We start from the raw sequence: 71,415 nt of genomic DNA, 5'->3' as shown, positions 1-71,415 counted from the left end.
ATTCAGGTGCACCAAACATTCTATCAATTGCATCTTCTTAAAGAAATATTACCGCCTCCAAATGTGCTCTGGGCTGGACTGGTGGCCATCTGTGTCTGAAGCACTGTCTCATCCTGAACTGTCCCTACTCCCTCATCCCAGCGATTCTCTTTGTTTCTCTCCTGTGCTGGATTCCCTGTTTCCCGTGTCCTGTCTCCCTCTTTCTCAGCGTCCTCCCTCATTTGTGACACGTGCATCCTTCACCAGCTTTCTGAGAATCCGTGTCCTGGATGGAGGCAAACCTTTCCATATCTTATATGTTTGAAATTGTCTTTACTCGCACACTTAGTTTCGCTAAGAATAGAATGATTGATTATAAGTTGTTTCCTTTTATAATTGTAACGGCATTACTTCATTGTCGTTTAGGTCCCAGCGTTGGTATTCCAATTCTTGATCTTTGAATGTGGTATGCTCTCTTCTTTCTGGAAATCTGAGGGTATTTTCTTTGTTCCTTAGTGTTGTGAGAAGCCATCATGTGCCTTGGTGTGGGTTATGCTCATCTATAATGTTGGGTGATCAATACATCTTTTATCTGCCCATTTGGAAAAAATCTCTTGAATGATATTGCTGCTTGGATGTTGGACTTTCTGAACCAGTCTTCTGGCATTATCTGTTCAATAATATTTTCTGTCATGTATTTTTACTCTATGGTGATTTTCAGCTCTTTCATTGCATTTTAAACTTCTGCTAGAATGTTGTTTATTTCCAGAGTGCTTTTTAGTTTGTTTGTGTACTCAATGTTGTTTCTTTTCTTTTTCCTTGTTTTTGGCTTTCTATTTTTGTTTCATGGACATAAGGTCTTCTCTTATCTCTCTGAGGATATTTGTAATTGTACCTTTTTAAAAAAAATATATTCTTCTTCCTGTATGGCCTCCATTTCCTCCAAGTGGCTTTCTTCTTCCTATTTGTTTGTTTGCTTTTTTTTTTTTTTTTTTGGTCTGTGTCTCTCGCGATAGAGTCTTTCTTTGTTCTTTGATGACCCTTGAGTCTCTACTCATCTTTACAAATGGAATACTAGCAAGCTGATTGGAAGCACTGAGAAAGGGGGTCTGGCTTGTCAGCTGTGGTCTCCACAGCGGGGGTGTTCTGGTGGGATGTATCTTTGGAGGACCCCTGGCATTAGTTGCTTTCCTACTGTGCTTGCCAGAGGCCCCAGAAGGTTTTTCCCTGTCTTCCCTAGGTTTTTTGTCGTAGGTACTTGTAACCTGGGAACTGGTGGGAGAAGTGGCCGGGAGAATCCCAGCTTTCAGTTCGTGCCCTTATTATCAGAATGATGCACCTGTCTGGAACAAGGGCTGGTACCTGGCAGTCTAGAGACTTTGTGCTTCATATCTGTCAGCCCCTAACTCTCATCATCTTGCTGCAGTTTGGGAGAAACCATCACCTATGGCATGGTGGGATAGGACAAATGGGGTCAGGGTGGACATTTGGGGACCAACTGCTCTTCAAACAAACTGACCTTCAACCAATCATTTCATGTTTACCTTCAAATTTACCCCCATAACCTATAGGTTCCTCATGCCATTTGTGAATTTGGGGGAACCTTGCAATCAAAATTCTGCCGTTTCGGGGCGCCTGGGTGGCGCAGTCGGTTAAGCGTCCAACTTCAGCCAGGTCACGATCTCGCGGTCCGGGAGTTTGAGCCCCGTGTCGGGCTCTGGGCTGATGGCTCAGAGCCTGGAGCCTGTTTCTGATTCTGTGTCTCCCTCTCTCTCTGCCCCTCCCCCGTTCATGCTCTGTCTCTCTCTGTCCCAAAAATAAATAAACGTTGAAAAAAAAATTTTTTTTTAAATAAAAAAAAATTCTGCCGTTTCTTAGCTTTCTGTACTGTAGGCTGAGGATTAAGTGCTCTAAGTATCTTCTGAGTCGGTGACCACTTTTCCATAGGTTTTCAAGCTTCCAGTATTTTTCCATTACTGATTCTCTCCTGCACGCTTTGTTCTTGCGGCTTGTTCATTAAAAAAAAAAAATCTCTTCCTCTGATTTTAGTGGGGCTTTGGAAACGGTAGCAGTAAATGATGTATTTCTTCTCCATTTATATTCAGAAGTAGAGTGCATTTTTCCCATCCTCCCTTCACCAAGCAAGTAGCTTTTATGTGTCCACCAATAGTGTTCTCCAGAGGTTTTGGTTCCAGGCTCAACATTGAGTGGGCTTTATTTCTTCTCCTCCTTGTGGTCCTTTAAACCCAAACCTCCACTTGCCCAGTTGCAAAAACCCCTCCAAGCAGCTTGGTCTGAGCACAGATTTATGATAGTTTTCCTATTCCTTTAAGGATTTCTCTTTGTATCTTATGAGCTCAACTTTGCATTTAAAAGGATGTCAATTAGGGGCACTTGGGTGGCTCAGTCTGTTAAGTGTCTGTCTTCGGCTCAGGTCATCATCTCACGGTTGGTTCCTGAGTTCGAGCCCCCCCATTGGGCTCTGGGCTGATAGCTCGGAGCCTGGAATCTGTTTTGGATTCTGTGTCTCCCTCTCTCTCTTCCCCTCCCCTTCTCATGATGTATCTCTCTCAAAAATAAATAAACATTAAAAAAATTAAAATAAAAGGATGTCAATTATATTTTATTTTGTTTTACAGCAGGAAATTTCAGGGTATCTGGTCTACCCTATGATTAAAGATGAAAGTTTCCTTTAGATTTTTAGTCTCTCAAGATGGGACAATGGTTACTCAAGTAGATAATGTCATATTCATTCGTTCATTTAACAAACATTAGTGATCCCACATCCTGTGCTCGGAGCTATGCTTGCAGCTACATGTGGCTATGTCCCTGTTATACATGTGCCCAAGAGGACTGGAGAACTAAACAGAACAAAGCAGTTTTGCACAGTGTTGCTAACTGAGCACAAGAGGGCCTGCCAAGCTGGGAGGTTTGAAAGAACCACACAGTCACATACAAAAGAGGGCAGGCTAACAGAGTCATGGCAACTGTTAAAGGAGACTGGGTGACGCGGCAGGACATCGATCACTGATCATTGGTCATTGGAAAGGGACATTTCAATCTGACACAAAAAGAAATGGGGGTGTTTCCTCAGCCGGAAGCTGTAATGATTAAATGGTGTTTCGCCAGAAAATTCTGAGAGCTTTGTTCTGACCACTGGGTCAGGGAGACAGAGAGAGAGAGGTCACTAGAGATAGAGAAACCAGCGAGGAGCAGCCATGACAGTCCATGGACTGATAACGGCTTCCACACTCAATTTTATTTTTCTTTTTTCGAGGAAAGGAGAGTTCATAAAGATCTCAAAAATTCCAAATGTATTTTTTAAAATTTTCATTTAGGATTCCAACTTTATTTCAACATCACAGGACTACTTTGAAGTTCTGTTATGGAACATTATCTAGAGTCATATGCTTGCCAAATATCTCTAAGCGACATAAAAATATTAAGTTCTTTGTAGTCAAAACGGCCTTTCTAGATATGAAAACTTTAAAACAGATTTATTCATAACACCATCTAATTGTGCTTTCACTCCATGACCTCGGGCATCCTGTGTTGTACAAATCCAATATACTCCTGAAAATACTTTGGATATTGAAATTCCAAATAGCTTGAGCCCATATTTTCTTATTTTAAGTGAGAAGAATAAAAAAGCATTTCTTAAAACCTCCATCAATTTCCCTATATATCACTGAACCATTCTTAGGAATCTATGTAATAATCCAGGGAGGATTTCTAAAAGTTCTGATGGATTTAAAACATCAGTTGCATTTGGGGCCCCTGGGTGGGTCAGTCGGTTGAGTGTCTGACTTCAGCTCAGGTCATGATCTCACGGTTCGTGGGTTTGAGGCCCGTGTCGGGCTCTGTGCTGACGGTTCAGAGCCTGGAGCCTGCTTCAGAATCTGTGTCTCCCTCTCTCTCTGCCCTACCCCACTCACACTCTGTCTGTCTCTCTCTCTCTCTCTCTCTCAAAAATAAATAAAACATTAAAAAAATTGTTTTGAAAGCCACCAGTTGCATTTAACGAACTCATTAGTGAGTGTGGACACAAGCTCTGTGCGCCCATGTTGTTCAGTAGCCCATACACATTATCCTGTCCTTTCCACCTGCGTGAGGGTTTTATATTCATTCCTTTCTCTCAGAATGCTCTTTTGTTCTCCTCTCTTTTTCGTGATGGGGTTTTCTAGAACTCTTTGGTTCATGTACTTCTCTCACAGGCTTTTCCACTTCCTTAGAAGGCATTTTCTTTCACTTACCAATGGGGGGAAATGATTGCTATAACATGCGAGTTTAAATAACGCAATCGACAAAGCAAGAAGAGGGAAGCCATCTTACAGGGGAAACAGAGAAGATAGACTGCAGGGCGCCCATGTCCTCTTGCCCAGACTTGTGTTCAAATGATGAGTTTTTACTGGCCCCAGCATGCAGATACTTTATAGCAGGATTTCAATTAGGATAATGCATGTGGGGGAAAAATGGTTCCAAGTCATTACAGAGAATATTTGGAGAGCGTGATTCAGGTAGTAAGTTCAATGTCGGTATTGTGTTCTGTGTACCCACTGTCTTTTCCTAAGAAAAGAAAAGAAAACTAGAAGCAGGTTTTCTATAATTAGCAAAATAAATACAAAACACAAAAATACAAACACTAAAACCAATTATATTTATTTAATGTCTTCTGGTTCGTAGCCTGTCTTCTGATTAGACAACAAATCTTTTTGTGGAAATGACCTCATGTTACAGTTCACTCCAACAAATGATGCTGGCCGCCTACGTGGTGGCAGGCACCGTGCCAAGCAAAGAGCTGCTTATGACACAGACCAAGTACCTCGGCTGAATTCGTAAGTTTGTTCCAGAAAGTGTTTCTTTCCCCCCAGTTTCCACGTCTGGATTCCTTGCATCTGCCTCTAGGTAAACGGGTTGTTTCTCCATAGCACTCCACCTTCCCAAACAAACAAAACCTTTTCCCAACCATGACCAAAGCAGCAAACAGCCGGGTCATTTATACTGATATCCATTCCAAATGTGATTATTAAAATAAAAGCATACATTGTTAGGTCACGGGTAATCACTAATCATTGTGTGTGATTCCTGTATATGGTGGAGAAAAAATAGAAACAAAATACGTAAGGACAAAATAAATATCCTTTCCCCATTAAACTTCGACTTTTAGCTTTCATCTCTTCTTCTCCTAACCGCACTTTCCTTATTTTGAAAAAAACAAGATTTCACTTTCTTAGATGAAGTTTCCAGGGTCAGAAAGTCCTAACTCTTCAAAGGGTCCCAGAAGCTCAGAGTGTCTCCTTTTCTCTGCTTCAGGGTTTCTGATGGTTCTAGGGTCAAAATCCTGTAAGCGATTTCCTTCACTTCCTAGAGAAAGGCATTCTCTTTCACTCCTTGGTGCTCTGAATAGACTCTGACGTATTTTAACTGGCTAGCCAGACTTCCAGAGGAAATCTGGCTTTAAGCTTCCAGAACTGACCTTCCTTCCTTTTTTCTTTTCTTTTCTTTTCTTTCCACTGTCAGAAGAAGAAAAATCAGGAAGACAAGGGCGAGCAGCGACAAACACTTATATATCCAACAGGACAAAAAGTTCTCCCAGTGGTCAGGGTGGTTATCACTGACCCAGGCTGACTTCCTCCCCTCCCCTCCTTATCCCCTGAAGGCACCTAAGTGCAGTATTGACTGGGAGGCAGTTTTCACAGACTCCCCCAGGTCAGCACTGTCTGATAGCAATATATTGTAAACCACATATGTGATTTAAAACTTTCCTGCAGCCATGTTTTTTTTTAATGTTTATTTATTTATTTTGAGAGGGAGGGGAGTGGGGAGGAAAAGAGAGAGAGAGAGAAGACAGAGAGAGCGAGAGAGAGAATCCCAAGCAGGCTCTGAGATGTCAATAGCCCAACGCGGGGCTCAATCTCCTGAAGCCTGAGATCACAACCTAGCTGAAATCAAGATTTGATTGATTGATTGATTGATGTTTAAATGTTTACCCATTTTTGAGAGAGAGAGAGAGAGAGAGATAGAACACTAGCGGGGGAGGGGCAGACAGAGAGGGAGACATATCATCTGAGGCCGATTCTGAGCTGTCCGCACAGAGCCTAACATGGGACCCAAACTCACAAACCATGAGATCATGCATGACCTGAGCCAAATTGGTCATATGCTTAACTGACTGAGCCACCCAGGTGCCCCTGAAGATTCTTTTTAGATTCTTTTCTTCTTAAGTGCATTTTGCACCTAAAGCTCAGCAAATTTGGATGGCTTGGTTTTTATGGGGAATAAATGCCGTGTATGATTTTATAAATTTTATAGTTGGAAAGCATACTCATATACCTAAGTTGTTCCAAACATCCTTAAAAGTTTCCTCATAACTGAAAAATCATTCTCCTTTAATATTCACATCCACATTGATAAAACTGGGTCATCTTTTTAAAAGTAACTGCCTCGATTTAAAGCAAAAGGCATGATTTTCAAATCCAGGTCTGCCTAAGGAAATTCATTCATTCTTGTGCTAACTCAGTATTAACCCTGAACTCAAAATGGTATTGACATTGAAAAGCAGCTTTTGGTCAGTATTCAGCTTTTCATCTTTTTCTTATAGTTTCGCAGCCTGTTTACAGAATGATATCAATTACAATGAAGATCTTCTGCATATTGATTCATGAAAGAAAACTATAAAAATCATTAATGTTGATTTGATTATGACGAGCTTCCATTTTAACTGAAGATTTTGCCTCTGTCTTGGTAGGTCACTGATAAGCTTTTCTTTTCTTCTGAGCTCCAAATTTAGCTCATTGATATGCAGTTATGATATCGGTGTGAAAATCTAAGTCATGATGCCATTTTTTAAATCTCTAATTATTGGGTATTTGGTAAATATCCCTTTATTTTCAAGAACGAAAGTTGGAATTGAAGTTAACAGTACAGCAAATGTTTGCAAAACTTTTTCACCACTCTAGAGTGTTGGCCATGAGCCCATTAGGTTGTCTTTTACTTCTTTCAACAGTTCTATTCACTTCTAATGATTGATTGCATTTGCATGTATACACTGACTGATTTTAACAACTGTATCCAGGACAAATTTCATGGAGTCTGCTTTGGAAAACTGGGCATAAATATTTGTAAGATGTATCATACAGTGAAACAAAGAAATAAAGGAACATCAGTTCCTTTTTAAAAATTTCAATAAATCTGTGATTTGAGCTAACATGGCTGGAAAATTGTTTATTGTGTTAGAAACTAACTTTTTAATATCCAGCCAAAATTCTTCTTTGACAGATGTAAAATAAAAAATATCCATGCCATGAGCTTGATATTTTAGGCTATGAATGGACAATATTTCTTTATAAATTAAGAAGTCTTTAGAGACAAAACATACCCTAAGGACCCATTGGGCAGTGTTATACCTTGTGACTCATTTAAAGCTAAAACAAAACAAAGCAAAACAGAACAAAAACTTGCAATTTTTCAGATTTTGAATCAATTGAACTTTGATATTGTTAAAGGGGTCTTGTCTTTTATAAGCAATTGTTTGGTGGCTTAATTGAAGTTCTTTTTGCGAAGTATCTTTTTTTTTTAGTATTTTCCTCATAATTTTCTAAAACATTTCTATAGCTGAAATCATAGTTTCTTTTACCATGCCTCCATCTAAAAATGTATGCATATGTATGTATGCATGTGCGAATCAAGGCAATTTTATATCTGGTGAAAGTGACAAGCTCAGATCCTATTTAAGACGTCTTAAAACTTCGTGACAACACGGGTAGACCTGGAAGACATTATGCCAAGTGAAATACATCAGTCACAGAAGGCAAATACTGTACGATTCCACTTACATGAGGTATCTAAACTAGTCAAACTTAAGAAAGCAGAAAACCAAGAAGCGAAAAATAGAATGTTGGTTGCTAGTGGGTGGGGGGAGGAGAAAATGGGGACTGGTTCAATGGATATAAATTTAGTTAGAACAGACGAGTAAGTTCTAGAGGTCCATTGCACAAACTGGTGCCTGTAGTTAACAATGGAATATTATGCACTTAAAAAATTGTTAGGAGGGTAGATCTCAGGTGTTTTTAATACACACACACACACACACACACAGCAAAGGGACACAGGGAAACTTCTGGAGGTGATGTAGGTTTATTACATTGATTGTAGTGATAATATCACAGGTGTCTACATATACCCAAATTCATCAAATAAAAAAAAATTTAAAAATTTGAAAGAAGGAAAGAAACAAAGAAAGAAAGAAAGAAAGAAAGGAGATTGTCTACAAAGGGGAAAATCTGTCTTAGATATTTGATTCTGATTTGAAGTAACTAATTTCAACAACCCTTTTTTGAATATTGAGAGGCAATTTAGCAAATTCACCGTGTATTTGGTGAAAATGTCTCTTACTGTTGCACACTTCATTACCTTTAAAAACATCTTTATACCAAAATCAGCTTTCTCATTTGGCATCCCGTCAGCAAATCGCAATCACCATTCACTGTGACGTTTACAACGTATCATTTCCAATGACAGTACCCGCTTCTGGACCTCTAAGCAATTCGGCGTCAGTGGTATGCCTTCATTTTTAAAAATTTATTTTGAGGGGCGCCTGGGTGGCTCAGTCGGTTAAGCGTCCGACTTCGGCTCAGGTCATGATCTCACGGTCCGTGAGTTCAAACCCCGCGTCGGGCTCTGGGCTGATGGCTCAGAGCCTGGAGCCTGCTTCAGATTCTGTGTCTCCCTCTCTCTCTGCCCCTCCCCCGTTCATGCTCTGTCTCTCTGTGTCTCAAAAATAAATAAAAACATTTAAAAAAATTTATTTTGAGAGAGAGAGAGAAAGACAGAGAGAGAGAGAATGCCCAGGGGAGGGGCAGAGAGAGAGAGAGAGAGAGAGGGAAAGAGAAAATCCCAAACAGGCTCCGCGCTGTCAGCATGGGGCCCCACTTGGGGCTCAAACCCGCAAACCTAACCATGCGATCATGACCTGAGCCAAAATCAAGAGTCTGCCGCCTTACTGACTGAGCCACCCAGACGCCCCAGCATGCCTTCACTCTGAATTTAAACATCAACTGTGTTACGATTAAAATGTCGATGTAATCACCGACGATGATTTACGGATATCACTGTAACTCGCGCTGTCTGCATAAAATATCCAAATGAACACATCATAAGGTCACACTGGTGTATAGAAAAAAAAAAGAACTCATTTGAATTGAATCAATAGGTGGCTATCAGCTGCGTCAGTGAAACGCTTACGGGTAATACTAGAAACAGGGCACGTGCCCCACATGAACACCCTCAGGTAAGAGGAGTGTTTCATGTGTGGTCCTACCAGGGGTCAGCTTGTGTGACGAGAAAAATACTTTACACGACTTCGGTTTTTACATGCAAATTATTACCGTGAAGCAAAATTTAAAAATGCAATGCCACAGCAGCAGCAGTCACATTTTGAGTGCTCGGCGGACCCCGGTGGCTAGTGGTCACCACCCTGGATGGTGCAGTCTCGGATTATGTACTAACCATCCCTGGTTAGACTCCTAGCTGAATCTAAAACGCCTCTCTCAAGGGGTTTTGATTCCGTTCCCTTAAGTGAATATTCAAAACCACACATGAAGAGATACTTGAAAAATATAATTATGCTATAATTCAGGTGGCTCCTCTAAACAAGGATGTAATGAAAGAACGATATAAATAAAGATTTTTAAAAAGTTCAACTTTCAGAAATCTAGCTTTCGCAAGTTCCACATTTTTATTACATATTGGATTAAATAGGCTATCCCATGTAAACCATTTAACATAATAAAACATAACAAGCAACGCACCTGTTTGGGTTTTTTTTCCCTGTGTCATCTCATTGCTGGTTATTTTGAGCCAAAAGAAATTGGTGCTGTTGTCCTTTTGCTGTTGGGGTGGGTCGGGGGGAGGGCCAAAGGTGACTGATGTTCGGGAGTTGAGGCTGGGCTTGGAAGGTAGCAGACGTCTTCGTCAGCATCCCCCTCCCCAGCCGGTGCCCCCATCCCTGACTGGCGGGGAGTGGGGCTTGTTCATCACAGGAGCTCATCATCTCGAGCTGGGGGCTTGCTAGACCCCCTCTTCTCTGACCACAAATACGGGAAAGGCTGGCCACTGAGTGGGGGACCTTACCCAAAGGGGAGCTTGGAGCTCACTTTCATGCACAGCAAGTTCATGCAGCTATTGTTTTGGAAATGAAAAAAAAAGAGAGAGAGAGAGAGAGAGATCGATCTTCTTCCCTCTCTACTCTGATCCCTGTGTATCCTGAGCAACCTGCAGAAGGAAGGGAGCTGCTATGGGTTAGCCTTGAACTCCTCGTCCACAACCATAGCTGCTTCTGTCTGGCCAGCTGTGCCCATGAAAGATCTTCATACGTTCCAGATGACTGGAGTCTGAGTAAGGCATTATTTACAGGAAGAACAATTAAGGACTCTTTGGTCTTTAGCATTTGGGGAAGATAGCCCATCCCATCTTAAAACATGGAAGCCTATTGTTCAAATTCTGGATACAGGACTTAGAAACACTGTCAGGATATGTTGTCAGGAACACGTAGCATAAATGAGTAAAAGAGAGTTGTTAAGAGTAAAAGCTAGTATTTATTGAAAGCTCTCCATATCCTAACTATCTCATTAATCCTCAAAGAAACATTTGTTGGGAATATTTTTACCTATAATTGTGAGATGATGAACCTGAGGCAATGAGATGATAAATAACTCGTCCGAGAACATACAGCTGGTAGAGGATGAAGCTAGGATTCAAACCTAGACAGTCTGAGTTATGCAAAGAATGCAAAGAATCTGATATCTTTGCATATGTATGTCTGTATAAAAATAAGTATGATAGGGGCACCTGGGTGGCTCAGTTGGTTAAGCATCTGACTTCAGCTCGGGTCATGATCTCTTGGTTTGTGGGTTTGAGCCCTACGTTGGGCTCTGTGCTGACAGCTCAGAACCTGGAACCTGCTTTAGATTCTGTGTCTCCCGCTCTCTCTGCCCCATCCCCACTCATGCTCTGTCTCTCTCTGTCTTAAAAATAAATAAAACATTAACATTAAAAAAAATTTAAAGGGGGCGCCTGGGTGGCACAGTCGGTTAAGCGTCCGACTTCAGCCAGGTCACGATCTCGTGGTCTGTGAGTTCGAGCCCCGCGTCAGGCTCTGGGCTGATGGCTCAGAGCCTGGAGCCTGTTTCCGATTCTGTGTCTCCCTCTCTCTCTGCCCCTCCCCCGTTCATGCTCTGTCTCTCTCTGTCCCAAAAATAAATAAACGTTGAAAAAAAAATTTAAAAAAAATTTAAAAATCTCTAGTATTTTTTACTTACTGCCTCTATTTAACCCTTTCTGAACAGAAATCTTAAATACTATCCAGTGATTTACTCACACGTGTTCATATTTACCTACTATTTTTGCTATTATTCCTATTGTTGAATCAAATGAACTATCTACTTTTTTTCATTTAAGGTTGAAAATTGTACTGCCCTTTGTTCAGAAGCTCAAGATAAGGTAACTAACAGAAAATACAGTCGAAGGATGCAAGGAGAGTAAACAATTAGACACTTAAAGGGAACGGATTGGCACATATGGGCAATGAGCTGGCTATCAGCTTTCTGACAGTGAGAACAAAAGCCGAACACATTAGATTTCATAGTTTTCATTTTCTGACAGTAAGAAGAATAAAATTCAGCTGCAGACAACTCGAGAAGGAATTAATGTATGAACCTTTAAATAAAGGGAGATAGGCAGCACTGTGGAAAATACCTAACTCTGTTTTTTTTTTAATTTATTTATTTTGAGAGAGAGAGTGTAGTGGAGGGACAGAAAGTGAGAGAAAGAGAGAGAGAGAGAGAGAGAGAGACAGACAGAGAATCCCAAGCAGACTCTGTGCTATCAGGGAGAAGCCTGATGTGGTGCTCGAACCCATGAACCGTGAGATCATGACTCGAGCCGAGATCGAGTGGGACGCTTAACCGACTGAGCCTCCCAGGTTTTTATGCAACACAGGAGAGTCAGATAGTTGACTGTCATCTTGAGAGCCTCTACCCTTACATACTAACCTCCTACTTGTTAAAGCATCTCCACAGGCTAAAAAATGTGATCCTGTATTTCCTTCAAGGCCTAAGAAGATCACAGGTGTAGAACCTGGGGAATCTCTGATGGGTGGTTTATATGCTTTGACCCTCTCCAATCCCAGATGCCTAAGCAATCGCCGGGCACATGCTAAACACCTATAAATAATGACCCAAACCTCTAAACGATATAGATTTTTCTGGACTGAATGAGAGCTATCCAATTTCAATACAAGATGGGAAAGAAAGAAACCTGTCCTTCTATGTTGTAATATTAAGATCTGGACTTGGCAATCCTCTTCAGGCAGGCTACCCACGGCAGAGTTGCAGGAACAACATGGGATGGGGCAGGGGAACAGCTTGGAATAATGCTTGAGTGATGTGCTGGGCACCATTCTAAATAGCTCTATGAAGGAGATACCATTATCATCTACATTCTTCCAAGAGGAAGTTGAAAGCCCAGAGAGATCAAAGGTCACATATAAAAGCATCCCTGAGTGAGGAGACCCTGTTCTCAACAGAAGGCGACAGTGATAGGACAGACTTAGGAATTCTAGTCCGTACTGCTTGGGAAAACAAGACTTTCATTTGACAACCTGCTTTAGGCGGTGACCACCTGTCTATACCTTCTCAAAGCGAACTCCTCTATTATTCTGTACTTTTTGCTGAGGAAGGCGTCTATTAGGCGCCACAAATAAGTAATAGTGTGGAAAAGCAGCTTCAATAGCAGAATGATTCAATTTAACCAGTGGGAGAAGATTGTATAAAATTGTTCTTTTAAAAATTTTGATGAATGCTTACTTATTTCTGTGATTTAATTATGCTGTAATTTATATTAATTAATGTTCCTTCTGGCAATAGCTAAAGTACAAATTCAATGGTGGCTTCAGACCTTTCCTAGGCAAAGACAATAAAACAATGCCACTGGTTCAAAGGAGAAAGGCTAGCCTTCCTGTTTCCTAAGGCAGAGGGACATGCCCCTAATTTTCCTAGTATTATGAAGATTAAAAAAAAGGAGCAGTTCTAGCTCATTGCCCCATTTGGTGCCATTTAAAATTGGTGCTGTTTCTGCCTTGAGAATCTAGCTAGTCTAACAGCGCTGTTTTCCCAAAGGTGCTGGAGAGTGAGACACTAGCCTGAAGTCTGTGTTCCGTATTAAATGATGTTGAGTGGCCCGGGTGTCCTTGATGATTTCCCAAAGTGGAGGAAAACACTCTCTAACAGAGCTTTGTTCTTTTTTTTTTTAATTTTTTTTTAATTAAAAAAAAATTTTTTTTTCAACGTTTATTTCTTTTTGGGACAGAGAGAGACAGAGCATGAACGGGGGAGGGTCAGAGAGAGAGGGAGACACAGAATCGGAAACAGGCTCCAGGCTCTGAGCCATCAGCCCAGAGCCCGACGCGGGGCTCGAACTCACGGACCGCGAGATCGTGACCTGGCTGAAGTCAGATGCTTAACCGACTGCGCCACCCAGGCGCCCCTAACAGAGCTTTGTTCTTATACAAAGCACTTTTTAAGAGCAATCGTGGGAATGGGAAAGCGGGTGTAAATAGGAGGTCAAATGAGTGCCTGAGGGACTGTGGAGATCTCAGGGGCTAAGGGAGAGTCAAAGATGAAAGGATTTTAAGTTTGGTTAGCTCAGGTGATGGTGTCACCACCGGTACAAGTAGGAAAGTTAAGAACCAGGTAGGTTTGGATGGTGGAGGGACTGAAACCACAGGTAGGAATCTATTTGCACACAGACAGTAAGGGCCAGTAAGTTTCTAAAAAACGAACAGTTGCCCACCTCCCTTGTTTAGGATCTGTGCTGTCACTTACCATTTTCCGTTAATATTGACATAACGTCAAGGGTCCATAATGGTCTGATAAAGGTCTGAAAGAGGCCAAAGACTTATAGAAGTTGATATTGCCGTCTCACAACCTGACACAATTTATAGAACCAATGCCAGGCCATTCTTCCCTCCGCTCAAATTTATTCATCCATTCAACCAGCATGTGTTTCTATGATCCAGGCACTGCAGGGACTATGCTAGGTGCTATGGATAAAAAGGTTGATAGCATAAGGAGCTTAATAAGAGACGATAAGAAAACAGGCAATAACGTCAGAGTGAGTACGCAATGGTAGGGGTAGTGGGCAGAGCTCATAGGAGAAGCATCTTACTCAGCCCTGGTGAGCCAGAGAAGCCTGCCTGGAAGAGGTGATGTCCACGTGTTAACCGAAATGATGGGGAGCAGAGAGCTGGGGCAAGTGGCAAGGTAAGAGCTTTCCAGGCAGGGCAGTAAGCAGGTCTACATGGTTAGGGCAGAAAGGGGTATTCAGGAGCTGGGACTGAATTCAAGAGCCGTGAGATGCTATCTACTGAAAGATTAGAATGATCTCTATGCCTACAGTAGGAAGGATGGAGTGGGCTTGGGTAGTGCTTCAAGGAGTACTTTGTTGTCTTCTGATCATCTGGGGACAAGTACCAAGGGTTCCCACCTCAGGGAGGAGCATCTTGGGAAATCAGAATCGGAACTTTGGCCCCAGCACTGTTAGACTCCCACTCTGACGCTCTCCACCTTCCGCTACCACTGTAGTGGCCCTTGTCAAGGAATCGTAAGAACCTATATTTCAGAAGCCCTTTCTTCATCCCAGCCCCGATGTAAGCATCTCACAGTTTCCTCCAAACAAGCCTACAGGGTAGGGATTATTTTTTCTCCATTTTACATAGAAGGAAGCTGAAGCTCCAACAATTTGAGCGGCTTGCCCCAGATGGCACAGGTAGTAAGTAACAGAGGGAGGATTCGAACCCAGGCGAACTGTCTCGAGAGCCCACACTTGTGACTGTAGGGAACAGGAAAAGGCAGGTGGCATTCATCGTTCTAACTGGGATGTTGGCGTATCACAGGAGAAGAGTCTGAAAGATAGAACCACGCTTTTTTTGTGGGAAAATTATATATAATTTATTATATATAAAAAATGCCATTTTAACCGTTTCTAAGTATACGATTCAGTAGCATCATTCATGTTCATACTGGTGTGCAACCATCCCCACAATCTGTTTCCAAAAACATTTCCATCATTCCAAATAGATACTCAGTACCCATTAAGTAATAATTCACCTTTGTTTCTTCCCCCAGCCCATGGTAATCTCTACTTTCTGTTTCTATGAAATTTCCTATGTGTTTCTATGTATTTCATATAAATGGAATCATACAATATTTGTTCTTTTTCCTTTGGCTTATTTCATCTACCATAAAGTCTTCAAGGTTCATCCATGTTGTAACAGGTAACAAAACTTCATTACTCTTTATGGCTGAATAATATTCCATTGTATTATGTACCACACTTTGTTTATCCCTTATCTGTTGATGGACCCTGGGTTGTTTCCACCTTTTGGCTACTGTAAGAAAATGTTCTAATGAAAAATGCTCTAAGTAACCATTTAAATCCCCACTTTGGATTATTTTGAGTATGCACCTGGGACTGGAATTGCTCGATTGTAGGCTGAGTCTATGTTTAGCTTGGTGAGGAACCTCCAAACTATTTTCCACGGTGACTGCACCATTTTATATTCCCATCAAAATGTACAAGGGTAGAACTGTAAGACTTTAAAAGTGGAAAGGATCCTCAGTCTATTTAATGAGCTCCTTTACAGCTGGAGGGGTATTACTGATTTAAAAATTAGTCACCATTTTTGATCGTTGACCAGATGTCAGCCATTTATGTGTAATATTCCACTGAGTCCTCTCCAAACCCCTATTATCTCAATTTTACAGACAGAGAAACTGATGCTCAGAGAGGCTGGTTTAAATGCTCAGTATCTCCCAAAGGATAAATGTGGAGCTAAGCTTTGAACTCAAGCCTGTTTCTAGTCTCAAGTACACTTAAGATCCTAAACACGGGGCTTCTCTGTGGCATGGGGTTACTTCCTGGAATTGGTTCTCAGTTTTGTCCATTCTCTAGGATGACTGCAAAATGTTGTGTGTTAGTGAAAGCTTTTAATTATGCCTGTAAATGTATTTACAGATTTACCTGGCGTGCGTACGTATGTGTGTGCTTTCGTATTACCTGGGTTCATGTTTTTCAAATGCAGCTTCATTGTCCATCAACAATGGAACAGGCAGGAAACAAAACACTTTGTTGTTATTGTTGACTAAATATAGCACTGGTGCTGGTTCTTCCTCTTCTGAACCTTCTCCAAAGTATTCCTCTGGGTAGCTATTGTAGTCTGATTTATAATAAACATTCTGCTAATTTGGATGCTGTTAGTAGTGGGAGAACTCATCAGATTTTTACATCTGTCTTTTTGTCCTTCATGGGCGTGCTTATCACCCATCGCTTGTCTGATTTTCTTTGTTATAGATTGAATTTCCATATGCTGCCACACCGTGCCTGTAGCCTTGCTTTCCAACCATCTCTTTACGTGCAAGACGTTTCACACCCTATTGTGAAGCACAGGCGTGTGTTATCTTTGACCAACGATAACATTTCCCCCAAGAAATCTCCTTCTGCTTCTCCTCTGCTTTATAGGTGTTTGATTTCATTCATTTGTTCTGTGTAATGTCCTCATTACATAACGTATTACAGGGCGGCTTCCTTTTTCTCTTTTGCTCTCTAAACAACTTGGTCGGCCGTTCTGGGAATCATATTACTTTTTTTTTCATCTAGGATTTTAAACTCTGTTATTAGTGATACCGAGAATTAGTCTAGCATGCTTCCGAGTGTGTTCTTTTTTACTTGAAGAATGAAAGCACAGCCAAGAGGAAAAATAGTCCTTGCAAATGGTCCTCCGTACTTTCTTCAAGGGGCTCTTCTCATTAATGTTCTCCTACTAGGTGTCTAGAAATTCTAGCTGGGATTTTCACTGTCGCTGGCTCGCCCGGCTGCCCCAGGCATCCTGCTGGTTGCTCTGGCTTTACAGAAGCAATTGCTTACATTTGTATAAAGCCTTATACTTCATAAACCACATTGGAATACACCGTGTGAGTTGAGTCTGACTTAAATGCGGTAAGGAAGCTTTATAAACCCTGTTTGTGATGAGAAACTGAGACACAAGGAGGCTAAAAAAATTTTCCAAGGCCACACAAACTAAATGGCAGAAACAGTATGGACTTTACATTTTTTGCATATTTTTCTTATATTTTATCAACACTTAGGTATATTTAAATTCTTATTGGTTCCTAGTAATCAGATAGTGAATTAAAAAAAAAAAAGAAAGAAAAGTATGAAGAAGATAGTGGTAAACAACAGGTGGAAAGAACCAGAGTAGAAACGAGGCAAAGATGGACACATTTCTAAGTCTTCAAGTTTGAGCTACATTTTCTTCATTGACCTGTATTTGTGTCCAACGGTTGCACACAAAATCGTTACAAACTTAACAGCTGAAAACAACACCCACTTATTCTCTCTGGATCTGGGTCTGGATCTGGCCAGGTCCCCCGCTCAGAGTATCCCAAGGCTAAGGTGAAGGTGTTGACCAGCCTGGGCCTTCATCTGGGGGCCCTGGGAAGGAATCCATTTCCACTCTCATTCTTGCTGTTGGAGAATTCAGCTCCTTGTGGGCGTAGGACTGAGATCCCTCTCTTGTTTCTGGGAGTCAGCAAAGCTGCTTTTCTTAGAAGCCACCAAATTTCTTGACAAGTGGCCCCTTCCCTCTTCAAGCCATCAGTAGTGACTTGAGTCCTTCTGCTTGAGATCCCTGACTTCCCCTTCTGCGACCAGCTAGAGGAAATTCTCTGCTTCCAAGGGGCTCTTAGGATGAGGTCCTACCCACCTGGATGACTCTTCCTATTTTCAGGCCGACTGGGCATTTTAATGTAACCTACGGATGGGAGTCAGACCCAGGCTCTTCATGGTTCTGAGGATTTTGCAGGATGTGCAGGGGTGGGGTGGGGGCGGGGTGGAGTGAAACACCTTAGACTCTTGTCTTCTGGAAAAAACTGGCCCTGTTCCTCCCCACCATCTTAAATAACACCAGTGTCTGGTACTCCTATCGTGTGGCCTTCAGGGATCCCTAAAATCTCTCCAACACTCACTGCTGATTTCCTCTTCGAGTGTGGCCTCAGGCAGCCATCCCAGACTTCTGAGTGCTCTCAGACGTCTAGTTGACCTTTCTCGATGCTAGGCCCGAGAATTCCTAAACATCTTTATCACTCCCCTGAAGATCCTTTGGCTCCCAAATCCCGAAAAATCCCATTCTTATTCCTGACCCATCCCCTAATGCCCTGAGTGGTTTGCCCTGGCATCATTCCCTGACTGGTAACCGTGGCTTCTGATTCTTTCCTCGGAGGCCTAGCTGGTGTCAGGCCCGGGTCCTGTCCCACTTCCCATGTAGCGTAAAATGATGAGTGACCCCTGGGCTCAGCTCTGGAAGCTACTTTGGCTTCCTCTCCATTTCCTGGTCGGATGAACAGGAGCGAAGCTGTCTTCTTCCCAAGATCCCACGATCCACTTGGCACTTTCCAGCCACGGCTCGTTTCTGACATCGCAGGACTCAGTCAATACCACGGTCTAGAGATTCAGACTATGGTTCTCTCAAAGTCATCCGATAGCCCACCTGCCCCCCGGGAGGGGGTCTTTCGGAATTGCAGCTTTAACATATTAGGACGTTAGGTGTTCAACATCTTCTCAGGGGCCTCACTGCGTAGAAGGAATACGGCAAGCCCGCGAGGGAAGGAATATTAGGCGCATTTTACCAATGAAGACATTGAAGCTCAGAAAGTTCAAACAACTCGCCTGAGGATAGAGAACTAACAAGTGACAGAAACACCTCAGTTTGCGCCTCTTCCGTTCCTGTGATTGCTTGCTCTCAAGGAAAGAATAACACACGTCCGATCAGGATGCCACAAACACAGCGGAAGCGAGGTCGTGCTCTCACACTTGGGCTCCTTGTTGCCGGTATCCCCTATGCTTTTTTAAAGCGTGGCTTCAGGAAACATTCTGCTGCGGTCGTTTGCTGTCCCTTCGACTCTCCGTTCTGTCAGCGTGGCGGCTGCGGGCACATCCCAGCACAAGGCGGCACCGCGAAGGCTTTCCTGATGCGGCACACAACAAAGCAACCCAGCAGACGGTTGCCATAAAGTGCCATATGGAAAAATCATGTGTGGTGTGCGCGTTCAGGGCAGGCAGCAAGGGCGCCTCCTTCCTGCGGGGACCCACCCGGGGTGGGGATAGTCTCTGAGCAGTTCGACTGTGCGTCTGGAGGCAGATCGAGGCACTCGGGCACACGTTTTGGCCAGACCCCCCCGGACTGTCGGGTGTATGACAGATCAACAGAGGAGGGGGGTTGTGGTTGGAGTGGATTCCTTTGCTCTGACCCTGGTTGGCTCAGCGCTGCCATTTCATTGTTCCCCGAGAAGGCTGTGGTGGCAAGTCAGTCTCAGTACCTGCCAAGGGCCTTGTTTACTTGTCAGGGAGGCTTCCCAGCCCACGGCCTCTGCCTCGGGCTGAGTGGGGCTGGCCACGTTCCGTATCCACTCTCCTTACCAGGAGCAGGACCCTGATTCAACGACAGCCAATGCACAGACTGACCAGCGACCCAGGAGGAGGCCCCACATGAGAAGTCCTTCCCCATCAGAAGCTGTGCTGCTCAATGAGGCGAGTCAGGTTCTCATTGTTGAAAATCTGACCTGGAAACCGGAGAGAGTAAGGGCCAGTGGGCAGAAAGTGGAAACGACAGACACAAAAAGGGACCGACAGCGAGAGCAACAGAGCCTGAAACTCTTGAGACAGACAGATGCGGGACGCCAGCCGATCTAAGGCCTAGCGTTGTCAGAGCCTCTGAACGTCCTCCTGATAACCCCTCTGATGCCGCACAGGACTTGCATTTCTGCTTGTGTATCGCAGGGAGATTCTGGTCTCACGAGTTGTATTCGGAAGGTTTGGGCTGCAAAAGAAAACCGCACTTGAAGCGGTCTAGATAAGAAAGATAATCCATCTCATTTAACAGGAAAATCCCAAGGCGCGCCCCTCCCCCACCTCTCCAAATCCATGAACCTGGTGGCTGAACAACATCCTGAAGATACCAAGTGTTTCCTAACTCTCTTCTCTGCCACCCTCAATATGCTGCCTGCGCCCCTAGTCCAATGTGTCACTGTCTTTTCAGAAAGACCGTAGTGATTCCAGGCAGTGGCATCTAGAGATAAAAAAGGAAATGCATGTTTCTTGTGACCCTGTCAGACAGGGAGGAAAATTTTGCAACCACTCCCCAGCAAGCTTCCCTGCTCCGTCACTGGTTGTACCCATCCCTACATTAAGCACTGAGGAGAGCTGGGAGGAGTGCAGCCTGCCCCCCCTCCCCCCCCCCCCACCCTTCCCGGAAGCACAGCCTGGCTCTACCCTTCAACTGAGTCAGGGTCAGCTTTCTGTCAGCCAGGGAGAACGAAACAGCAGTGTCCGCTTCACGTGTTTCCTCGTACCTAGCAATGCTGTTCCACTGCGTGACGTGACCTGGTTGCACCTGTTTCTTCCAACTCAAAGAATCAGTGAACATCCAGATCATCCTTAGCAAGTTGAGGGACTGGTCCACAGCAGGACCACTCGGTGTGTGAGTCGAGTGGGTGTGTGAACGCAGTATCGTGTGGCGCCCTGAAAGACCCCATTTCTTTCCAATCTCTTATGTGGCCCCAAAGGTTTACACACACACACACACACACACACACACACACACAGAGTTAACAGAGAATCTAAGGAATGGACCCATCACACTGCTGCTGATCGCCGGACCAGTTCATTTCTTGCCTTCTCGGACCTCCTCAGCAGTGCAGCAGTCAGGCTCTTGGATTCAGAGTCTGCTTCTGCAGAGGTTTTTCTAGAACAGTGGTTCCCAGAACTTCAGCATGTATCACAGAATCCACTGGATGGTTCCTTAAAACAAAATTGCTGGGCTCCGCCTCCAGAGTGTCTGATTCAGGAGGTCTGGGGTGGAGCAGAGGTTGCGAATGGACTTCTTACAAGTTCCTGGGTGGCGCTCCCACTGCCAGTCTGAGGACTAGACTTTGAGAACTATTTGCCCAGGGCAAGGAGTGCTGATCCTCCCTGCAGCTGGAAGGAAAGCATCTAAGAAGGCCACTCACAGAATGTGTCCTGCTGTAAGGAGAACCTGCTTCCTCATCACTTGCTAACACCACCTCTCCAGGCAGCAGAAGACTAGAAGGCCTAATTCTCAGAGAAATAGAGGCCACCGTCTTCAAGAATGTTGCAGGGGGTGGAAACGTGGCTCCCGCTGAGGGAAAGAGAGAGAGGGAGAGAGAGAGGGAGAAGGGGGTCAGCCTTTGGTTGACAGAGCTTGGCTAGGCGAATGGGCACAGAAACTCAGGTCTTTCTCACTCCTATGACTTCTCACCTGTAAAGTGAATAGGTACCAGCTCTGTCTGCGTCACAGGGTTGCTGTAAGGATAAAGAGGAAAGATGGGTTGAAAGCGCCCAGGTAAAATAGAAACCTGTTTATGTTTACAGTCTTGTTAATGACAGTAAGGGGATAACAGAGCTGTGTAAGGCCCCTTTGTGGCTCACGACAGGTAAGTTTCAGGGGCTCAGCACAGCTGAGTTTCAAGGTTCCCCGTTCTTGTCATCTTCCCAAAGCAGGTGCTCACTTTCAGGAAGTTCTGCACGCAAGCCATCTCAGCGCTGGGCCCCAGGGCTGTCCCACCTGGGAACATGCGCGGGGCGGGTGGACTGCTTTCGTGGGGAGTGGGACCGCATTTCCTGTCCTCCCACGATCTGCTCAGGGATCCCAGGCACGCGCCAGAGCAGGGAGTCCCGAGGGGCCCAGTGGGGTTGGAATCGCCTGCTGCCCGCCCTCGGGGCCGACGCGGCGGTGGCGGGGTCCGGGACGGGAGTGCTCCCGCAGCGGAGCGGGCTGCGCGGGCTCGGGGCAGAGGCGCCGAGGGAGGCCGCCCGCCCCTTGAGCGCGTCCCCGCCGAGCCCGGGGGCTGCGCCCGCCGGCCAAACATTATTCAGCACCTCGCGTCAGCCTTGGCTCCCGGCGCTGGCGCGAGCCGGCCGGCTTTTGGCTTCCTTGGCCCCGTCTGAACCCTGCAGGCGGCGGGCCAGGCCCCTCTCCCGTCGCCTCCCGGCCGCCCCGGGCCGACTTCGCGAGGCCTCCCCCGGCCGCCCCGGGTTCCTCCCGCCCGGCCTTCGCGCGGACCCGACACGCCTGCAGAGGGAGAGCTTTGCGGAAGGGTTTGCAGATGTGCGTGCGCCCTGGCTCCGTGCGCTCCCGGTTACTCCCCGCTGCCCCAGGCTGCCCCGGCCCGAAGCGCTCGCACCCGGGAGCGGAGGCGCGCGGGGAGCTTCGCCAGCCAGGCTGTGCCTGGCGCCGCTCCGGGGTCCGCCCTGACCGCGGGCTCAGTGCCCCTGTGCTCCGGGGCGGCGGTCGGGACAGCGGCCGGAGGGAGGAGACGCACACGGCCGCCCTGACGTCTCCCCGCGCAGAGGTTTCGGGTCGCGGCGCCGCCCTTCGGGGATCCAGCCGGGAGGGTTGCCAGTTGTGTGCAGCTGTGCGGCGCTCAGCTTCCAGCGGGTTCTGGGTGGGGGCCGCGCGCAGAAGCAGCCCCTGCTGCTCTCCCTGTGTGAGCCGAGCTGGGAAGATTTGTCTTGGGGGGGGGGGGGGAGGGTGGTTGTCCCACGCCGGGCCACAGATGGTTGTGGGAAGTGGAGGGCCTTTGGATGAAGACTTGGGTTGAAGATGGGGTCTTGATTCCGTTTATCAGCTGCCCAACTTTGAGAAATCCACTTTCTCGGTTTGTTTGGCTGTAAATAATAGAGCTGTCATTTGAGTGCTTCCTATTTTCCATGTATTATTTTTATCCTCCCAGCGATTTGCAGGATAGGTGTTACCCACATTCTGCAGAGGAAGTGCGATCCAGGCAAAGTGACTTGCAAGCTCCAGGGCAAGCTTAGACCCCTGATATATGGGGACTTATGGCCCGAAACCGTCTCTAACCAGAGACACCGCTGTCTCTGGGAGGTTGTGGATGGCATCCAAAGAATTATGGGTACCGCTCTCTTCTGACGCTCCCTTCCGCCAGGCCCTGAAACCCGGACCAGAAGCATGCCCATCCCTCCTGCCTGCCTTCACAGTAGAGCCTCTGTAGGACAGTTGGGGATGAGGAGGGGGCTCAGACTGGGGACCCCTGACGGTCAGCCTGGCCTACCTGCCCTCCCCCGCCTCTTTTGACCTCTTTTCTTCCCATCCAATTACTCCACGTCCTTGAGAAGAACAGTGAAAAAGGTTTCACACTGGTGCGGTTCCCCGCCGCCCACCCCCCCCTCCCCCAAGCTGGGCAAAAGCATTTTTCTTCCAGGTTCAGAGGTTAGAAGCCCAAGGAGTTGCACACAGTAACTCTGGGTGGCCCTGAGCTCACAGTCTCAGGACCCCTCCAGGCCCACAGCACCTCCACATTCTCACCCCTGGCCTAGAGTTCACCTTGCAGAGAAAATGGGTGGGCTACCGGGGACAGAAGGGCCTGGGTGTTGGAGAACTTGAGTGAGACAGTGAAATATATTGGTAACACTACTCTTGGCCTTGCCCGACCCCACGAGAGTTGTGGTAGGGCTCAAAATGGGGAATGGCTGCAGAAAAGCTTGGGGAAATGGGAGATGCCTCATAAATGCAAGGCGGGGTTATTCATACAAGGCAAAGGAAAGGACCAGGGCCTAATGAGGAATGCCATCACGGAAAAGCGCAGGCGGGCAGGGGAAATTAAAAAGGCTACACAAATAGTTAAAATAGAAGATGCAGCCGCAGGCAAGTACTGCGCCGTATATCTCCGTGGCGCCAGCTCATACCCGTGTTGGAATAAGAAAGAACCTACGTATACATCACACACGTGGGTAGCCTCTGACATTCTTACCCGCGTTGCAGGAGCCCCTTGTCTTCTTAACAGCTCTTGCCCAGTTGTCTCCTCTCCCCAGTTCATCCCCTTCTATGAATGTGGGTCTACAGCAGGATTTTCTTTTTTCCCGGGAGGGGTCGTGCATTAATTTCCTATTGTTGCTGTTAACACATTACCGCAACTGTGGCAGCTTGAAATAACACAAATTTACTATCTTACGCTTCTGGAGGTCAGAATTCCAAATGTGACTCCCTGGCCTAGAATCAAGGAATCGGCAGGATTGTGTTCCTTCTGGAAGCTCCAGGGGAGAATCTGTTTCCTTGCCTTTTTCTACCTCTTGGAGGACACCTGCAGTCCTCGGTTTCCGGACCCTTCCTCCAGCCTCAAAGCCATCAGTATTCAGCTAAATCTTTCTCGAACTGCGTCACTCCAACCTCTGTTTCCACTGACACAGCTCTGACTCTGACTCTTACCTCCCACTTATAAAACCTTCTTTTGATTACAATAGGCCCATGTGGATAATCCAGGATAATCTCCTGAAGATCTTTAACATAATCACATCTGTAAAATTTCTCTTGCCGTGTAAGGTAACATTCACAGGTTCCAGGGACTAGGACCTGGACATCTCTGGGGGTGGAAGGGGCACTTAAGAAAAAAAAAATCTAGAGCTTTAATCAAAAAAGTTTTTTTTTTTTAAGAGAAATATGAAATACCCAACTGTCCCTTTTTCTTAGCAGAGCACTTGGGTGACTCGGGTGAGCATCTGACTTTTTTCTTTTCTTTAGAGAGAAAGAGAGAGAGAGAATCCCAAGCAAGATCCACACTCAGCACAGAGCCCAACTCAGGGCTCGATCTCAGGACCCTGGGATCATGACCTGAGTCAAAATCAAGAGTTGGAGCCTGCCTAAGATTCTCTTTCTCTCCTTCTCCCCCTCTCTAAAATAATTAAATCAAAGTAAATAAAATAAGGCGAAAAAGAGAAAAAGAAAATGATCCGGTGAGCAACTTTCATGTATGGATAGCAAAATCTTTGGAAGCCGAATTTCACTAATTCTTACTTCTCTTGGCCATCAGAGAAAAGTATATATATAAGAACAAAAAATAAATGCCCCAGTAATATAAATAAATAAATAAATAAATAAGTAAAGAGGGGTGTGTGGGTGTCTCAGCTGGTTAAGCATCTGGCTCTTTCTTTTTTTTAATGTTTATTTATTTTTGAGAGAGAGAGAGTGAGAGAGCGTGCAAGTGGGGGAGGGGCAGAGAGGGAGGGAGACACAAATCTGAAGCAGGCTCCACGCTTCTGAGCTGTCAGCACAGTCTGCCATGGGGCTCAAACCCACGAACCATGATATCATGACCTAAGTGGAAGTCAGATGCCACCGACTGAGCCATCCAGGTGCCCGTGATGCTTGATTTTGGCTCAGGTCATGATCTCACAGTTTGTGAGTTCGAGCCCCAAGTTGGGCTCTGTGCTCACAGCCCAGAGCCTACTTGGGGTTCTCTCTCTCCCTGCCCCTCTCCCACTCCCTCTCTCTCAAAATAAACAGATAAGCTTAAAAAATAAAAATAAAGGACACAAAAGAAGTAACATAGCGACTCTTTGTGTAAATCCAACAAAATCTGAAAAAATACCTCCCAGTTCCTTGCTATATCCATTAAACATCAGACTCCCCATTGGGTAGCAGGGAACAGACTCCATATAAAAGGAAAGGAATGGGGCTCGGTGGGTCAATAGGTTGGCAGGTTGGCACGTTGGCTAGTTGTGATACATACTTTACTGAGAACATAGGCTATAGCCCTTTGAAATGATTAGCTGTTAATGATTGTTCACAGCTTTTGAGCTGCTCTACATCACAATCCTTTGGTGCCGTGGACTCAAAACTTTCATGAAGCATTAAGAGGAATCTTGGCTTCCCCCCCCCCCCCAAGAAAGACCATTTTTTGGTGCTGCTCGGATTGAAGTGGGCACATTGGGCCCCTGGAACACTTCTGCCAAACTGTAGGAACGTGGTTTGAAATCTCTGTTTGGCGACGCCATTTCTCTAAGTAGAATAACCAGAATAGTAAGTTAGAACTGACCATTTGGAATACAGAGATTGGGAGAACATCATGTTCCAACACGCCGTTGGAAGTTTTTCTCCTCGCCGCCGAAGCAAAGAACGTGATAATTCTGCCAAGAAGTGACTTTCATTTGGACACTTGGTTTCCCCTCCTGTGCCCTATATCATAGGCCCGTCTATACCATAAATCTGGTTATTTTAGTTACAAGAGTAAAAGGGCCAAAGGGCAATGTAGTGAAAAGTACACAGGTCCAGAGGCTGGGGCCTTAGATAAGCTAGCTCTGGCCCACTCATTCATCACATAGTTATGGAGTCCCGATCTTGGGCCCAAGACTGGCCTAGATGCCGGGGACATAATATGCACGTGGACTTACTGTAGGCCTTTCACAATCTGGGCCGAGAGGAGCACTACAGGAGTGAACAAACAGGGTGGTGCGTGGGGGCTACCCCAGCATGTGCTGTGTAGGGTTCCATGTGTGGAGCACAGGGAAAGCACGGGAAGTTTTCCAGGAGAAATGGCGTGTAAGCCAAAGTCTAAACGTTGAGCAGGAGTCAGCCAGCAGAGGCTGGGGCCCTGGGAGGCTGGGGTCGTGAAGCCGCATATGCAAAGTCTAAGATGGGGCAGAACCAAGTAGAAAGAGGAGGGGGGGGGTAGGGTGTATTGGAGAATAAGCAGGGGTAGATGGAGCTGGAGGGCCTGGAGACCATCTTCAGGAGCTCCCACTTTCTCCCAACAGGTAGGGAAACTATTACTGGGTCCTGCGTAGGGAACAGACAAGCAAGGTCTGATTTATTCCTCCCTGGCAAACTTCGTGACCTGGACTCATGTACTTCCCTCGTTTCTTCACTGCTGCCTGGCCGATCCTTTAAGTCGTTTCCAGCTCTGACCTTGCAGGTCTTTATGCGCAGTGAGGGCCCGCAGCCCACAGCCCCTTTACTGGGGCTGCCTGTTAACTGGACGTTCCCTGTGGCCCGTGCCCGCTCCCGGGGACCCCTGGCCGGTGCGACCTCCGGAAATGAGAGGCTAAGGCGACCTTGCTCAAAAAACAGAGCCAGACTGGCAGAGGGTGGGCCGCGGGAGAGGCTCTGGGGCTGGTGGGAGAGCGGGAGGCCGGCGGGGGAGGCCTGCGAGCCCCGAGGTCAACCGGCGCGGAAATTCTAACCCCTGGGCCACGACCGAAGCTCACTCCTCTTATCGCGTCTGGGGGGCCTCGGAGGAAGGCTGGTCGGCCCCGACGGATGAAATCCGCCTATTGTTCCCTCCCGGGACCCAGAACCGCTGCTCCGGCTGGAGGCCCTCGGCAGCCCACTCCGCCCCGGCGGCCGGAAGCGCGGGCCGGGCACTGGGCCACAGCGACCGCCGGTCTGCGCAGGCGCAGGCGAGTCGGCCGGGGAAGACGGGCGCGGTCGGGGGTTCTGCGGCCCGCGGCTGCCCTCTCGTGGAAGTTGGGCGCCATGGCGTGGCCGGCGCTGGCCGGCCGCGGACCCGCGAACCCAGCTCTGGGAACTGCGCCAGGCGCTGTGTTTTTCCAGGTCCGCGCAAGGAGCCAGGGGAACCCTGCGTGTTTGTTTGGTGGGAATGGCTTACTGGAAAACTAGACGGAAGGTACCCTGCAAATCGGCATGCACTGTATTGTTTGGGAGTCAACAGCCTGTAAAGTAAATGTCAGGTGATAGCTGTGCTGGGAACCACCGCCCGCTCCCTGACCTTGAGCAAGGCGCTGCTGGCAAAACAACTCTGCTGCGCAGGGTAGAGGGAGGGGATGGCAGGGGAGTGGAGACTTAGAAGAAAGAACCAGCTGGGCCCAGCCCACAAATTCCACTCCTGGACCTTTAAAGGGTGGGGGTGGACCCCCACCTCCCCCATCCCCGCTCTGCCCACCCCACAAAGACATAGTATGTATGGACTAGTCACACTTCCAGGGAGGCAAGCTTTCTGCAAGGTGCGGGTGAGGGTAGAGGGGTCGCCAGAGGCACAACGATGTCTCAAGGGCAACCCCAACAAGGGAGGGTTTAGCTGAGAAGGGTGAAGCCCCAGAGTGGAACGAGAATTACGTGCCCCGGTCTGCTCAGGGAGCCACACTGCTTACAGTTCCCTTGAAATTCACCCTCACTAGCCGCGTGTGCCGAGTCCTCCCCCAATTCCTGATTCTGAGTTGTCCTTCGTCAGCTTGCGTCCCACCCTGTTCTTGTCTCAGGCAGTTACTTTGGAATGTGTTTTCCCTCATCAGGGATAGAAAGATTTGTCCTGAAAATCGTCACTCGCCTCTGCCTCTGTTCACTTCCACCTGCGTTTCTCGGGCTGTCTGCCAGGGAAGAGCTTCCTTAGGGCTCTTCCTCTTTATGGGCTCTCCCAGCTCTCGACTCTGTCCCCACTGATGGACGTGATCCACTGCGGGCGGTTTTGGTGGGAGGGGAGCAACTCGGGGAATGGAGATAGGAACCCTCAAAGGCTGGGCCACTGTTGCAGAAGTCAGGCATTCCATTAGAGGGTGTTTCCTTTCCCCCCGCCCTGGCTGCACATACCGGCGTTTACTGTGGTTAGCAGGGCACTCTGTGATGGAGGGGTCTGTAAGGATTTCCTACGGAGGGAGCTGCCAGTGACAGAGCAAAGGCTCAGGGTGTAGACTCTGGGTGGTGACACTGATGTTCAAGAAACGTCGAGACTGGGTGACCTCACGGGAGATCTAAGTCCCCGCCACACAGAGGGGCAAATTAAGACCCAGAGAGGGGAAGTGACTGTCCCAGATCCCCCAGCAGATGCCTCACTGTGTGTTTGGGTGCTATGGGGGACACAGACATATAAGAGGAGGACCTGCCTTCAAAGCTTGCTGCTCAACCGGGCAGGTAAGACGTGCCTCTTAGCATCATCTCTATATGTACGTCCGTGATTTTCATGCACATCGTCTTCCTCTCTAACCTCTTCCAAAAAAGAGGCTTATAGAAAACACCGATTCTGAATTGGTGCAAATCCCTTCTGCAAAAGGCATCCCAAATCCAGTTGCTGCTACTGTCCTATTGATGGACCTCATCCGGTGGCCTTGGAGAGGCAGTGGACAGCCCGACCACAGCCTGTAACAAGGAAAGAAAACCCAGCATCCACCCTGCAGTGAAAAATAGAAGAAAAAGCCGCAGGTGCCTACAGGATCAAAGCACCGAAGCAATAGTGTCTCTGGGTTAAACAGCTCATCGGAGCCGGCTAGGGCAGGCGGTGGGTGCCATGGACTTTCCGGAAGGGAGGACTGGGCTATGGAGGAATCTGCAGGTGGAAGGAGGACTTCTGAGCCTTATAAGACACTCTCCTGTGGCCCTCTTGGGTGGGGAGGGGAGTCTTTCCTCTATCTTCCTTCTCCACCACCCTCACCCACGAAGCCCGAGAGATGGAGTGGGTGGGGCAGGTGAGGAGGAAAGAACGCTGTGCAGGAAAGATCCGGTAGGAGACACTGGATCCCTGTGCTTCGGCAACACTGAATCACTTTGTAGGTCTCAGTCTTTCTTTCCATAAAATGAGGAGGTTGATACGTGGCCTTGAACTGTCTTCCCCCTTTCTTTTTTTAAAAATTTTTTTTCAACGTTTTTTTTTTTATTTATTTTTGGGACAGAGAGAGACAGAGCATGAACGGGGGAGGGGCAGAGAGAGAGGGAGACACAGAATCGGAAACAGGCTCCAGGCTCCGAGCCATCAGCCCAGAGCCTGACGCGGGGCTCGAACTCACGGACGGCGAGATCGTGACCTGGCTGAAGTCGGACGCTTAACCGACTGCGCCACCCAGGCGCCCCAGTCTTTCCCCCTTTCTTAAACTGCATTTCTTTGAAAGGAGGCAGAGAGACTCTGAGGCTTGGACGCCCTGTCCAGTGACTTCTAGGCCATGCCGAGTGACTGCCGTAACGGTCCCGGAACCATCTTCAAACTCAGTCAGTGAACCCCAGAGGCAGCAGCAGGACGGCAGGCCGGAGAACGATATTGTTTGTCCCCTTACCCCGCCTGCCCCCACTTGCTGGTAGAGAAACTGGCCTCAGCCTCACAGTAACATTTTCGGGATGGATTATTATTGGGATCTTTACCTAATTTTTACCGGGTTTTGAGATGATGATGTTCATGTTTGGGTCTTTAATTTTTTTTTTAACGTTTATTTATTTTTGAGACAGAGAGAGACAGAGCATGAACAGGGGAGAGGCAGAGAGAGAGGGAGACACAGAATCTGAAACAGGCTCCAGGCTCTGAGCTGTCAGCACAGAGCCCGACGCGGGGCTCGAACTCACGGACCGTGAGATCATGACCTGAGCCAAGTCGGCTGCTTAACCGACTGAGCCACCCAGGCGCCCCTATGTTTGGGTCTTTAAATATATATGCAGCTCTGGTAGAGGCCTCTAGTGCCATGAAGTGCTCTGGGGAGTTTTGCAGGTAGGTATCTCGGTCAAGAAGGCCCCCAGGGTCCATCACGCGCTCTGAGAACCACACCCTGACTGCTCCTTGTGAAAGCGTGTGAGTGAGCGTGTGCGTGTGAGCGTGTGTGCCCTGAGTCAGCCTGGGTCCCGGGCCTTTTGTCTCTTCTCCTGAATGAGCCAGGGGCGGACGCAAGTGTATAATTAGAGGAAGGAATGTGTCAGTCAGGAAATAACCGTTTTATTAGTGAGAAGCCGTTGAAAACCCATCGTGTTGCGGGTGAGCGCAGGGGCCCGGAGGCAGGTGAGGAATCTCAGAACGGGCTGGGGAGAAACCCAGCCCGTTATTAAAAACGGAAACTCCCATGTTTGATATAAACCTGAGACTCCTGCACAGAACCCAGTGCCTGGGGCCACCCGGAAAGAGCATACGGGTGTGCATAGCACACGTACAGCTCCACACGGGCACTGCATGGACGTGTGAAGGCACGCCTGCACGCACGTGTACGCCGACCATCCTCACAGATACATTCAGTGTGTAGGGCAGAGCCCCGGTGTTACGGGTTGGACTGTGTCCCCCGCAAAGATATGCTCAAGTCCCAACCGCTGGTGCCGGTGAATGGGACCTTATTTGGAAGTAGGGTCTGTTCCGTGCAGTGTAAACAGGCTGAGATGAGGTTAGACTGGAGTTGGGGGGGTGGGGATCCGATGTGGTTGCTGTGCTTATATGAAGAGGGAAATATGGGCACAGACAGAGGCACAGAGGGAAGACGGCCGTGTGGGGAATGGAGGCAGAGATTGGAGGGACACCATCAGTCATAAGCCAACGTATGCCTGGGGCTCCCAGAAGCTGGAAGAGGCAAGGAAGGATCCTGCCTGAGAGACGTTGGCCTTCGCCGGCTCTTCTGCTCCCTCCCGCAGCCCGGGCCTCCTGCCTGCTGAGCTCGCTCTCCTGCTCTCCCGGTGGCTTCAGCCCACCATCAGCTGTCACATCAGCAGCCACGGCTTCAGCCCACCATCAGCTGTCACATCAGCAGCCACCGTTTACTGTGCGCTGTCCCCAGGCTCTGTTCTAAATGCTTGAGGCCACTCTGAATCTTTACGACAACTCTGACGTAAAGGCTCCCTGTCCTTGGTTAGACCTGCAGCGTGCTGTTTGATGATGGAACAGCAGGATGGGGGCAGCGTGGGCTCAGGGCTTTCCTCCTCCTCCCCTCGCTTGTTCTGATCGAGAAATAGTTTATTCATCGAGGAATATACCGTACCGTGGATACGCGCACATGTGATGTGTGCAGTTTGATTTGCAGTGACAAATAAATCCAGTCACGGAACCACTGCTGCCATTAAGCAATGACCCTTTCCATCACGGCGGAAAGTTCCCTTGTTCCCCTTCCTCGTCAGGCTCCCATCTCCACCCCTGGAAATCCTGGACCCCGTTTCCGGCGCCGCAGAGTCATGTCGCTTGTTCTCGAACTTCATATGCATAGACATACATAAAATGTCCTTTCTGGTGTATCTGGTTCCTTTTACTCAGCCTATCACTTCTGAGATTGATGCGGGTAGCAATATAGGCCCCCATAGTTCACTCTTTTCTTCACTGCTAAGTAGTATTCTATTGTATGGATGTACCACAATTTGTTTATCCATTCACGTGTTGATAGACAGTTAGGTTGTTTCCAGTCGTGGGCTATTGGAAATAAAATTGCTGTGAACATTTGTATACGAATCTTTGTGTGGACACGTGTTTTCAATTCTCTTTGGTAAATACGCGATAACTGAAGAGCTGGTGTGTGTCTAACTTTTTAAGAAACTGCGAAACTCATTTCTAAAGTGGTTGTACAATTTTGCGTTCCCGCCAGCAGCGTATGAAAGTTCTAGTTCCTCCACAGCCTTGCCAGTTCTTGGTATCGTCTACTCTTAATATCTGAGTTGCGCTATTGAGTACAAAGTGGTATCTCATTGTGGTTTTAATTTAACTACAGGTGTTGACCACCTTTTAGCGTGCTTGTTGGACATTTCTCTACCTTCTTTTGGGAGCGCCGTCTTTTGCCAATTTTAAAACTGAGTTGTTTGTTTTCTTATTATTGAGTTACAAACATTCTTCGTATATTCCGGAGGTGAGTCTTGTGTCGGATGTATAAACCGTGAATATTTTCTCCCAGTCTGTGGCTGGCCTTTTCATTTCTTTTTAAGACAGTTATTTTGAATTCTTTGTCAGGCAGCTCGTAGATGTCCATTTCTTTAGGGTCAATTACTACGGCTTTACTTTGTTCCTTTGATGGTGTCATGCTTCCCCGATCCTTCGTGATGCTTGCAACCCTGCTTTGGTGTCTGCACATTTGAAAACGCAGGCACCTCCTCCAGTTTCTACAGATTGCCTTCACTGGTCAGCTCAGCCAGAGACTCTGGGAGGACGGCAGGTGGTGAAGGGTGGCTACTCGTAAGTTCCCCGAGGGGGCCTGGTGGCAAGGCAGGACACTCACTGAAGGAAGTGAGCACCACATTTATGTCCTCCGATCATAGTTGTAAGTTCCTGTAGCGCTCCCTGAATAGCAGATGGGTCTGAGTAAATGCCAGTGTAAAGCCAGCAAGCGGCAAAGAGTGGCTCCAGTCCCTGAACCTCTCTATCTAGGTAACCAACTGTGGCAACACATCTATGCTTGGAAAGACAAAGGGACGGAGGTGACCAGAGAGAGCAGGCAATAAGGATTCCAGTCCTGCCACCTCTCTCGCCCTGCATGGGATCTGTGACCACCCCCTCGTACCCCAGAACACAAGGATGGGCACACACTGTGTGGCTTCTTTTCCCCCCGTCCACTCCCACCCCAAGCACAAGTGGCAAATAAGATTACAGAGCCGTGGAAGGCAGCATTTGGAAATTTAGAAGATAAGCGTGCACGGGGTAATTGAATAGCATTCTGCTGAAAAACGAGCTCTCAGAGCTCATAATCAAGCCTATGCTTTACCAGAGGGGCTCTCCCCTGCCTCCTGTTGCAAACCCAGCAGGGTTAACCCTTTGGGAGGGCTCTGCTAGGGGAAGGCAGGTTTGGTCTTTATTTGAGGACTCACTGAACTGAGATGGGACTAGCCACCCGCATGGCAGGTAGAAAGCTCCTTGTCCCTGGCAGTGTTCAGGCAGGGGATGGCGGGGTGGGGGGTGGGGTGGGGTGGTGAAGGCTCAGGTTGTTAAGGGGCTTATCAGCACTGAGATTCTGATTCTCCCATTCTGATTTTTCAGACTCAACCATCCGGTATCTATCCAGAGCATACTATATGGTCAGCAGCAGGCTCGGGTCTGTGGGATAAAAATGCAATAGACAGTAGTTTATACAGCGCTCAGTCTGCCCCAAGCACTGGTCTAAGTGCCTTCCATGGGAGGTAAGGGCCAGTGGTGTCTCCATTTCACAAGCAAAAAAAACACCGAGGCGCAGAGAGTTGAAGTCATTTGCCCAAGCTCGCTTAGCTAGTAAGGAGACCCCGGGATTCAGACTCAGGTGACAGGAGAAAGTATATGATGTACACCCTGATAATGCCATCCCGGCTCACTTGAATTCGCCATCTTGTTGGGGAGAGCAGAGACGATGGATGTTGGAAGATGGGGGAAGGGAGATAATGGATGAGACCAGGGGTTGAAGGGTGCCCGGGCCCTTTTTGTCAACCTCCCCCCACCCTAGAGGGGGCTGGGGACAGATGTTGTTGTCCCCTGGAACCATCACTCACAGATGTGCTGGCAACCCCCACCCCTCCGAACCCACCTTCCTCTCCCCCTTTTTTCTCTTTCTCCGGTTATCGTAATTATTTGGGAATTTACAGAATAATCCGTCACCAAGTCCTCCAGAACAAATTGAATGTCAGGTTTATAAAACAACCTAATAAAGCAGATGGCATTACCCACTGGTAAATCTCTTCCCCATTTCCTGCCCCACCCCCTACCCACTTCAGTGTCTCGGAAAGCTGACAGATTATCCATTTACAGGCAGATTAATCCTGAACAGTATAAACATGGGGAGAAAATTACACTTTCTTGTCTCCATAATTGATAAGAAGGACGCATTAATCTATAAAGCCCAGAGGAAAGGCCCATCTGTCTGCCCGGGCAGACGTGGGGGTGTCTGGGAAGGAAGGAGTCCCGTTCATCTCTCTGTCTGTCTGACTTTTTATCAGAAAGCACTTTCCCAGGGGCGGCCCTCCCTCTCCCCGGCCCTGACAGCTGGGCACCTGCAACCTTAGACTCCTTCTATCCCCGTGCATGAGGCAGGCAGGGTTCAAGGTCCAACAGCCCAGGAATCCAGGCCAGGGAGCCAGGCTCTGCCATCAGCTTTCTTTTTCTTTCTAGAAGCTCCGACAGAGGCTCTACTAGCCTCTCTCTGTGGTGATGCCATAAGTTTGCCTCAGGTGTCCACACTCCGGCCCTTGAGGGGATTCCAAGAGGCACCTGTTCAAGGAGATTTTGATTCCGTTCCCTCGCTATTCTCTACTATGATTTCAAAACTTTTTGCAAATTTACACACTTCCCTCCCTCCCCGCCTTCCTCCTCTTCCGGCACCTTCCCTAGTAGAGGCAGCTGTGAGGCATTAATTGTCTCCTTGAGGCCTGTCAGAGCTGTCAGGAAATGTCACACCGGCCAAATCCTCTCTGCAGAGGGATGTGGGTGGCGAGAGGGTTTCTGAGGGGACTCTGCTCCAGAAACAACCATCCCCCTCCCCACTTAGAGACATACGGTGACATGGACGACAAACGCCCCCATCCTCACCCCTCCAACCTCATCTGAGGAATTTGGGGCAGGCCGCTCTGCCCCTGTGCCTGTGATGTCTCGACGTGGGGATGGAAGGAGCATGGCAGGTGGGTGCATTTGTCTAGAGTGGGCGAGACAGTGCCGTGGACCGAACTGTCGTCACCCAGGGCCGCTTCCCTCTGTTGGCGATTGGTGCTCCCAGCAAGTGCTCCAGTCTTTGTCTTTGAACTCCAAGCTCTTCGCACAAATGACACATGCTGCTCCTGGGGGCGGTTCGAGGATGCCTGTAGCCAGAGTCTCCCAAACTGTGTCCCCGGGAGCACCAATGGGTGCTCGGCTGTTCTCTGAGCTCCATAGTTGCATACATTTGAAGATGCCGGGTCAACCAAGTTAATGTCATTTGCTCTGTTTTTTGTTTTTTGTTTTTTTTTAAATTGCCCTTCTCTTCTCTACTCTGATTTTTCTCTGGTTCTCTCTGTTTTTTTTCTTCTTGCCCTCTGTATTATAAAGCCTTAATTGTGGGTTTGATGCAAGCCCAGTGAAATTGTAAATACTAACTCATTTTTGTTTCATGCTTTCCTTTTTAAAAGAAATCATTAAATTCTACATATATATATTTTTTAAATTGACAATTACAATTTTAAAGAAGAAAAAACTAAATGGCTCTGACCCTAAGATCCTGAAAGCTTAGAGGTAATATTATTCCATTTTCACTTACCAATTTTAATAAAAATCATTGCAACATGAATTGTAAAATAATGATATGTAAATTATCTGGAGAAACCAACAAAGCACTTAATTTTAGCCCCTTAAATATAGTAATTAATGCTGGATAAACTTCTAAGGTTTGGAGGGTTAGTTTTAATTGGTATAAGTTTGGGTGAGAAAATGATTTTTTTTTTTACTTATTCTGTTTCTAAGAGTCAAACTGCTTCGACCAATTAACTTGTTACTATCTAAAAAGGCAGCTTTTTTAATAGGAAAAACTGAGTTTCTTTGTTCTGCCACTGTATTTTCATAAAGTGACAAACCAGAATTAGTCCCCACATGCTGTCCAAAGCACAGCGGTGTTTCCGTTTTTTTGTTTTTGTTTTGTTTTGTTTGCTTGTTTTAATTTGTGAAGCCCCTTGTTAGACCTCCTCAGAAGATACAGGGAAAGGGAGAAATGCTATTTGTACCCTTGAAAGGCAGGACAGAGTGAGAAACCATGTCCCTCCTGGAGATTTCGTTAAGAATTTCACAAAACAGGGACACTTGGGTGGCTCAGGTGGTTAAACCTCCGGCCTCAGCTCAGGTCATGATCTCACGGTTCATGGGTTCGAGCCCCGCGTCGGGCTCTGTGCCGACAGCTCGGAGCCTGGCACCTGCTGCAGATTCTGTGTCTCTCTCTCTTTCTGACCCTTCCCTGCTCACGCTCTGCCTCTCTCTCTCTCAAAAATAAATAAACATTAAAAAAGAAGAGTTTCACAAAACAAGGGCAGGTGGTTATTGAAAAAAAAAGAAAGAAAGAAAGAAAGAACATTTCAAAAAGGTAATGTGAAGTTGAAGAGTCCTGGAGAATGAGGAGCTGAGGTCTGCATGGTCACACGACACGGTGTTGCTCACTCCCACACCGCCTCTCCCACACTCTGCATGCCTGCTCACATCCATTCCCGGGCATCTCTTTCCCTTCATCAACTTGGTAGAACCGACTGCTTCTCTTCTGGCCCCTCACTGTATCTGCTTCAGGCTCCCATTAATATCTTACTGAATTTTTATTGTATTTCACGTTGATAGATTCAAGACTCAAGAAGCTTAATGAACCCCAAGCAGGATAAAATTAAAGAAAACCACACATAGACCCATCATAATCGAATTGGTGAAAATTAAGGTGAAGAAAAGCCTTTGAAAGCAGCTAGAGGAAAAACTACACTTTACATACAAAGGAACAAGAATTCTAATGCCAGGAAATTTTTCATTGGAACCCCGAAGGTCAGAAGACAGTGGAACATCATTTTTAAAGTGCTGAAAGAAAAGCACCATCAACCCAGAATTCTATAGCCAGCAAAAATATCCTCCAGGTATGAAGTCAAAATGAAGCTATTTTCACATGAAGGAAAACTAAGACAGTTTGTCACAAGAATACCTGTATCGTAAGAATTGTTAAAGGAAATTCATCATGTCGAAGGAGAATGATAACAAAAGGCAGCTGGGTCTTGATGATTGAAGGAAGAAAACCAGAAAGGAACAGAAACAAATAACTGGGTAAGTATAAGAGACCATTTTTTTTCCTTTTAAGTTTTTTAAAACACATGTCATCACCAAAAGCAAAGATTACATGATGATATGATACAAATGACAATGATAACATAAAGATCAGTTGAGGGGAATACTAAGGGAGTCTATATGATTGCAAAACTTCTACATTTTACTCAAATATGAAAGTATATATATTTGTAATCTCTAGAGAAAAAAGTACAAAATAATACAAAGAGATGTAGCCAATATGCCAATGACAAATTAAAATAAAATGCTAGAGATGCCTGGGTGGCTCAGTTGGTTAAGCATCCAACTCTCGACTATTGATTTCAGCTCATGTCATGATCTCATCACGGTGGTGAGATCAAGCCCCACATCAGGCTCTACACTGGATGTGGGACCTGCTTGAGATTCTCTCCCTCCCTCTGCCTTTTCCTCTCCCTCAATTGCACTCTCTCACGTTCTCTCTCTCTCTCTCTCTCTCTCTCTCTCTGTAAAAAAATAATACATACAGGGGCGCCTGGGGGGCTCAGTCGGTTGAGCATCTGACTTTGACTCAGGTCATGATCTTGCACTCATGGGTTCGAGCCCCGCATCTGTGCTGACAGCTCAGAGCCCGGAGCCTGCTTCGGATTCTGTGTCTCCCTCTCTCTCTCTGCACCTCCCCCACTCGCACTCTGTCTCTCTTTCTCTCTCAAAATAAATAGACCTAATAAAAAATTTAAAAAAATAATACATACATAAATAAATAGGTAAGTAAACTGATAAACAAACTAAAATGGAGTGCTAAAAATTATTTAAATAATCCCAAGGAAAACTAGAAAAAGAGGATAAAGTTACAAAAATAAAGGGGAAAACAGAAAACAGATGGTAAAATGGTAGAAGTAAAAGCCAGCAATATTAATAATTACATTAATTGCTAATGGTCTAAACCCTTCAATTAAAAGGCAGAGATGGATACAAAGGCAAGTCCCTACGATACACTGCCTTCAGGTGACAAATTGTACCTACGAAGATACAGCTGGGTATAAAGTGAATAGATGTCATGCAAATAGTAAGCATAAGAAGGGTAGAATGGCCATGTTAAGACCAGATAAAATGGGCTTCAAGATAAAGAGTATCCCTAGAAATAAAGATGGACATTTCATAATGACAAAAAGGACAATTCATTAGGAAGATATAATAATTATAAGCTTATATGAACATAATAACAGAGCCATTTCAATTTTAGGAATAAAAACTATAAACAGGAATGAGCTTTGATACACAACATGAATGAATCTCAAATCATATTTTAAAAAAATTTTTAATGTGTATTATTTTTGAGAGAGCGACAGAGTGCGAGCAGGGGAGGGGCAGAGAGGGAGGAAGACACGGAATCCGAAGCAGGCTCCGGGCTCTGAGCCGTCCGCACAGAGCCCGACTCGGGGCTCGAACTCACGGGCCGTGAGATCACGACCCAAACCGAAGTCAGATGCTTAACCGACTGAGCCACCCAGGCGTCCCTCAAATCATGTTTAACGAAAGAATCAAAGAAAAATACATATCCTATCCTCCCATTTCTACAAAATTTCAGGAAATGTACTCTATTGTATAATGACAGAAAAAAGATCAGTGGTTTCATGGAGATAGAGGTACAGGAGAGGTGGATGTTGGAGAGTACAAAGAAACTTTCAGGAATAATGGAAATGTTATCTTTTTGGTGGTGATGGTTTTGTTTGAATGTACACTTGTCAAAACGGAACAAATTGCATACTTTAAGTATATGCGGCTAGTGTACCTCAGTTATATTGCAATAAATTTGAGGAAAAATGAATGCTTAAAAAAAATCAGGTATTCAGGGGTGCCTGGGTGGCTCAGTCGGTGAAGTGTCCGACTTCCAGCTCAGGTCATGATCTCACAGTTCGTGAGTTCAAGCCCCACGTCGGGCTCTGTGCTGACAACACAGAGCCTGAAGCCCGCTTCGAGTTCTGTGTCTCTCCCTCTCTCTCTGCCCCTCCCCTGCCCCTGCTCACTCTCTCTGTCTCAAAAATAAACATTAAAAAAAAAAATCAGATATTCACACCTCTAATTCCAATCTACTACTACAGGAGGATTCTTCCTCTCCTTTTCCCCTTCCTTATGTGTCTCTCATTCTTGCACGGTGATTCTCTCCGACAGGTTTTCAACCGCCCTGGTTCTCAGGAACATCAATATATTTACTCCTTTGCTCATTGTCTTAATACGTACAAAATAGTTTTGGAATAGCCATGCCCATACCACCATCAAAACAATACTGTTGGATACAGTTCAAAATTTCTTTGCCGCTCTTATGTTTAGAGAATGTCTCACTGAGAATGTACAGCCCAAATACCATGCCCAAAAGTTAATTGGGTTGAATTTTTCCCCTTCTGTATAGTTAGTTATCTTATCAGTTTAAGATACACGTAGGTTCATTTGTTTCTGTTTACATTCAACTTCAGGGTCGTTCCTCCGTGTTCCGTGATTTAAAGTTATTTTGTGTGTAGTAAAATATTTACATGGGTCAAAAATCCAAACCATACGAACAGTACATTTGGAGAAGTTTCTGTCCTTCCCTCAGCACTTACTCCTTGCTTTGAATCCCTCCCTGCAGGTAACCAATTTCACCGAGTTAGCCTTCTTATGTTTCTTTTACAAAAATGGGCATGCATTCTTACTACACTTTCCTTCTTACAAAAATGTAGCACACTATCCCAGTCTTTTACATAAAAATATCCTGGGAATCACTTCACATCTGCATCAACGTATAAAGATATTTTTCGGCTTTACAGCTGCGTGTTATGCCAAGGTATAGACATACAATGACATTCTACCAATCTGTTCTGCATGTACATACACAGATTGTCCCCAGTAATCTGTTGTTATAAATAATGTGGCAATGAATAACCTTGTGCACCTCTTGTTTCCTATTTTTTGGAGCTGGAGCTTCAGAGTGAATGAATGTAAATAGGATTAGTGGGTCAAGGTTAAATGCATATGTAGTTGTGTCAGATACTGTCAAATCCCTTTTGTGGGGTTGTACCATTTTGCATTCCTGCCAGTGGTAACTTTGAGTGCCTGTCTTCCCATATCCTTGTCAACAGAATGTTTTATGGAGCTTTTGAAATTTTCCTATCTTGGAGTTGCAGAATGGCGTCATTGTAGTTTTAATTTACATTGTTCATATTCCAATGATCTTTTAATATATTTAAGGATCCTTCCCCGTCTCCTTCTCACCCCCCAACCCCTTCCCTCTTTCTTTGGTTTAGCCTGGACTTTTTCTCCTTGATGTTTGTGAGTTGTTTACATAATAAGATATTAGCTCTGCATCTGTGCTGTGCATTGCACATATTTTCCCAGTATGTAATGTGTTTTCGGCTTTGTTTATGGTGATTTGGGCCATGTAAAAGGTTTTTTTATGCAGTTGAATTATCTTCCATTGATTTTGAATTTTGAGTCCTCGTGAGAAAGCCTTTGCCCAATCCAAAATTATAAGGCAATTCACCTGTTTTCCTCTAATACTTGTGCAGTTTCATCGATACATCAAATATGACTGATCCATTTTCAGAGTGTGGGGTATGATTCCAATTTTATCTTCTCCAAATGATTATCCAGTTGCCTCAACATCCTTTATTTAAAATTCCACCTTTTTCTAGCGAGTGGAGATGCCACCTTTATCATATAATTAATTGCCTTTTGCACTCAGGCCCGTTTCTATATTATTTCTGCCATGTTATTTCGTATTTTCCATTTACTCTATGTTTGTTTTTTAAAAATTTTTCTTCTCTTATGGTTTCCATTACAGAGACACATTTTCTTATGCTTATTTAAAAGCTGTATCTTCTATTTTATTATTATGGTGGTTGTCTTCAATTTAAAATCTGCACTTATGTTTATGTGCCTGCTAATGTCTAAAACCTTAGTTTTGAGGGTTATAAATATGTGTTTTCTTTTCTAATCTTCTGTTGAGACTTGCGGTTTTAGACAAGCTTTACTAAGGAATTTGATCATTCTTCCATCAAATTTCTCTTGCAATACTTTCCTGGATTTATTTCTCTTTTTATTTGAGTGCGCTTTCAAGAGAGTTATCAAAATGGGATTTTGTGTGGCAAACCTCCTATGCCTGAAAATATCTTGGTGGCACTTGTGCACATAAATGACAATGTGGCTATATATAAAATCCTAGGTACAATGTTCTTTTAATACTTTGGAAAAAGTTCTCTGTGTGTTCCTATATCCAATGTACTGTTAAGAAATCTGATAAAATCTGAGTCTTTAACTTATTTTTAGATGACTTGTTTTTCTTTTTGGAAACCTAGACTTTTTTTGTGTGTCTTTGATTTCTTAATTTCACAAAATATGTCTAGGTGTGCGTGTTTCTTTATTATCCCATTGGGCCTCTATAACTCTTTCCAGTCTGTGGTCTTTCATCTTAAAAAAAAATTTTTTTTTTACATTTATTTATTTTTGAGAGACAGAGAGAGACAGAGTACAAGCAGGGGAGGGGCAGGGAGAGAGGGAGACACAGAATCCAAAGCAGCCTCCAGGCTCTAGGCTGTCAGCACACAGCCCGACGCGAGCCTCGAATCCACAAACTGCGAGATCATGATCTGAGCCTAAGTTGGACGTTCAACAGACTGAGCCACCCAGGTGCCCCTCATCTTTTACTCTGATTTCTTCAAATATCTCCTCCCCTCTTTTTTTCCCTACTTTCTTGAAATTCTGTTATCTGGATGTTAGTACTTCTGTGTGCTTACAACTTGTCTTAGCGTTACTTTAAAATTTTCTATCCTCGTATCTTCTTTGCTGCCTTCCAGGAGGATTCCCCAATGGGATCTTCCAACTTACACATTCTGTCTTGTGGATTATCCATCTAGCTATTTATCTCTTCTACTTATTTCAATTATGATTTACACACAATATTTCTATTAGTTTATTTTTTATGGCTTCCAGCTGCTTTATATCTTTTAATAGTGTCTCTTTTGTTCAGAATATTTATTATGCTCATTTTAAGATCTTGGTCCATCTGTCCCAATTATCCTGCTTCACGGGACGCGTGATGCTCAGTTTGTTGTTTTCTTAAAAAAATTTTTTTTAATTTTATGTATTTATGTATTTACTTATTTATTTGTTTTCAAGAGACAGAACAAATGGGGGAGGTGCAGAGAGAGAGAGAGGGAGACAGAGGATCTGAAGCAGGCTCTGTGCTGACAGCAGAGAGCCCGCTGTGGAGCTAGAACTCACGAACTGTGAGATCATGACCTGAGCTGAAGTCGGAGGCTTAACGAACTGAGCCACCCAGGCGCCCCTGTTATCTCTTTTTTTTTTAAGTGTTATTATCCCTAAGGGTCAAATTACGTTGACCTGTAAACTTATGTTCCCTTGGGGATACAGTTATTCTGTTGTAATATGTAGGGGGAGGGTCTGAAATCCTAGTCTGTTCCCTTCTGGTGAATTTCAAAAAGAGGGGAGGGGATGAGCTCCAAGGCAGAGAGCGCCTGGACGAGGGAGCACCCAAGAGCACCCGGAAGCACACTACTGGCCTCATTAACTCTTATTCCAGCAGAGTTTTAAGATTTCTCTGATAATTTTGGAATCCCAGAGGTCTGGATTGTGATGCTGCTTGTCCTAAGTAGACAATGGTCATCTCAAGGTAGCTCGTCTGTGTGTGTGTGTGATAGAGAGAGAGAGAGTGGGTGAGGGTGTGGGTGTGGGTGGGGGGGGGGGGGGGGAGGGCATACAGGACCAGAGCTGGAGAACCCACCTAGTCTCCCGCTGGGGCTTCTCCCCCTCTGTTCCCTTTCACCCATCCACCTGTGGCTTTCACACACACAACTATTCCCAGTTTTCAGGAGCCTTCTGTCTCCCAGGGATTTCTCACAGTTTTATGTTTAGATCCTCAGATACATGACTTATTTTCTCTGCTCTCGTCTCTCCAACATTAATTTTGGGTGAGGAAGCTAGCAGTTTATGCTAGTTTGCCATCTTTTCAGGAACTGGTGACTCATTCTTTCTGGGTAAATGCCTTCTTTCTTGGAGATGCCTTCTCCTTCTCCCTGGTCCTCTTCATTGTGTTTGATAAGACCCGATGCTGCCGTGGGGAGAAGGATGTTCTAGACTCACGCATCATCATTCCCAATGGCCTGCTCTCTCCTGCGGGATGGCTGATCTGGGCTGGTGCCCGGCCTGATGACCCCCGAGGCCCCAACTAGTTGTTTGGGGCCTCGTGCTGGAATTCACCATTAACATCTTTGGTCCAGTTTTGTGACTCTGTGTGGGAAGCATCTGTAGGTGGCCTTTCCATCAGACCTCAAGGCTCAGCTGGTCCCTTAGCCCACCAGGCAGCTCTGAGTTTGTTCACCGGGGCACAGGAAGGTCCTATGTCACCCCTGCAGGCCATGAGAAGACCTAGCAAGGACCCAAGGGTGCTTCAGGCTCACTGATGTAGCAAGCATCCTCGACAAGGCTGTCCCTGCACTTTGCGTCAGTTGGCTGCCTGGATACTGGGCTTCTCTTAGATTGAGATTTCTAGTCTCCCTGAACCTACTCCCTGAAGAGGGTCCTGCTGTTCTTCCATTATTCTTGATCTCCCCACATCTATCTAGATGTTTCCATAGTGTTGCCTCTAACCATAGCCTATAGAATTTTATATAAACTTCCTTTATGACCTCTTTCCCTTTGCATCACAAGTATTTATGTTTCTGTCTCCACGGCAAGAGCACACGCTCCCCTAGGGCAGGTACTGTTAAATAGTTTTCCTGGAACTGCTTACTGTCTGGCTTAGGGGTTGGCGTAAAATAAGCATTGGATAAATGTGTGTTGAGTCGAATTGAATAATACAAGTTAAAAAGAGATAAGTGCCTTAACAGAGGTGTTTGGGGGAGAAAGACATTATTTATGGTTGGGGAATATGAAAAGTTCTCTTAAGAAGGTGAGTCTGAGGGTTTTGACTGATGGAAAGAGAAGAACACTTGGAGGTACAGAGAACATCAGGAGCAAAGGCATAAAGACGAAAAAGCACAGGAATCTTGTTCCTTTTCTTGAGTTTCTTTGCAAACCCCTTGTGCAGTGCCTTGGACATAAGTGGCATTAAGAATAATCCGCACTGAGTGAGATAAAAATCCCTGTCTCCTCTTTCCTTCCTAGGAAGGTGAGCCAGGAGCTGGGGATGCCCAGTGGTCACAGAAGACTTGAGATCAGAAGGAAAAAATGGGGCGCCTGGGTGGCTCAGTCAGTTAAGCGTCCGACTTCGGCTCAGGTCATGATCTTGCGGTCTGTGGGTTTGCTCCCCGCGTTGGGCTCTGGGCTGACAGCTCAGAGCCTGGAGCCTGCCTCGGATTCTGTGTCTCCCTCTCTCTCTGCCCCTCCCCTGCTCATGCTCTGTGTCTGTCTCTCAAAAATAAATAAACATTGAATTTTTTTTTAAAAGATAAAAATTTTTAAAAAGAAAGAAAAGGACATTTCTTTGGTATGGACATGTCCTCCATTACCGCATTTCACACCTGGATCTCTCAGTCAAAGTCCCTGCAGGAACTCAATGGCACACCCAGACAATGTAATTGAGAAGAATTTCAGGAAGGAGCTATTTGCAAAGAGGTGAGCTGTTGAAGGAAATCAACAAGGAGTGGTCAGGCACCTCAGGGCCAAAGATGGCCCATCCCGGAGCCTGGAGGACAATGGGAGAAGGAGCCGCCCCATGTGAGGGGCTGTCCGACAGGAGCTCTGCCTCCTCTAGGGACACTGCCCAACTGTGGGTGTGCACACATGTGTGCCCCTGTAGGAGGGAGACAAGCCCTCCAGCCTCTTTCTCCTGCCGCCCTCTGGCATCCCCCACCAGTGCCTGCCATTGGCCAAACCCAACTGAAAGCCTCCAGGGGTTCAGCGCAGGGCGTGGAAAGGTGGAGAGCGGGCTCGCAGATGGAAAAATTTAGCAAACACCGTCTCACTTAATTTGCACAACGATCTGAGGAGGATGCCTGTAACCATTAACATCTGGGGCTGACGAAAATAAAGCCTGAGAAGTTGACTCTTCCAGGATCAAAGGCTACTCCGAGGAATAATTGGATCTTTATTGTCTATAGGAGCACACATTGTCATGTGTGTGTGTGTGTGTGTGTGTGTGTGTGTGTGTGAGAGAGAGAGAGACAGAGAGAGAGAGAGAGAGAGAGAGAGTGCGCAGGGGTAGATGGTGAGGACAAGGGACACACAGAAGGTTGGAGCCCTCCTCTGCCACCTTGAAATGGAATCCCTGGGGAGGCAGGGGGCGCATTATGGTCTAGGTCAGACATTATGGATCAGGATCTGGGAGCTGAGGCTTGGAAGCATGGAGAACACTAGGGCCCCAGGCCCAAGGAGAGGTGACAGTGGCGGTGGGGAATAGTGAGGCAGAGCAGGATTCTCTAACTTTCTGGTCTGAGGAGTCCTTCACTCTCTTTTTAAATTTTTTTTTTTTAACGTTTATTTATTTTTGAGACAGAGAGAGACAGAGCATGAACGGGGGAGGGCCAGAGAGAGGGAGACACAGAATCTGAAACAGGCTCCAGGCTCCGAGCTGTCAGCACAGAGCCCGACGCGGGGCTCAAACTCACGGACCGCGAGATCATGACCTGAGCCGAAGTCGGCCGCCCAACCGACTGCGCCACCCAGGCGCCCCCTTCACTCTCTTAAAAAGCATCAAGGGCTCCAAGCAGCATTTGTTTATGCGGGTTGTATTTCTAAGGCAATCTTTTCCTGTACTGGAAACCAAAGCGGACATTTTAAAACACTTCTTTTCAATTTATTAAAAATTAACAGTAATACAGCTCTTACGTGTTAATATAAATAACATTGCCTCGTGAAAAATATTTTCCAAAATACAAAGAATTTGTAAGTAGCGTGCCGTTGTTTTACATTTTTGCAGATCTCTCTAGTGTCTAAATGGATCCCATCTGCTTTTGCAATCAATCTGTTGGGATATGCTGTTTTGGATGAAATATGTGAAGGAAGTCCAGCTCCATGCAAATGTGTAGGTAGGAGTTTTTAATCGGTTTTATCAGAATGTGGCTATTCAGTTTTGATATTACACGAAAACTCAAAAAAGGACAGTTTCTTCTTTTACATTTTTAAAAGTTTATTTATTTATTTTGAGAGAGAGAGAGAGAGAGAGAGCAAGGGAGAGGCAGAGAGAGAGAGGGAGAGAGAGAGAGAGAGAGAGAGAGGGAGAATCCCAAGTAGGCTCCACGCTGCAGCACAGAGCCCGATGTGGGGGTGAACCTTGAGATCATGACCTGAGCAGAGATCAAGAGGCCAAGAGTCAGACACTTAACCATCTGAGCCACCCAGGTGCCCCAATAAAGGGCAGTTTCCTAAAGGTTATTTGCAATGCAGAGTTTTAAACCATATCAATGAACCCTTTGTACTCAATTGTATGTATTGTATGAAAATACGCTGGTGATTCTTCTACTTCCAATGGCTCTTTTATCCATGTGTGATCTTGTAGAATCGTGCATTGGACATTTGGAAATTATTATTTCATTGAGTTACGTGGATCTTCCAAATGCTGACACATTTCATTATACAGGATTTAAAAAACCCCATCAGACTTGTTATTATCACCACTGACCTCATCAGGAAAGATTTCAAATTTGGGGAAGCCGTCCAGTTCATGGTGACAAGGACACGTTTTTCCAAAATTCTAATTTTCACATGAAAGCCAAATTTTATCATCGCACACAAATTTGTCAATTGGTTTAAGTGACAGGCTCATTTTGTTCCCTTTCGTTTTTTGTGTAATTAAACCAACAACTTTGTTTTTTATTAAAAAAATTTTAATGTTTATTTATTTTTGAGAGAAACACAGAGCGCGAGCAGGGGAGGGGCAGAGAGAGAGAGAGAGAGAGAGGGAGACACAGAATCCGAAGCAGGCTCCAGGCTCCCAGCTGTCAGCACAGAGCCCGACACGGGGCTCAAACCTATGAACCGTGAGATCATGACCTGAGCTGAGGTCAGATGCTTAACTGACTGAGTCACCCAGGCGTCCCAACAACTTTTAAGTTTTAATTTTAATTCCAGCAGTTTCAGGTGTACAATATAGTGATTCAGTAATTCCACACATCACCCGGTGCTCTTCACAACCAGTGTGCTCCTTAATCCCCATCACCCCTTTCCCCCACTCCCCACCCACCTCCCCTCTGTTAATCATCAGCTTGTTCTCTATAGTTAAGAGTCTGATTCTTGATTTCTCTCTCTCTCTTTTTCCCTTTGTCTATTTATTTTGTTTCCTAAATTCCACACACGTGTGAAATCATATGGTACTTGTCTTTCTCTGACTTACTCTGCTTAGCATTATACTCTTTAGTTGTATTCATGTTGTTGTAAATGGCAAGAGCTCATTCTTTTTAATGGCTAAATAATATTCCATTGCGCGTATGCACGCATGCACGCACACACACACACACACACACATATGTATTTATTCTTTCCTGCTTTGTTACAGGTTAATTGACGATATAATTGTGGGTTGATTTCTGGGTTTTCTATTCTTTTCTGTTGAGCTACGTGTCTATTTTTGTGTCAGTACCATACTGTTTTGATCACCGCAGCTTTGTCATATAACTTGAAGTCTGGAATTGTGATGCCTCCAGCTTTACTTTTCTTTTCCAAGATTGCTTTGGCTATTCAGGGTCTTTGCGGTTCCATACAAATTTTAGGATTGTTGGTTCCAGTTGCATGAACAATGTTGTTGGTATTTTGATAGGGATTGCATTAAATGTGCAGATTGCTTTGGGTAGTACGGACATTTTAACAATATTTGTTCTTCTAATCCACGAGCATGGAATATCTTTTCCATTGCTTTGTGTTGTCTTCAATTTCTTTCATGAGTCTTTTATGGTTTTCAGAGTACAGATCTTTCACCTCTTTCGTTAGGTTTATTCCTAGGTGTCGTATTGTTTTTGGTGCTATTGTAAATGGGACTGTTTTCTTAATTTCTCTTTCTGCTGCTTCATTATTGGTGTATAGAAATGCAACCGATTTCTGTACGTTGATTTTGAATCCTGTGACTTTCCTGAATTCCTTTATCGGTTCTGGCGGCATTTGGGTGGTCTTTCAGGTTTTCTATCTGATTTTGTTCATTTTCGAGAAAATCTCTACCAAAACACAAGTCAGGATAACCATAGCTTGTCAGTTCTTTCAAATAGGAATGGTGTTTCGTGTAAGGAATAACTAGTTCAGTTCTCCACTTGATCCTACAAATGCTTTTTATTTGAGATGAGGACTGGGCTTCAATATGCAGCAGGAAATGTGTACTTCTCAGTCACACAGAATATTAAAAAGATAAGTACTCAAGGGTGGAGATTTAATAAAATTAATGATTTCCACTGCCTCATAAGAAACGTCCGTAAGTAAAAGTGGCTTTTTTTTTGTTTGTTTGTTTTTTACTGTGAGCATGTGGCGAGGAAACAAATAAAATGAGTATTAGTTCAATTTGATGCTAATATTTTGGTTCACACGGCATCAGCAGTTTTGCCCACCACTGCCTTCGCACCATGGTGCAAATGTCAACCCCCTGAGAAAGACAAATAATGTCTTATTATTATAAAAACATTTTGACCTTAAGGACCCTTGAAAGTGTCTCAGGGAACCCCGGGGGATCTGTGGACTCTACCTGGAGAAGCGCTGGGCCACAGAATCAGGAATAGGGGGCAGCCACGACCGGGAAGGTGTCCCCTGCGGTGGGAGGACCTGCTTCCGGCCACGTCCCCACTCCCTCCACAAGGCTGGGCCTTTGCTGCCCGCACAGACGGCAGCATCCAGGCCTGTGGGGGCTGCGGTGGGGGTGCTGGTGGGCCCAGGATAGACACTTGTACTGGAGGCTCAAGTAGCTTTGCCAAGTTAGACAACGCAGCCTTCAGAGAGTGGGGGACGGGAAGTGAAGCAGAAATCGCGTGGGCAGCAGTTGCTAAAGAGAAAGATCCCGAAGGGCCCTTGAGTGGGCTTTTTAGCAGACGCTCCCAGGAGACTGGCTACGGGTGCGCTGACATGGCTCTGGGTTCGGGCTCTGGTCCCCGCCTGCCCACCTGGTCCCTTACCCCCCAGCGTCTTGGGGCCGTTTAGGCTCTGTTTTTCCTTCTTTAGGTGCATAGAAGGGGAGAGTCTGCAAACGGAGGGCAAACATCTCCCAATCGAAGCTCATGGACCTGAAGGGGAGTCAGGAATTCGTCTTGAGGATCTGGATTTGGTTTCATTTCATTTTAAAGTGCTACATACAGGGGCGCCTGGGTGGCGCAGTCGGTTAAGCGTCAGACTTCAGCCAGGTCATGATCTCGCGGTCCGGGAGTTCGAGCCCCGCGTCAGGCTCTGGGCTGATGGCTCAGAGCCTGGAGCCTGTTTCTGATTCTGTGTCTCCCTCTCTCTCTGCCCCTCCCCCGTTCATGCTCTGTCTCTCTCTGTGCCAAAAATAAATAAACGTTGAAAAAAATAAATAAATAAAGTGCTACATACATCCTACTGGTGCACTGAGCCGGAGCCTCATATATGCAACCCCGATTGCTTCTGAAGTCTGATGGCTCACGGTTCTCACCTCCAAACCTGAGTTTGGTCCATTCCGTTCTGCCTCCCACCAGGAATTCTTGACACCCTCATGTCAATCCGCTTCCCTCCTCTGCTTTAAACTTCGCTCAGAATTCACCTCCCTCAGAAATTGTTCTCCACTTCTCTAGCCCTCCTCTGCAGAAACTACTCTCTGATTCATTTTTAGTGCCTCAGTGCTCACAAGAAGTAAAGCTATCATCTTTGAGCAGCAGTTCGTGTTGGGTGTTATGCTGAGTATGTCATGTATGGTGTTTCTAATTCTACTTTTTAATGTTTATTTATTTGTTTTGAGAGAGAAAGAAAGATAGTGCGCACAAGCAGGCCCTGTGTTCAGGCTGGAGCCCGATGAGGGGTTTAATCCCATGAATGTGAGATCATGACCTGAGCCAAAATCAAGAGTCTCATGCTTAACTGACTGAGCCACCCCGGCGCCCCTTTAATTCTTATAATAGGGGTCCCTCCCCCTCCCCTGCCTCTTGTTATGGTCCTAAAGTTGCAACAATCAGTCAGGTCTGTTAATTTCACCTCTAGTAGGTAACTTGCATTTGTTGTCTCTCCATCCCCACTGGGTGCCCAATTCCAAGACTTCTCTCCTGCCTGGACCACAGCACAGCCCCTTTTTACTCTCTCCCAGACCCCACGCACTAGAACAGAAGCTTCTTAAAAATTTTTTTAATGTTTATTTATTTTTTTTAGAGGCAGGGGGGAAGAGAAAGAGAGCACTAGTGGAGGAGGGGCAGAGAGAGAGAGGGAGACACAGACTCCAAAGCAAGCTCCAGGTTCCCAGCTGTCAGCACAGAGCCCGATGCAGGGGCTCTGAGTTCATGACCTGAGCTCAAGTTGGACACTCAACTGACTGAGCCTTGCAGGTGCCCCTAGAACAGAAGCTTCTTGAGGGCAGACCTTTCTTGTCCTGTTCAGAGTTCAGTCTCCAGTGCCCAGTACAATGCCCTGTACAGTAACTTACTTTTGACTAAATGAACCGGTGGAAAGAGTGGGTAAATGAAGAAATGATAGCTGTTTTACAGATGAATACATTGAAGGTCATTAAGGAATGTTCCATGATCTCATGATCTTGCTATGAGAAGGGGCCACAATGAGATCCCAGCTGTGTGCATGGGTCACTAAAGCCTGTAACCTCCCACCTGCCTTTCACCCTAGTCAGATATGCACTGTCCATTTTACCTACGTGCATTTTGGATCAGCCCAGGTGGATTATAAACTTCCCAGGGAGGGGAACGAAGGGAAACGTCCTCATAAGTCCCTGCACCCAAGAATTGCCCTGATTTTGAGTTGGGGGACTCAGGGTTTTGAACAGTATTCGTTATCCTTAAACAAATAGCTCCACCTCCCAGAACCTAGTTTCCTGGTCTGGATGATAAAGTGCACGTCGACCACTCAGTGATACCATAGGGAAGCAGGGGCTATGCCTGGGACCAGGGCCCTGGCAGTCGGGGTGGAGAGAAGCAGATGGGGCGTACATGTGTACTGGAGAAGAATCACCGAGCATCATCGGCGTAAAGGATGGTCATTATCATTCCTGGTTGGGGAATAGGACTGCACTGCAGGCCACAATGAATGTTCCATCCCTCATTGGCTTTCTTCCCCACCCGGGCCGCCTCCTCTGTCCAAAGGAGTTGAAAACCTCCTCTTTTTTCATGCACAAAGCCTTGCAGCCACCCTGTGTCTTCTCTCATCCGGTGTCCGCAAAAGCAGCTGCTCCGGACCGTATGAGGACTCTCTCTCCTTCCAGTTCTTTAGGTCTTTCTCTATTCCTGGACATCTGCATCTCCGTCTCTGTCAGAACGGTCTCTTCAAGGCACAGGGTCCCCTGCCACTCCCGGCTCAGCCGTACAAGGGCTCCCCACTTCTATGGATCTGCCACAATCTGAGCCTGGCCTCACCTCCTACACGTGGCCTTCCATCTGGCCTTAGTGGCCTCTTGCCTTCTCAGGATGCTCCCCGTCAGTCAGACTCAATTACTCTTCAAAATTTGTCCTTGGAAGTTCTAAAATCCTTACTCCAGAAGAAACCTGAATGACATCTAATCCAACCTCTCACTCAACTCAGGACTTCCTTCTAGATTCATCTCTAATAAATTGTTCCCTCTGGATCGAAGTGGTTTCCACCAATTTCCTTCTCCAAAGAGGCCCCAGAAGCTCCTGTGCATTTTCTTTGGTATTTTGCCACTTCCTGTGCCTGAACTCCTGCCAAGGCGGCCCGTCCCTCCCTCAGGGCCCCATTCAAACCTCACGCCTCCAAGCGCTGAGCTCCGGCCACCAAGCCAGCAGTGACCTTTCGTTCTTCTTTATCCCCTTGGGGTGGTAGTTAACAACACGAGCTGTTTTGGGTTTTGTTTGTTTTGTTTCTCCAGTGGTCGTAAAACACACATACCATAAAAGTTACCATCTTGGCCATTGTGAAGGGTGCAGCTCTGTGGCATTAAGTACATTCACGTTGCTGTGTGGCCATCATCACCGTCCATGTCCAGAACTTTCTCATCAACTCATTAAACACGAACGCCCCATTTCTGCCCCCCCACCCCCACCCCACCACCCGGCCCCTGGCAACCACCCTTCCGCGTTCTGTATGAATTCGATGACTCTAGGTCCCTCATACAAGCAGAATCACACGGTGTCTGTCCTCTTGGCTTATTTCGCGTAGCGTAACGTCCTCACATTCATCCATGTGGCAGCCTGTGACAGCATTGCCTTCCTTTTCAAGGTTGAATAATATTCCATTGTACGTCTAGACCACATGTGGTTTATCCACTCCTCTGTTGGGGGCACATTTGTGTTGCTTCCACTTTTTGGCTTCCGCGCGTTTGTAAGTGACACGAGTTTTGCATCAGACACAACAAAGCTTAAATCTCAGCTCTGTTACCTTTTCGCCTTGGGTTGGACACCTAACCTCCAGGAATCTCCGGTTTCTTCCATATAAAATATGATAGTGCTGTGTGCCTTTTAGGATTTTCACAGGCAACGAACGAGGTAAGGGACGTGGAGTAATTAGTGAGCCGTCCTGACAACTAGGAGGTGCTCAGTGAAGCCGGGAAGCCACTCGTATCACACCGTGTCACTTACCAGCATGACTCGGGTGTATTAGCTGCTTTCTTTTTGAAATCGACAGCAGTTCCATCCCCATAGCTCTTGTTAGAATCTCAGGGGGCCGGGACTTGAACATAATAAGTATAGTCACTGACTCTCGGCTGATTGCTTGACTTGGAAACGGTTGTGTGTGCGTGCGTAAACACACGCGTGCGAGTGTGATCATGTGTGTGTAAGTACGCCTGCGTGCGTGTGTGCGCACATGGGTCACCGGGGAGCACGAGAGAGGCTGTGAGGAAGTGTGCCTGTAGAAGACAGGGTCAACCATAAACATTGCCTCTGCTGTATATGACTCCCATGCAGCTTATGAAGGGGGGGAGGGGGTGCGGCTCCAGGTCACTGGTGAATGTTTTGTGCTTGCTTCCTCTGTGTTTGCTCACCCCCACCCCTTAGATCTCGTGCTGCTCCCCCAGGGGGTGGAGTGTGTACGGAGTGCATAAGTGAGCTGGGAGTTGCGAAACAGGGTAGGAGGGTACCCAAGAAGGATGTAGAATCGCGGATCCTTTGTTCTGCCCAATGGTCCCCTGCCCCCACTCTATGCGCACCCTGAAGGGCTGTTTTCTGTGCCAGCCCGGCCTGCCCATTCCCGCAGCCCAACAGAAGGCCTGTCCCCACTTGGCTTTTGCACACTCTGGCCTTGTGACAACGCAGTCGCCCTCCCCGCGCCTCCCCCTCCCCTGGCCACTTTGCTTTGGCAGGTGTGAAATATTAATTGCCTCACTGGGGACTGGGCTCTTTCTATCTGTCGTGTCTGACCAGAATATCATTCTCTTCTGCAAATATAATTACCAGGGTTGGGGGGGGGTGTGGAGGGGGTGCTGCAAGGTAAGGAGGAGGGGAGGGGTGTGTGGGAGGGGTGTTGAGAGGGGCGGCAGCTTTTTTTCTTAATCGCCTCTCGCCTGTCTGTTAATTAGGAGCCGTGCTTTGCTACATGCTGAGATATTTTGGTTAATTATGAAAGAGAAAAGGACAAATTTGTCACGTCTTTTGTTTTCGTTCCGCCACGTCTCATGGTGACAGCGGTGTAAGGCTGACGGACTGCTCAGGCGGCACTGACAGATGCTGACGAGCCCCTCCTCGGGTGGCGGGAGGGGCCGGGGGACCGAGGTGGGCAGGGGGCCATCTGCGCTGCGCCTCCGGGGTCTGAGGGACAGAGTCACATTCTTACATGTGAATGTGCAGTGGATGCCAGGGAGGAGCCCGCGGGAAAGAAGGGGTGGTGGAGGCACTCTGTCCGCTCTGCCTTGCTGGCTTTAGGCGGATACCCAGTGGAGCGAGCCTGAACTTGCCGTTAGCATTCAGGGCGGACAGGTGGCTTGCCCAGCCTCCTAGGGTCTTGAGGAAGTGGGGGGCACGCTCCTGTTGGGGTGTGGGGGTGAGTACAATACAGTGCAGTAGTCTGCGGGCATGTCATGGGATAGACCGCACAGGGGACGTGGAAAGATGTGCTAGTTCTCTGTGCCGTTGTTCACCGGGCTCAGAATTTAGTCTCTGCTTGTACCTTATTCCCTAGAGCAGGATAAGAGCCCTACCTTTGGGCTTTAGGGCTCACTGAGCTTCTGTTATGTGATGGTTAATTTTATATGCTGTCTTGGCTAGGCTGTGGAGCCCACTTGTTGGCTCAAAGACCAGTCTAGATGTTGCTGCAAAGATATTTTTTAGATGTGATTGATATGTAAAACCAGTAGACTTTGAGAGAACTAGATTAGCCTCCATAATGTGGTTGGGCCTCATCCAATCAATTGAAGGCCTGAAGAGCAAAGACTGAGGTTTCCCAAAGAAGAAGAAATTCTCCCTTAAGACCGCAGTATAAAAAATTCCTGAAGCTTCTCACCTCCTAGCTGGCCTGCAGGGTTTTCTCTTTAATGTTTGTTTATTTTTGAGAGAGAGAGAGAGTGAGAGAGAGGACAGAGAGAGAGGGAGACAAATGATCCGAAGCGGGATCTGTGCTGACAGCAGAGAGCCCGATGCAGGGCTTGAACTCACGAACCGTGAGATCATGACCTGAGCCTAAGTCTGACGCTTAACCGACGGAGCTAGACGGGCGCCCCAGATTTCAGACTCTAGACGGCATCAACTTTTACCTAGCCTGCCCACCTTCCTTCCAGATTTCAGATTTGCCAGCTTCCACGATGACATAAGTCAATTCCTTAAAATAGTTCTCTCGCTCTCTCAGCACCTGTGTTATAGATAGATATCTGTATCCGTACCTATACATGATATATGATGTTCACGGTATGTATATATCCTATAAATGTTTCTCTGGTGAACCTTGACTAATACATACCGCCCCTCCCCACCTCGCTCCCGCAGCCTTTACCTTCAACCTGGTCTTGGATCTGGTTCAAGGTCTAGGGGACCTGGTTCCCTTTCTGCGATGGCAGGAATTGACTGGGTCCCCCAGCATCCCCTGGGCCTAGAATAGGGCCTTCCTGTAATAGGCCTTAATATGTATTTGTTGCACACTGAATGAGTTCATTTGGAAAACAAGAAAGACCTACCCCCCCCCCCAAACCAATCAAATAACCATCCAAGGCAGCACAGGCAGTTCCTGACTTATAAATGGGTTGAGTTCCAAAAATTCATTTGAATTAGTTGTCTGAAGCTTTTTCCCATAACAACAAGGATATCAGTGCTGGCATGGCTCCAGGGCTGGCTGCCAAAAACCTATTTAACCCGTAGTATAGATTAAGTACTGTGCATTTGCCATGAAAAATAGTAGAAAACAATACTCTTGCAAGGCTAGTAATTAAAAGAGAAATATGATAGTATTGAATAAAAATAGATAAAATTTTTCATTTTGAACATTGGAGTGTGAGGAAAAATAGGAAAGGATGAGCAAGTAGAGAGAGACTTATGGAAAATCTGGATGGAGTTTCTGAGTGGTTTCGAAGGTTTTAGAAGCCGATGGGGCCGAGTCTTTATTTGATCTAATTTCTGCTCGGAACTCATGGTTATTCTTCCCTTTCCCCGTTTGCTATATAATGAGGCTCCTTCTTATTGGTCTCAATTAAAACCATTAGTTTGTCCACAAATGTAACAAAAAGAGGAAGTAAAGGCACCCGGGGCTGCAGGAGCAAAGAGAGAGAAAGCCCGCAAGCCATTGAGAAAGGGTGTGCACCCAAATGGGAAGGGGCAAAGGAGGCCAGGGTCAGTCAGCCATGAGCCCAGCTCCAAAGCTGTGCAGGGAATGCGGAGCTGCTGACTCTGCAGTGCCCCACGCCGGTCACCAGGAGGCACTGTTGTGCTGTCCTCACCCAAGGCCGGGGGTGAGGTGCCTTTGAGGAGTAGGTGGGGAAAAGAGGGAGGGAGAGCGTGTGGTGGACCTTTCCAAGCTGAGTGTTCCTCCTGCAAAGGCATTCTCCAGTTCTAAAGATGGAGATGAGTGTTGCAGACCAAAAAACGCCCAACATCCAGAGTGGGGAGTGTGGACTATGGGAGACTCACGGGGAAGTTGAGCCCGCGACTGACCCTTCTGGACCAGCATTACAGGGCCGGCGGCAGGAAGGCAGGGGGCAAGTTTCAAAAAGAGCCATTGGGAGCAAAGTTCCTGAAGCAAGAGGGGGGCCCGGTGAGTTCTGGGAAGGGAAATAACCCTGCGACATGGACTTTGTGAAATGAAGCAACATAAATGGGGATGTGAGGATAGAGAGGTCTTGTCGGTTTTTTTTTTTTTTTAACGTGGGGAGGGAGGAACAAGACGATGAGTTCTTTTGTAAAAACCAAAAGCTTTTGATTTTGAAGTTTTTTCAGATTTGCAGAAAAGTTGCAAAGATAGTACAGAGTTCCATGGACCCTTCACCCAACTTCCCCTAATGTTAACCTCTTACACAATCACGGCACATGTATCCAAACTAAGAGATTAACACTGGTACAATGCTAGTATGGAAACGCGATTTTATTCCACTTTTGCCAGCTTTCCCACTGAGCGTCTTCCGTTCCGGGATCGCGTCGAGGATACCGTGTTCCATTCAGTCCTCTGTCTTCTCCAGCCTGTGTCCATTTCTCAGCTTTCCCCCATGTGTTTGGTTTTTAGGAAGAATACCCCAGGGGAGGGGTATCCTTCCCATTGAATTATATCAGGAGGCACATGATCTCACTATGACTTATTACTGGGGACACGAGCTCTTGAAGGCTCGCTCTCTCTCTCTCTTTCAGCCTAATTTTCCAGAATAATGTAGTATTCCTGCCTCTACGTACCTTAGTATCCAGATGAACTAGAAAATCTTTCCTGCCCCTGGGAAACTGCGTGCTTTATCCTCTGTGGATAATTGCTCATCAGGATTTTCTGTTGAAACATTACTAGCTCACTCTTCCCATGCTTTGTTAGAAGCGGGTCACTAAGTCCATACCCAAGGAGATGGAAGTGAAGCTCCACCTTCTGGAGGAAAGAGCAGCGAAGGATTTTTGGAGATGTGGCAAAACCACCAGGTAATAATGCCCCTTTGGGGGGGGGGGGTGATTTGAAGCTAGGCGAATATTCTATTTCGATGAGTTCATGATTGGGAATGTTGACTCGCTGTAACTGTAGGACAGAGGACGTACTTAGGAGGGAGCTAGAGACATAGGATGAGGGCTCTCGGGTCGCTAAGACTGGGGATTTGTGTGTGAGAGCCAGAGAAGGTCATTCTTTTGTGTGTGGTCAGCCCCCAGCACCTCGTTGCCAGGGCTGGGAGTAGCTGAGTGTTGAGAACCTGGATGGGGCCTCTACAGACGTGGTCATAATAGTGGTGGAAATGGTGGGGTGCAGGCGTGGGAGGAGAAAGGTGCAATCAGCATGAATTCCTAGTAATGGATCCATCTTTTGCAGGGGACAGGGCTCAGGAACCCACCTGGCTGTAAGAATTCAGTCCCTCTTGTCTCCTGGCCCTTCCTGCCGGCCCTGGGATGGACAGGAGTGGAGGAGATGGCCTCCAGCTTCTTTGAGGGCCTTCCCTCTGAGTTGTGACAGCAGCCTGCTTCCCGGTCTGCTCGGGAGCTGTGGGTAACCTCCTCGTTAAGGCTGCAGCCTGACACAGCCCAGCTTGCCGGTCCACTGAGTGTCGTCTAATCTCGATCAACCTCCCCTGCCCCACCATCTCCCCAGATCTGGGGACAATCTGTAACTGGGACTCCTTTTAGCTCTGCTGATATACAGATAGCAGCAATGCACCAATATGGGAGCTGGTGTCCTAGCATCAGGACCCTTGAGGTTTTGCCCCTTCTATTTTTAACTTCACAGCCTGGTTTTAAAGACGGTTGCCTGAATTAGAGAGCTGTTTGTTCCTGCAGAGCTGGGGTTTGGATCAGCTGCAGGGTGCCTCATGGGCTGGTTGGGACTTCCTTTCTCTTTTACTCAGTCATCTCTGTCACTGTCCAGCCATTGAGAGACAGGCTGGCTTGGTGGGGTTCAAAGAGCATTATCCCAAAATATCTCCCAGGATTGATCAAGCCTGGATCCTGATGTCCTGGCTTGAATCACTTGTTGCTTTAGGTACACAGCCAGTTCTCACCACGTGTATGTGTGTTTGTACATGTGTGCACACGAGCACATGGGCGTTAAATGAACTGTCTCTTTCGCATCTTCAGCCTGTCTTTGATTTATTTGATTTCATGGATCTGTGACCCGATCTACCTCACCTCTTTCAAAAAGCCTTCCTGGATTAACTTTACATCAACCCAATTTTAATTTAGCTAATTTAACCTCAGTTCTCTGCTATCTCTGTAAATTTAAATGTGAACGTTCAGCGTCTTCTTGTAGAATGTAAGCTCCTTGAGGGTATCTCCTGCCTCCCTAAGTCTGTATTGTTGGTAGGCAGGCTAAAAGATGAAAATGGAAGTTCTTTGATCAAAAAGACAAAACGGAAGTTCTTTCATCATATATGGTCTCTAGTGACTTGTGACTCAGCCTGTCCTCTGGAATGGTTGAAGACCTGGATCAAACTTCCAGGAACCTTGGGATGTCACGTCCATTCTCCTGCTTGTGTGCATGTGCGTGCATGCGTGTGTGTGTGCCTGTGTGTGTGTGTGTTTGTAAATGCCTCTTATTCCAACCTTGTGGCTAGGCCTCTCTAGTTGCCAAAATAAATTACCAAGAGGGTTCAAAGAATTGCCCCTACCCTGAGGCAGCAAGCCCTCCTTGTCCCTGCAGAGAAAGGGCCCAGTGCTTAGAATAATGAAAACGCGGACACCTTCCATCCGTCAAGAAGTGGGGAAGCATGCTATTTCTATCCAGGTCTTTTATTCTTCTCCTTGTCTCCTTATTTGCATTCAGTGAGGAGGTGACACATTCTAGAACATAACCTCCCGTTTTCATTCCAGGAACCTAATTGTTATTTCTGTGTTTGTGAAAGATAAAGGATTAGCAAGAATGCTTTGCATTAAGGTGCCATTTGTAAATGCTTTATAATTATTTATGAAATTATCCCACATTTTATAGCATGGGAGATAATAACTTAAATTGATGTATTAAACATGCACAATCATTATTTTAACAATATTAAATGCACCTCTGTAGAATAATCATTTCATAAATACGAAGAAAGCATTCAGAAGTGGCACCTTAATTTAAGACATTACAGGATTCGTGACACCCAAATCCACGACCCCTTTTCTTGAAGACAGATGGAGTTTCTTATCTGGCTGCAGTGTTCTTCTTTCGTGAAGTGAAAATGAATTCTTAAATTAAAAAATATATTATCGAGGTAATTTTGGCAATGTGATGAAGCAATGGGAGAGGAGATAAGCAGAATTTCCAGGGACCAGAACAAATTGGACAAACCTTATCTGTGCTTGTCTCTAGCCTCCCCACGCCCAGGGTACTGGAGGAGTCATCCGGTCTCTGGGTGTCCTGCAGGGTTCGGGGGAGGAGGTAAGAACGGGCTAATGGTGGAGACAGTTGCATGATTCCCCTCTAATGCCAGGGCTTGGGGGGGCTGTTTTGAGCAAGAGAAACCCTAAGATAGAAGATCCATTTTGCACAGCGGTAGATCTCGGCAGTGAGGGGATATAAATCTAAATCCCAGCCTGTTATTTGTGGGAAGCTAGTCTATTTTTTCACCGGGTTAGCGGATCCAAGGCAAATAAGCCAGTCTCCCTGGCAGCGCAGCGCCACTGTCTTTTGCTGGTGGTGCCCTCTGCTGGCCACTGCCAGAATTTCAACACCACATCTTCCACCTCTCCACCAGGAACGAGCTTTCTAGGCTCTGTGCCTGTGCCCTGTGCTAAATGTTTTGTTAACATGGTCTCATTCAATTTTTGCAACAATCACTGGATGACAAGACTCAGCCTCAGTGAGTTTAAGTGCAGGCCCGACCTCTTAACCACTGGACTCTCCTGAGTTAGCAGGCTAGGCCTTGAGTAGCTCGTTCTCCAGCTCTGGGCCCAGGGAGGAGTACAAATCTGCTCTGCGCTTAACGACCATGCTCCACAGCCTTAATGGGCTTATTTGGAAGTGCCCCTTAGACTCCAGCTTAAACCTAGCAATCTCTCAAGTGCAAGTCCTTTGAGGGTGCACTGGGTCTTTGAAATGTATAGTATTTATTCTAAGATCTCGTCGTGGCCCCTGTGCATTCAAATACGGAAGTTACACCAGCTCTTCTTTCTTTCTCACCTCATACCCAGGAAAATCTGTTGGCCTCACCTTCAAAATATATCCAGAATCCGGCTTCTTGTTTTTGTTGAATGTTTATTTATTTTTGAGAGAGAGAGAGGGAGCGTGCCCGCGCGCGCGCATGCGCACACACGCGGGTGGGGGAGGGTCAGAGAGCGTGGGGAACAGAGGCGCTGAAGCAGGTTCTGTGCTGACAGCAGACGGCCTGATGCGGAGCTCGAACTCGCAAACCATGAGATCATGACCTGAGCCAAAGTGGGCTGCTTAACCGACTGAGCCACCCAGGCGCCCCGATCCAGCTTCTTTTTAACCGCTTCCACCATTACCATCTTGGTCTACAGCCTGCCATTGCTTACTGGTGTTACGGCGACAGCCTCCTGATGGACTTCTATAGCAGTCAGAACGAGTCTATGAGGACACAAATCAGAGTGTGTTCTTTCTCCTTCTCATTCCAGGTAAAAGTCAAATGGTCTCCCAGTGATCTATAGAGCCCTACAAGGCTTGGTATCTGGCCATAGTTTCCACCTCTCTCCTGCCCTTCCCTTTTGCTCACTCTGCTCCAGCCGATGGGCCTCTGTGGAATTCCTTGAATATGTGAGCCAAGCTCAGCCTCTGAGCGCTTGCACTGGCCGATCCCTTTGTCTGGAATGCCCTTCCCCCAGATATCCTCATAACTTGCTTCCACACCCCCTTCGCACTTGGCTCAAATGCCACCAACTTAGTGAAGCCCACCCTGATCACCATATTTGAGATGGCCACCCCCCACACCTCCCTGCCAATCTTCCTTCCCTGTTTCGCTTTCCTCCATCCATTTCTAGCATGTTCTATAACGTACTTACTTAGTATGTTTATTGTTTATCTCTCCACTCGAATGCAAGTTTCCTGAGGGCAAGTGTTCGTTTGTTGGCATCTGCCCGTTTCCCAGCCACCTGGAGAGTGTCTGGCATGCTGTAGGTACTTAACAAATACTTGTTAAATGCACAATGTTGCTTTCTTGTCCCCAGTGGGTGGAAGATAGAGTCACCAACTGTCCTGGTTTGCCCAGTACTGACCTGGATTTAGCACTGGAAGTCCAGCATCTTGGAAAACCCCTTAGTCCCGGGCGAATAGGGACAGCTGGTCCCCTGGATGACAGGCAAGGAGAGTATCAAGAAGAAGGGACAGCTGTCCCCAGGAGCCAGTCAGGCCTTCCCCCCGCCTGGGAGTCTGGAGGGGGCGCCTGTCCTCACCACATCACTGGAGGATGGCTCTGTCTCAGAAAAAGCCTTTAGAGTTATTGAAATTGCAGCTTATTAAGAAGAAGAAAGTGAGTTTCTATTTCCCTGTAAGTGGCACAGGAGTAGAAAAACGATAGTGTAATGATGTTCCAGTGGAACAATTATTTTCCTGAGACGGAGGAACATAAAATATCACTTTGATTACACTCTCTGCCTTCTTACCCCACGCCCTCCGGCTGAGTTCAGTGGCCAATAAATCTTCCTCGAGCCTCCCTGACCTGTGGTTGCCGCCTCCGCAGGGACTCGCTGGCTGGCTCGGTCCTCACTTTCCCCACCGACCCCTGCTTCTCCTGACTGTGCTTTAGGGTGATTGATCGGGGCCAGAGCCGAGGGCAGAGGTGAAGGGAGACTGAGGCAGAGGAAACGGGGGCAGCTGGGACGCTCAGGACATGACCTTGAACCAGAGATGAAGGCTTGCCCTGGGGCAGGGCAGGGGCTGTGGCAGAGAGATGGAGAGAGGAGTGGAGATGAGAAAGCACTTTTAAAGTCCTCCTCGTTAAGATTGTGCGGGAATGCAGGCAACAGAGAAAGTCGGGTCAGAGGTGAGGGTGGGTCTGGACGAGCAGAAACCACAGGTGGGCTCGTCCGTACGGCCAGCTCGGGAGGTGTACGTGCAGACCTTTCTCCCTCTTTCTACAAAGTCTCAGTATTTACTCGCGTTGTTTGGTCTCTGAGTCTGCCTGACTGAGTCCGCTTGTGTGGCCATGGCGGAACACCCCAGACTGGGGGCTGAAATAACACACTTGTATTTCTCACAGTTCTGGACGCTGGAAGTCCGAGATCAAAGTGCCGGTGAGAGCCCTTCCTGGCTTCCAGATGGCCTTCTTGCTGTGTCCTCACAAGGGAGAGGGGTGGAGGGGAAGGAGAGGGAACATGCGTTCTGGTGTCTCTTCCTCTTCTTATAAATGCACCAACCTTGTTGGATTAGGGCATCCCGCCCATGACCTCATTTAACCCTTATCGCCTCCTCACAGCCCGGTCTCCAAATACAGTCTCATTTGGAGTGAGGGCTTCAACACACGAATTTGGGAGGTGTGGAAGGGACAGGAGAATACACACGTCCAGGGTACAACATTACCTTGGGTGATTTCCTCTTGGCTCCCGGGTTGTCACTCACTTTCAGCCTGAGGATTATATCTTGTCCCCAGATATTTAAAGCAGTGGTTCTCAAAGCGTGGTCCTTGGACCAACAACATCAGCATCCCCTGGGAACTACCCAGAAATACAGATTCTCAGCGCTGCCCCCACTCCAGCACTCTGTGTGTGTGTGTGTGTGTGTGTGTTTAAATGTTTATTTTTCAGGGGCGCCTGGGTGGCGCAGTCGGTTAAGCGTCCGACTTCAGCCAGGTCACGATCTCACGGTCCGTGAGTTCGAGCCCCGTGTCAGGCTCTGGGCTGATGGCTCAGAGCCTGGAGCCTGTTTCCGATTCTGTGTCTCCCTCTCTCTCTGCCCCCTCCCCCGTTCATGCTCTGTCTCTCTCTGTCCCAAAAATAAATAAATGTTGAAAAAAAAAATTTAAAAAAAAATGTTTATTTTTCAGAGAGAGAGATAGAGTGTGAGTGGGAAAGGGACAGAGAGAGAGAGAGGAAGAACAGACAGAATCCAAAGCAGTCTCCAGGTTCTTAGCTGCCAGCACAGAGCCCATCACAGGGCTAGAACTCACAAACCACAAGATCATGACCTGAGCCGAAGCAGGACGCTTAACGGGCTGAGCCACCCAGGCGCCCTCCGCAGTCTGTGTTTTAACAAGCCCTCTGCACAATTCCGTGCAAGGCAGAGTTGGAGAACAGTGTCGGGCCCTGTAGCCAGGATCACAAGTTGGTTCTCTGCCCCTGGCCAGGCCTCTTTTATCACCCGTATTTCTGGACCTAAGCCGGACCCTCATCAGGGCGTCCACGACCCACGTCTGATCTCGGCCAGGTACCCTCGCTGCTGGCGGAGCCTTGCCTAACCTGTGTTTTGATCTCCTTCCCTAGCACCCAGGTCTTGTACATCACTGGGTCCTTGTTTTAATTTCTGTCCCTGAACTTAGATGCTCAAGCCAGGGCCCTCCTACTGACTTCCAGGCCTTACTGCTGGCTTTTACTCCTGCTTTTCCTGACTTATTCTGAGTATGGCCTCCTGGGGGTTGTCCACCTGGGACTTCCTTCCTCTGTGTTTCCTGAAGACCTGGGCCGAGAGCTGCTGCCATCCCCACCACACCACCCCTCCTCCCCCCCCCCGCCCCCGGCATCCACACCAGCCCCAGGCCTCACGGGGCTGGCCCACCCCCGGGGCAGTCCTGGCTGCAAGTCCACTCACCTCTTAGCCCGCCCGCCAGCTGCGTTATTCTTCCGGGCTGGATCATGTCGTGGGCCGGGACGGGCCCCAGGTTGTTCCCGGGGTGATGCTGGCACTGGGAATGCAGCATTGCGCAACTCCACGTTGCTGTGGCCACGAAGGGGTGGGCCGAGGTATTGGCCGGGCTCCCAAGTCCTTAGGAGTAAGGACAGGTGGTGGGGTTTTATTTCATTGTCATCAATTATAGGGGTCCTTCAGCAATTGCTGGCTGGGAATGAGAGGGATGAAGAAGCCTATGGTTTTTGTCCTAATTTGTTTGGTTTGGGGCTGGACCCCAAGCTCGGGAACCACAGTAATTAGCCCAGCTGCAGAATTGGGCAAATGTAGCACACGGCTGTCGCTGCTCCAAGGGGCGGGGCTGGCACCAGACCCCTTGGCTCTGACAAGGCCTTTTGTCAGCTGGGGGTGGGCTGTGATTGCAGCAGCGGATGTGGAGGGGGCCGGGGCTCTGCGTTCCCAGCCTCCCCTCCCTGCTCCCTCTCCCCCACCCCTTTTGGCTTGTGGATCCGCCCCCCCCCCTTTGCTGAGTCTGGGGGTGGGGATTAGGGAGGGAGACGACCCTGGGGTTGGGGGGCAGAGGAGAAGGGGCGGCCCGGCCTCTGAGCATCATGGAGGCTCATTTGATGGAGGAGTTGGCGTCTGGCGCTGGACGAGCAGGAGAGAGCTAAGAGAAGGGGCATTGCAGCCACGTACACATGGAGGCCGTGCAGAGGCCCGGAGCTCTGGGAGAGGGTGTCTGCAACTTGCCGAGGCAACCAGAAGGGCCAAAAGATGGCTCGCCATGCAGAGCCCTGGTGGGAGAAGGGGAGGCAAGAGTCAGAGAAGCGAGGGGGTGCTGGGCTACGGAGAGGGGCTCCATGTCAAGCACTGGCAGGGCTGGGCCAGGGAGCTCCCATCGTGGAGACTGCCACTTTCACCCGGAAGCACATCCACGTGGCCTGTCCACGCGGCTACGGGCTGTTGGGAGATGTGTTCACTGACACGCATCCCTCGGCTTTCCTGGAGCCCCAGGGCCTCTGGCGGGGCTTGCCCCCACCCTGGCTTTCCTTCTGTCCCCCCCGAAGTCCTACTCGACAGGCCGCATCCTCAGCTTTCCAGTGTGAACGGTTAACGCCTCCAGGCTCTTGACCTCTGTGTGCTGCAGAGCGTCCAGAAGCTGTGACCTTACGCTGACTCCCGTTCTTTGCCTTTAATTGTAGAAGGAGATAAGAGTGGGAGGGATTTAGGGCGGAGACATTGGGAAGAAAGTCTTACTCATAAAAGTAGGTGAGGAATGGAAAAAATGGGGGTTATCTCAACAGTCTACTCCAGAGCTGTGATAGCTGACCTCGCCAGAGGCTGTGGAGGAGGCCAGCAACCACAGACGTCTCGGGTTCTCTGAGCAGACTTAAAGCCAGATGCCTACCTGGGAGCTAAAGACTCACCAGCTGCCATTTTCTTCCGTAGCTGCGTTGTCTTCCTTGTAGTATGCCCGGAGGGTCAGCCCTCCTAACACCACAAGCGAGCGCAGTGCCATTAAGAGAGGAGCAGGGGAGAGGGGACGCTCGGCCTCTGCTTATCTTTGGCCAGATGCCCCTCGACCTCGCCCATGTAGAGTTCTCTTGGGCCTACCTCCTTCCTTTGTCTGTCAGCAAGACTGGAGGACATAGCCTTTCACAAACCCATGGCAAATGACAGCCGTTGGCTTCTTCTCTTGCTCTTGCCACTCCCGAAGATTCTGGGTGGGCAAGGAAGAGGCAGGGAAAGGATGAGAAGGCCCGTATCCTGAGAGATGGTCAGTGTAGGGAGAAGCCAAGGGAGAAATGAGGTGAGTTAGGGCGGGAGCCCAACGCTAGGTTTTGGGGGTTGTGGCCCAAAGCCAGGGCCCAGGCTTGGGGTGAGAAAAGTTTGGAGGGGCGTTTTCCTCAGGCTGGGTCCCCTATTGATGGGCTACAAACCAGAAGGCCACCGACTCTGCTGTGCTGGTGGGGTGGCCTCGATATGTCTGTCGGTACAGTTTCATCCTAAGGGCCTGATGTCCTCCTTGTGAGCCTCATTGTCCTGCCTCTATTTCTGTTTCCCCTCCAGAGTGAACTTTGGTTGAGTAGCAGTGATGTCCATTTTGTCCATCCTTGTGTCCTCTGGGCCTAGAACTTAGCAGGAAGTCCCTAACATTGGTGACATGAATTTGCCCATGAGAGAGAGATGGCTGCTGAGCCCGGAGCTGGGCGTGGTAGCATTCAGACATTTCTGCTGTGGGCTCTCCCATCTAGTTTCCTTCTCTTCTTGTACGTCCTCCTTTCTTCATACTCTAGTGCTGTCAGCTTTTCTTTTCTCATTTTCTCTGTATCCTCTCCATAAACTCGACCCGGTCCCTGGCTGTTATAACCATGTGGGCAGATGTATTTGCAGCGTGCCTTCTCAATAGGACTTCCCTGAAAGCCCAGTCCCCGTGTGAAAACATGGAGCCAGGGTCCCACTGTACACTCCTCTCAGGGTCCTTCCAAGGATCCACCTGTCACTTCTCTCTCCAAGGCATTCGGATGAGTCACACTTCATCCAGCCGGGCTGGGCAGGCCCAGAATATGACTTGGTTAGGTTACTCTGACCACACATCATATCCCAAGGTCCCACTCGACCTGTTGGTGTCACACTCCTTTAGAAGAGCGGAAGCCTTTCACGCACCACCATCAGAAATAGACTTCGTCCTCCCGATGCAACTGACTAGGTATTGGAGCTCGGCTCCCAGAAGATTTATCAGTCAAGGCAGCACTGTGAGAAAATACAGACAATTAGAGGTTAGTGCCTTTTAGAGAAGACGCTAATTTGTAGCACAGACAATAGGAATTTTTGAGGAGGGATCGATGCGATGAGAAGGCAAGTGTCAGAATGACGTCAATGAGTTGGGCAAAAGTCGACTTCTAGAGAATATCTGGAAATCGCTAAATAGTTACCTTAGCTGTCTATACCTTCTATCTCAACATCTGCTGCCATGGAAAACAATAACCAATATGGATGATGAAGAAGCCAGAAATTTTGCGATATTCTCATCCATCAAAGAAATTGTCTGCTCCACACGCTGGTGTCCAGCCCGTAAAGTCCCTTTAAATGAACCAGGCTTGGGAATCTTTATGATGGCCCCCAGAGTTCCTTGCCTCTTGGTTTTCACCTCCTTGTATAATCCCTTCCCCTTTGGCATGGGCTGGATTCTTGATTTGCCTCTAATGAATAGAACATGTCACTTCCAAGATTAGGTTATAAAAAGACTGTGATCTTCATCTTGGGGGTTTGCTGTCTCCTAATTTAATCTCTCAGTTTCTGGTTTCTGTCTCTCTCTCTTTCTCCAGTCATCAGCGACCATGTTTTGCGGATGCTCAGGCAGCCTATGGAGAGGCCCATGGGAGGAGGAATTGAGGCCTGCCAGCAACCACAGGAGGGAGCTTAGAAGTGGATCCTCCCCACTGTCCTAAGAAAGCCTTTAGAGGAAGCCACAGCTCGGGTCTTCAGCTTGACTCCAACCTCGTAAGAGGCTTTGAACCCCAGTCATCCGGCTAAGACATGCTCGGATTCGTGATGCACAGAAACTCTGAGATAGCAAATGTTTGCTGTTTTAGGCTACTGAGTTTTGGGGTTTCTTGTTACACGGAGCGATAGATAACTAATAAACCTGTATATCACCAATCCTTGATCTCGGGGATTCCTTCAGACTCCCTCATTCACCACTGTCTCCACTCACCATTCTCTAGCACCTTGACTCTAGCTCCCTAACCCCCTAACCTCTCATTTTGACCCTTTCTGTCTTTGGCCTCTTGCCTGGCTTCTTGGGTTGATGGTCAGGTCTTGGCCTTATCATGTAGCTTTGACCTTGGTTCTTCTCCAGACACAGCGTTGAGGATCTGCCTTCTGGCACCATGCTTTATAATCTTGTGGAAGAAACTATAAACTCCTAAACTCTGCTCTGGCCAGGCTCACCTCTCACCTGCTCCAGGTCTATGCAGAAGCAGGATCAGAAAACCAGCTTGACTTAGTAGAACAGGAAAGCTTAACCAGACACTCTGGAAAGATTTTCAGTGAAGGCTGAAACAACCTTCTTATCATGAGAAAATCCATACATTGTAGCCCTTCGTCCCCATTCTGCTAGCGTTCCTATCAATCCGGACTTTCCTGCATTTGTTAGCTGATGGATGGCAAATGACTGGTCCATTGCTTTGTAAAAACAAGATGTTGTTTTCAGATATTTATCTTTCCCCCCTCTCCCTCCCTCCTATGCTTCCCTGAAAAGCTTTCATTTGTCAAGTCTAGTCGGTATTTCATTCATTATTATTATTATCTTTGAAATTTAGACGTTAAAATGATCAGGTCTGGGTTCCATTATGGGGCTCTGGTGACTTAGGGTAAATATGTAAATATGCTCTGAGACTGAGAGAGTCTGTGGCTACTTTTTCTCAGTCACCCTGCTTTCACGATAGCTCAGGCCTCAGAGTAAACCCACGGCTGACTCAACGTTGGGTACAGAACCAGAATTTGATCCACATCCACTGGATTGCCTATGATAGATACTAGTGATTCAAAATAAATTCGACGTGGGGTGCCTGGGTGGCTCAGTCCGTTGAGCATCCAACTCTTGATTTCAGCTCAGGTCGTGATCTCACAGTTCTTGGGATCAAGCCCTGTGCTGATGGCACCGAACCTGCTTGAGATTCTCTCTCTCTGCTCCCCCCCCCCCAACACACATACACACACACACACACAGTCTCTCTCTCTCTCTCTCTCTCTCTCTCAAAATAACATTTAACATTAAAAAAAATAATAAATTTGACATTTCTGTGGGGGTTGGGGGACACCTAGCCTAGGTTGGAAATTCCTCACCTCTTGTCATCAAGGACATATTATACTAATAGATAGAAATGCCTGGTAATAAGACGTAAGTGCCTTGCCCAGAGAAGATGCATGGTGTTTGATGAGAGGGTGAACAAAGATTGTTAAAGCCCACTGAGGACTTGTCTGGCCCCTCTTCCCACTCCCCCTGGATGATTTCATCTGTGGCCACACAGGAACCGAATGCGCCTTATGTCTTTCACTCAGAGCAGCTTCTCATCCTCTCTTTCCCATCTTCTAGCATCCCTCCACGTTGCTCAAGCCAGAAAACCGGGGTCGGATGTGACTCCTCCCACTTCCTGACGCAGCCCCCGTGTTCAGTCGCTGACCACATACCTGTTGAATGCAGCCGCTCCTGTCCCTCCTGCACTGTCCCTAACTGGTCCTTTGCTTCCAGGATAGACTGTAGCCAGGTAATCTCCACATTCCTGCCAGAGACATGAACACAAAACCCAGTTCTGTTCACAGCACTTTCTGTTTAAAATGATTCAGAGATGTTTCAGTTGCCCTTGGGTAAGCTGTGCCCAAGTTCTGAGGAGAGGCAGCAAGGCCTCACATCTAATCAACAAGTCGCGGGGCCACAAAGGAATGTGCCAGACCTACCGAGGGCAAGTTTTCCACCTTCCAGGTACGGATGCATTGTGAAAAACCTCCACCTGCCCCACCCAGCCAGCCAGGAAAATCAGCTCGTGTAACGTGACGAGTCCCAGCCTCCGGGTCCTGAATCCCGCTCTGCCTCTTCTCAGGGGAAGTTACTGAACATCGAAGCCTCGGTTGGCTCAACTGGGAAGCAGGAGCCATGACAAAACCCAGACAGGGCTGGTGGGAGGAGCACACAGGCAGTGTATGCCAAGGTGCCCAGCTCGGTAAGTGCCTGGCGAGAACGGAGTCCTCCCGTCTGTTCCCGTAGGAGCCTGCACCCAGGGCAATGAACTTGTGCTTTCAAGAGCAAGGCTGACAGAGCAGACTTGATAAGCAGCCTGGTTGTCGGATATGATAATAACAGTCTCATTTATTAATATAAAGGCCCGCTAATAGAGGCGGCACTTTTAATTAGCCAACACGGCCACGATATTAATTTTTATCCACAGTTATTTAAGTCCGGGAGCCTTCCTCCCCTCTTCTGTTAGCACTTAGCTGCAGGGCGATTGAGAACATTTGTAATTGGATTTCTGTGCAGGACTTAATTATAAGGAGACAATAAAGCCCCTGAAATGCGCAGGTTCTACCCTGCTAACTATTATTTTCCAGAGACACGCTCAGGCCAATGAATGCACAGATTTGTCTAAATTATAATTTTTAAACTTAACAAAGCTTTCCTCTCCCCGCCCCCCCCCAGGACCGAGAGGAATCTGCCGGGAGTACAGATTTGCAGGGAGGAGGGCACAGAGGCGGCATGCTTCATTCCTGTAATCAAGTGCCTCGCTCCATGGGCCACCGAGCGGCTTCCCCGGGCCCCTCGGGATCTCAGAAGTGTATTTTCTTCCCTTGGCCAAATGGCTTATTAATAGAATTGGCTTATTTATATCTCACCCAGAAAATCCCAAAGTGATACAGCAACAGGGAGATATCGAGCCAATTAGTTGTGGGACTTGTTGTCGTGGGGGGAAATCTAGTTATTAATTTACTGCCCTTCACCAGCGGCAGAATCGATTCGCAGGAAACCAAAAGGCAAAGAAGAAGAAGAGGAGGAAAGCCACGTGTTTCGGACCATCTGGGAAAACTCAAAGAGACGAGGCGAAACCATTTATACCTTCAGCAAAGCTCTCTCGCTGCAGGCGAGCAGGCAGCCGGGGGCCCCGCGTGTGGCCAGCTCGGTGCGGGGTGAGCACCGGGGTCTGAAGAGCGTCCGCCGGGCGGGCCTGTCACCCACGCGAGTGCATTTGCTTCTCGCAACACTCCGCGAAATGGGTTGATTTCCCGCACTTCACAGAAGAAACGCCCGTTCGCTCACTCATTCGTTCAGGAGGAATCTTGAATCTTTGGAGATACAATAGCGGACGGGAAAGAGCCTGCCTCCCTGGAGCGTACTTTTGGGTTTGGATGGCAAGCTGCCCAAGGTCATCAGCCAGCATTGGTACGTAGGTAGTAGGACTGAGATAATAGGTTCTGCCAAGGGCAAAGTCTGAAGCATTACTTTGCCTTCTCCTGGGGGCTGGGTCCCGTGGGTGGCTTGGCTGGCCGCAAAGCAGACTGCGTGAGGGTCTGTCTGCCCTCCTAACATGAGAGGAGGAACAGAGGTCACCAAGGAGTGCAGTTTAGGACCTGGAAGAAGAGAGTCTGCTGGGAGGAGGGCCTGGGAGTACCTTCTGCTACCGTATGAGAGTGGAAGATGAGTCCAGAAATACAGTACTTTCTTTAAAAGAAAATGAAAACCGGGGCATCTGGGTGG

At 47.3% G+C, this 71,415-nt stretch overlaps 2 long non-coding RNA genes across 3 annotated transcripts; one reads left to right on the top strand and one right to left on the bottom strand.

Annotated features, from left to right (window-relative positions):
• Window positions 1-37,174: 37,174 nt before the first annotated feature.
• On the top strand, window positions 37,175-58,556 carry LOC125155456 (uncharacterized). 2 transcript variants are annotated; one of them, XR_007148228.1, is made up of 3 exons: window positions 37,175-37,286; window positions 57,288-57,388; window positions 57,768-58,556. It is a non-coding gene; the product is annotated as an uncharacterized LOC125155456 (long non-coding RNA). The 2 variants fall into 2 exon arrangements; XR_007148229.1 differs by lacking the exon at window positions 37,175-37,286 and adding an exon at window positions 53,597-53,655.
• Window positions 58,557-60,826: 2,270 nt separating this feature from the next.
• Window positions 60,827-62,996, bottom strand: LOC125155455 (uncharacterized). Its single transcript, XR_007148227.1, has 3 exons — window positions 61,601-62,996; window positions 61,388-61,496; window positions 60,827-60,956 (listed from the first exon to the last, which is right to left on the bottom strand). It is a non-coding gene; the product is annotated as an uncharacterized LOC125155455 (long non-coding RNA).
• Window positions 62,997-71,415: the final 8,419 nt, after the last annotated feature.

Source organism: Prionailurus viverrinus, chromosome F1 (assembly GCF_022837055.1).
Source record: "Prionailurus viverrinus isolate Anna chromosome F1, UM_Priviv_1.0, whole genome shotgun sequence".
NCBI classification, from domain to species: domain Eukaryota; kingdom Metazoa; phylum Chordata; class Mammalia; order Carnivora; family Felidae; genus Prionailurus; species Prionailurus viverrinus.
This window is presented reverse-complemented; position numbering and strand designations above follow the sequence as displayed.